General features: G+C 43.2%; 1 pseudogene; it reads left to right on the top strand.

The window, feature by feature from the left end:
* Nucleotides 1–34,239: 34,239 nt before the first annotated feature.
* LOC144820013 (uncharacterized) lies at nt 34,240–36,365 on the top strand (annotated as a pseudogene).
* Nucleotides 36,366–72,089: the final 35,724 nt, after the last annotated feature.

Raw genomic sequence — 72,089 nt, 5'->3', positions numbered from 1 at the left:
CTTATTTGATGGCGCCCTAATACATAACAATCACATTACAAGGCTCGGTCCTTTAGGTAGACCAGGAGCAACGTGGCCGGTCTTAGCCGGATACACACCACACCCAGACATCGAAGGAATGTCTACAGGAGAGCTGTTAATACAGCTAAAACAATTACTAAAAATTCATAGACAATTAGTTCAGTATGTAATGCGGACTTCAACAATTCAGCCAGCGATTAAACTACCACAGCTGACCCCTCACCAGGGGAACACAAATAAAATCACACCACAGAACATCCAATCCTGCCTAGGTAAAGTTCCGGCTAAACGGGAACAAATACCATTCTGGTTGGCACAGAAAATCACCCAAATAGAGGCGGTGTTTCCTGACACCACCCCGATAGAAAAACACAGGATTCTGACTATATGTCTCCCAATGGGAATCGCACCACACATAGAGGACTGTGACACTTGGGGTACAGTCTTTGCTTCAATCTACACAAAAACGCACGGTGTTCCTTCCATTTTGGTAATACCAGATGTGCTAAAACAAATTCAAGATGAATACGGTCCAGAACCAGCTTTAACTCTTGGTATGAAATTACTGAAAGACTTCAAGCAGGTCTCGGCTATATTACTAGCCAACATAAAAGGTGAAGCAGCAAACGTGGCGATCCGCCAGAGGTTAAAAGAGACAGATATAGCAGACCAACCAGCTGAAATTGCCAGAATCATAGAAAAATCCTATGAGGAACTAGGTAGAGATAGTTTAGGTGGAATACCAGTAAAACCGCAACTGACTGAAAGTCCAGAAAAAATATTTTTTAATAATAATTCACCAAAAAAGAACTGGGATGGAAACAAACAATCCAATCCAAAAGAAAAGAAATTCCAGTCCCGAGGAAGGTCTCCTAGGCGAAGAGAAAAATCTCCAAACCGAAGACAGAGGTCACCGCAGAGTGACCCCTCTGGGAATAGATATAACCTTAGAAATAGGGATAATATTAAAAAACCTGATAGATATCAAGACATTGATACACGTCCCTCTCAATCTTTTCAGACTTCCTCGCAGAAATCGGAAAGAAGAGGACGATCAGAACAAAGAGAAGAGCACGCCAAGTCCAAAGACAAGGAACCTGCTCAGCTAAAAAAGAAATTACAATTTCCAAAAAAGAAGGTAGCCAGTATCAAGGTAGTTAACAATGCCGAGAATACTGAGGACACAACTGAAAAACGGAGAGTGGGCTCAGACAATGCTAGACAGCGCAGCAGAGGTGAGCATAGCTCGCAAAGTCCTTATGAATTATCTGGAGACAGTGGACACGAATGAATATCTTCAAGTGGAAACTGCAGACACCAGAGTTAGCAAACCCCACAAGATATACGAGATAACATTACGTATAGAGGGAGATAAGACTAGGAAAATAAGGGGACTATTTTGGGATAACCTCTCCAAGGGTTATGACATCCTTCTAGCTGAAAAAGACTGGCCACCAGAGTTTGTCAGGGAGTGCCCTCATGGCGAAGAAGTAATTATGCCTGCCTTCTCGAATCAAATCCCGATTCATAAAAAATACACACTTGCTAGAAAGTGGGCAGTGGCCTTAGCACCTGCTTTATATAAAAATCATGTAGGATGGGATGAGGATTCTCCTCCTCACAAAATCCAGTTAAAATCACAACCTACTGCACAAAGGCAGTACCCAATTAAGCAAGAAGCTAAAAAACAGATAAATGAAATACTAGACCAGCTAGAATACCAGGGGGTGATTGAAACTTGCACCTCACAAATGAACAATCCTTTGTTTCCGGTCTCCAAACCAGACAATTCATATCGTCTAGTTTTGGATTACCGACACCTTAACACATGTTGCAAAACCTTTGCAGTGCAAAACTCACACAGTGCTGCACTAATGAATAACATAGTGCGCAAAAAATACAAAACAACCTTGGACATCTCCAATGGATTCTTTTGTCAAAACATAGCACCAGAGATCAGATATTTAACTGCATTCTCAGTAAATGGCACTCAAAAACAATTCTGTCGGTTAGCCCAGGGGTACAAGAACAGCCCGGGGGTATTCTCAGCGAGAGTAACAGAATTACTACAACTATATGATGATGAAGCATTATCTTATGTCGATGACATTTACTTAACAGATGATGACTTGGATACTCACTTGAAAAGGGTGAACACCATAATACTTGGGTTCGCAGCAGAGGGTTACAAATTCAACTTTAAAAAGTCTAGAATTGCCCATCTGACAGTCCTATTCTTAGGATATAAGTTATCAAGTGAAGGTAAAAGCCTGGCAGACAATTTCCTAGAGAAATGTGCCGTAATCCAAGCTCCTAAAACACTAAAAAACCTACAGTCAATTCTAGGCTTCCTAAATTTCGGAAGAACATACATTGCAAATTACGCAGAAAGGGTCAAACCCCTTTATGATCTAATTAAATCAGACTTTAAAAGATCCAATTGGACTCAAACACACACAGAAATTTTGAGATCCTTACAAACAGACATGCTAATTAAAACAAAATTAGAAACACGTGATAACACACGCAATCTTGTGATTCGAGTCATCCCAGGGAGATGCGGATTCACATACCTGACCTCTAATGAGGGAGAAAAGGTACCAATTGCATTCAAATCACATTTGTACACAGAAGCTGAACAGAAATTCAGCAATACAGAAAAAATCATTCGTGCAGTTCAAACCGCAATAGCTAGAGAAAAAGACATAGCTGACGGTAGACATATCACAGTCAGAACAGCAGAATCAGCCTTTGAGGCACTAACAACACCTTGTAATTTACCAACAACAACATTGAATCCAGAATGGATACAATGGGTGAATTCAATCACAACGGACAAAGTATACTACTACTTTGATCCAGAACTAGAAGAATTAAAAAATCTAAAATATGAAAAGACGTATCCTCTGCCAATCGACATTCTGCCTCTAAGACATTACGCCTGTGTAATTTATACAGACGGACATGCTCAACCCTCCGTTTGGGGAGAACATGCATACAACCCCACATGTGAGATTACAAAAGAAGTGGAGGTAAACTAAGACCTCTATTAACAAAATCACACTCAGTAGAAACTAATTCAGAACTACAAACTGAAATAATAGCATTAAAAATGGCGCTGGATAATGCGGATCGCGAATTCCCGACACTTATAGTGTCAGATTCATATTACTGCGTCAAATCATATAACACCGATTTGCAGACATGGATTCAAAACCGTTACAAAGATGACACAGATGCACCAATAAAGCAGAAACTGCTCTGGGAACAAATAGCTCTTTTACAAAAAGAACTACCAAAGACTCACGTGACTCACTCACTGAGTCATCAGCGTGATGGCGTTCACGTTGTAGGGAATTCATTGGCTGAGACAGCCACAGCGGCAGCCACTAAACCGGCTCCCGTAGATCGAAAAAAGCGTACATTAAAATACATTGACGGTGAAACAGTGCTGGCAGTGAAAACGTCATCAAAAGGCGACTGCTCAGCGTTACCGATCAACTATCCACTCAATTATACATACATAATCGATGCAAACTCCGTCCCTTTTGCTCGAATCCCTGGAGTGGGGGATAGAGTGATTCCAAACATGGACAGGAGAAACTTGTTAATCGCAGACGCACACATGGGCGAGGGTCTCAGACACCTCAAACTGAAAGATTCTCTGGAAGAATTACAATCACGGTACTGGTGGCCAGGCATGAGCCTGCATTACACCATGTTTGTAAAAAACTGCCCAAACTGCAACAGAGATCGCAGTGGGGAGAGAAACAGTTTAATACCTCGTCGTATCAAGGCAGATAATATCACCAGTAAAAAGCAGGGCTTTCGATTAACATATACAGGCTAGTTTCCACTTATAATGTAGATCACCAGCACTCGGCTGACGTCCGGACTGTTATACAAAGATTTGCGAGTCTAAATGGCATATACGCTAAGAGCATGCTACGTTCGACCATTGTTTTCACTCAAGCCCTCCGGCCGGGGGGGGAACATGGCCAAATGAGCACAGCCCAGCGGGAATCTTCTCACTTCCTTCCTGAGGGTACGGGATGGTGTAAAGAAAAAACCAAGGCAGAAAGCAATCTATAATGGAAAGGATATTAGGTTCGGGAGCTGGGTGGGTCAAACATCTAATAAGTGTCCAACGTAGTCTAAATAACTTGCCAAGAAATTCTCTGAAGGGATTCAGTCCGTACAAATTATTATTTGGAACTAGAATGATTATCTCTGACCTCGACAGTCAGACTTCAGTGGTTAAAGAAAAAAGCTTTGATGTCAAAGACCGTTTGGCTATTTTGCAGGACTTAAACAAAACAAGAAAAGACCTGAGCAACATACAGTTGAAACAACAGCCAACAACCACTGAAGAATCACCACCTGTCCCAGCAAGACCTGTCTGGATTCCAAAAGTCGGGGATCTAGTCAGGGAGAAGATCGCAGTAAAGAAGGAATTTGGGCCTTCTTACAGAAAAGCAGTTCCTGTCTTGTCTGTCAACGGGACAAGATCAGTTGTACTACCGCCACTTGCTGGTAAAAAGGAGAACCGAGTTGTATCCATCGACCTGGTAAAACCACAACATGTGGCCGATAACAAACAGTAGGCCAAGTGGACTCCCAATAAGTAGCAGAACACCAAGGTTTGCTACCAGTACAGAGGTCCTAACAAAGAGGCTCATCACATTCGAAACGCCTACAGAAGAACAACAAGGACTATGCAACAATGCAATAGAACTCAGACCTCTGACAACCCAAATAAAAACATTTAGCAGAGACACACCAATCTACAATGAAGTACCAAGTGACAATGCAAGAAACAAAAATCCTGAAGCAATTTGCAACAATTGACAGAACTGCATCCGGGTACTTCATCAACTTCGATGATTCCTCTGAAGGCTTCAGTGAATCAAAGACACAGCCATCATCAAAATCCTTTAAAGACAAAGCTAAGGAACTTTTGAACCAACTGAAAGAAACATATCTGATTTCTCCATGGATTGAATTTTGGGTGTGTTTTGGTGCATTTATCCTCATACTTTGGCTAATCATGGTATTTACTTTGGGACGCTTCATTGAGGGAAAATATGCTAAAATGGACACAGCAAGTCAGAACATCAACTTGGTCCTCAAACCACACACATCTTCACACGTCGAGAAAAGAGAACTTTCTTCAGCCAACTTCACAGCCAATCCGATACCTGGTGGGGTAGCCTGGGACAACACTGACTATGAAATTTATGGTCCGGTCGAGATCCTGAAATATCCACACCAAATCAAGATCTCCTTGAGTGACTTTGCAAAACCAAACTCATTTGCTGATGATTGGGACTTCGAAAACAATAATAACATGATGTCTGACTTAGTAATGTCTGCTAAATTTACAAAACATGATTATTTGCAAGGTTCCACAAATTATGACAGTATGTATTGCTATAACCACTATGGTAACCATTTTTTACATAAATCTGCACAACCTAGAAATGTTTTAAATTATAATCAATGGGAACATTGTGCTACACCTCCAAAAGGGAGCTCAATAACCGTTTACGACAAATATTCATATTTTTCAGGTTTTAACACAAGTAATGCTGAAACATTTTATTTTAAATTGTCAAACAAGACAGGGATGAAAACCATGATAACCAACACAAAATTGATATATTCAGATTCATTCTTCGAAAAAATGAATACTTTTGGATTTGATTATTGGGACAAAAATGTTGATTTGAAAAGTGTTTGGGGTACAAAAGATTGGCAAGTACAGGGTTTAGAAGCTTTGTTAAGAGCCTGCATGATCCCAGAACAAATGATATTTTTAAATGACACTGTTCAACAAACCACCTGTCTTGGCTTAGCCAAAATCAAAGATTTAAATAAACCGTCTATTCCAAAGCCAACAATGTTTAGCAATAACTCTGATACAGATGAAGAGATAGACGTAAACCATATATTAAACCAAAACAGAACACATCCTGATTGGAAACAATGGTTGATCTGGCCCACAGATACAAATAACTGTCAAGATAGATTCCTGAACAAAACACAGGGTTTCAAAATGACCAGGCCAGACCCTAGATATCCCCAGAGACATCACCCAGGGATAATAACAACCTACAGTGTGGGCAAATTATGCCTTCAATGGCTACAAACTTCCACACTGCCTGAAATTAAGCAACACCTAACTTTACTTACTGATGGTGCTGACTTGCGTGATTTCATAATGGGACCACGCAAACAGCGTCAAAAGCGTTTCATAGCAGCCTCTGTATATGCAGCATACAATGAGGCCTGGAAGGTTACTCAAATTGAGACAGCAGAGAGAATACGGGAAATTGACCGTATTAATTTGGAAAAATCACTTTCTGTAGTGGACAATGGGTTAATGACTCTGTCCTCCAGAATTTTTTCTTTGGACAGCATTGTGTCTTCAGCAATCGACATATTATCGCAAGACTTACTGTTATTACAACATGGTCAGTCACAATTGCGTTCTATTGTACAGCTTGGCTGGACGTTACAAAATCTGCGTTCAGGCTATGTGCCTTGGCGTTTAATCAACACAACGTCACTATTCCAAATCTTTAACCTTACTGATAGACAAATCGGTATGGCGCAAAAGGGTGCTGATTATACAATCTTGAGCATTGAAAAACTAGAAAGATTAACAATGACAATGTCAGAACGACCTGTCAGTGAATGGATAATCCACGGAATCATAAATATTCCAATCTCAACCTTCAGGTTTCAATACTGCCAAAAATATATACAGGCTGGCATGTACGAGAAATTGGGAAAGGGGTACCTTAAAACAACTTGGAACCTGCCCTATTCACATGCATGTGTCAGTAATAAAGGACAGAAAGTGTTTCTTAGTGGCAACAATTGTGCTATGTCACTAAGCGGCACGCTTCTGTGTAACGGAATTAGTTTGCATGGAGCCTGTGAAGGGAATTCATACAACCTTTCATGTCACCAGCAAGGCGCACCTGCAACTGAAATAGAACCATTCTTTCAAAGACTCTATAATGGGAGTTACATTCTTATTGTAGACCGCAGATGTTGTAGTCTTATGCCCGGGACTCCTTATCTTGTCACTACGACTGCGAAGGTCAAGTGCTGTGGACGTTCTTTGTTCCCCAGCTCCTTTCCAGACAGGGAGGCAAGGGCATGGCCCAGTTTGAAAATTACTTCTATTCGAATAGATACTTTAAGCAGAATGAAAACAGTGCTTCTTCAGACGCCTACAAGGCTCACGTCATCAAAAGAAACGTATGATCTACAAGTCGCAAGGACGACTGCAGAGATACATACATTATTATCGACTAATTCCCCCGTACATTTCGCGGAAATCCTGAGCGAAATCTTAAATATTTCTGATACCACTGGGGTCTCAAAGGTATTTAAGACAGTATTTTCGATGGCATTAACACCATTCAAAGCCATATTGGGTATTTTTCCAGATTTCGTCCATTCGATTTTTGGCGGACTTCCCCTGATCCTGGGACTAATTGCAGGAATCCTATTCTTAGTCCTTATTTTTCGTTATGGCAACCCATGTCACAGATCAAACTCTCGCGACAATGGAAGACCCGATCCTAGCCATTGGATACCGGGACCGGATATCAAAAATCCTGGGACTCTCCCGGCTTAGAGACCTAAACATGAATTGGTTTCTATCATTTCGACCGATGTGGCAAAGGTGTGTTTTACCTGTATTGAGATGTCTGCTATGCGGAGAAGAATGCGTGTTAGACACCTGTCTGACGCTACAATCGGATGCGCCAGTGGATGCAGATACATTGTTGGTTCCTACCAAGGTTCACGCTTTGTGCTGCCCTCAAAGGCTGCCAATCCTGATGACGGCATTCGTGGAATCTTCACCACTACGATTGAAGAGTAGTGAAGTTCAAGATGAAAGCAGCATTGAACAGGTACGACCTTCTGTCAGCAATGCGAATCAGAATGTCAATGGAGACAATCATGCGCACGAATGCATGGTTACACCTATTTCCGACTTAGTGGAACTTTCCCATGAAGCTGTTGACAGTTTTTTCGAAAGCCTTAATGATATGATGTTCTCTCCAGAACAGAAATAGAGACTTTTGAGCAAGCTCGCACACGGCGTTCCATGAATTCGGCCTTCAACTTTAAAAATAAAGTCACATGAACAATTTTTCCCACCAGTTCACGGACAACAATTTTTTAGCAGCCCCAAATTATTTTTACAAAATTTTCGGGACACTTATCTTCTGCTTAAAGTAAGAAACTATTCCTAGAGAACTAAGATTTCTATTTTTAGATACTTTATAAACTTTAGTTGCCCGCTGGTATGTTAACAAATATTTTATTATGTGATGAAATGGTCTCGAACTTTCTTTCTGTATAGCCATATTAAGAGCCATTTCATGTGTATTTCTCATATACCAAATAAGCAATAATGTCTACAAATGCGTGTTTACTTTAGCGTTTAATTCATAGCTTAAGTGCATACAATATATATGACTGCAATTTTTCAGTATATTTGAAAATTTCAAAATGCATTTATGTATTTTGGGGTGGTAAGGTATACACTATACTCTATAGTATGTTGTACTATGTTATACTATGCATAGATTAGTAAATATGACCATAGTTAGCGTGGAGTGGGTGTCATGTATTCCTATAGGTTCTGAATCGATCCCCCTATTCCTGACCCTATTCTGGTTAAACTAACTATCAAGTTAACTAACAGTCAGCCCATGAGGCAAGAAAAGCCCCCATGATGCAGATACCGTTATCTGACGCAGTCACACTACGGCACAGGAACGTGTTATCTGATTAGGTCATAACGCTTGAGATCTAATTAGACAAGCGACATTCCTCCAGCCCCTGATAAGGCATACGACGTTCTCATAACAAATCAAACCTATGACAACCTGGAAAATCCGTGCGGCCATTGTTTTGATTTCACAGAGAACTTTAGTAAAGAATGTGCTAACGAGCAAGTCGTATGACATCTTTATTGACGTATCTATGTCCATCCTTACGTCAATCTCGGCACCTTTAAGGTATAAATATTGCCGATCTTGCCCTATGCAAACACACGCGTGGTGACGAGACGGAGCAGCCATACTTGCCGAAGCCGAGAGCAGAAGCAGACCCCGCTGGCAGCAGCCCCGGCTTCCTGACACGCTGAGAGACGCGCTGCTATCTCAAGCCGAGAGACCCAGCACCGGCGCTTCTGGGCAGCCCTCGCAGGCAGCCTGGAATATCGAGAGCAGAGAAAGAGATACCATTCCTCATTCATCCTAACTTCCAGGTACAGAACTGAATAACCCCTCACAGAGAATTCTTTAGTTATTCACTTGGCAAAAACAAACTTAACTTAAACTGTAACTTTCTATTCCCGCCCACGCATTAGACTTAGGTCAGGTACACGGGGTAGGCGTATTTAGAAACACCAGTTGAGTACGTTTAGTCAAATGTATATGTGTATGTAAATATATTTTAATCATTTTAAACATCATATGGCTCAGAAACCATATCAATGTTTTTACAGTATTATTTTATACTATTGCTTTTAATGTATGCACTTTACTTAACTATAAGTATTGCAATAATATCGATCCATTTCTCTTGTACGAGAAAAGAGACTGATCAATAAATAACACCTTTTTATTGAACACGCCCGTCTCTTCCTTTTCTCTACAATCTGATGAGACTAAGAATGCACGTACTGACTGAGTAAAATAATTGCCTTGTGCTCACACGACTCTCGAGATTGACTCTTGATTAGGGGAGAGCAAAGTTGTCATGTTCTATGGTTGTCAGAAACTAAATCCCTTCTTGTCTAATCAGGGGAGTTAATTCTTTCCTGAACATTCGAGAAAGTTTCTAGCGAACTCTGAGCTACGCTGGCAAACCCAAAACTTAAGTCTAGTATCGACAGTAGTAGACCTAGTTAACGTCTGGCCTAGGCCTTTACTGCTGTAGGTATTATTCCAATGCGCAGAGCCTATTGGGAAGATAGGAACTACACTACAAAATGAGAAACGAAATTTGCTGTCTGGATGCAATGGAATTGAAAAGAATGCATGACATAAGTCAATGACGGTAAACCATCCAGCATTCCATGGAATTTGGTATAGAATCACTGCAGGGTTTGGCACAACAGGACAACAAGGAACCACAATTTTGTTAACCTTGCGCAGGTCCTGTACTACCCTGTACTTACCACTAGGTTTCTTGATTCCAATTATAGGTGAATTACATGGGCTGCTCATCACTTCTTTATGATTTTTGCTTCTAACAATCTTTTTATTTCAATGGCAACTCCTGCTTTTACTTCTGCACTCATTTTGTACTGTTTAATATTTGGGTATACTGCATTTTCTTTTATGGCTATTTTAATTGGGTCAACATTTTCCATTAATCCTACATCTTTTCCAGTAAAATCCCATACTTCTGGTTTCACTGTTTCTTGGAGCTCTTCAGGTAAGTCCTTGATTGTCAGTCTTTTAATTTCTGAGTCGGGTCTTGCTAACATTAATTTGTATATTCCGTCTTTGTCTGGGGTCTGAATTTCGACGCCATTTGGTGTGCAAAAGATAGTACAATTCATTTTACACAACAAATCTCGTCCTAGCAGGTTTACAGCACTGGAATCACAGACAACAAACCTATGCATTTCCTTAAAATTCCCAATTTTAATCTCCATAGGTTTTGTAACGGGGGTACTAATTAGCTGATTAGAAATGCCTACTACTTTGATCGCTTCTCTCGAGAGGGGTAGGTTTGGAACGTCTGCTGTTCTCACAGTAGAACGGGTAGCACCAGTGTCCAACAGAAAGGTGACGTCATTTCCTTCAACCTTTCCTTCAATGTATGGCCCTTCTGGTTCACCGGCAAGGAGGCGCCAAGCACACACTCCTCGTCCTCCCCCCTCAGGCACCGTCAGTAGGTGTCATCACAAAGAAACGTGTCATTTAACAGAAATTGTGAAGTTGCTGCATTCTTATTCTGCCTTACTTCCCACACTTCGGTGTCTTCACCCTGTTGTGTTTTGCTCCTATAATTTTGTCTAGGTGCACAAGGCAACTGATTCTGCTTTACCTGTTTCTGGGTCTTTCGTGGTTTCTCATTCTGCGTCTGTGGATTTAAATCATTTATTTGCACGTTACCATTCTGTACATGTGGACACTCGTCTCTCCAGTGACCTATCTGTCCGCACCCATGACAGGGGAACTTCTTTTTGGCCTCGTTTATCTGCCATCTCATCCTCGCAATATTTAGCATATTTCAGGACTTCATCAATTGGTTTAGACTGCCAGCAGATTTTATTGTCTTTGATCCACTGCGAAATCTCAGGCCTTAACCCTAGCACAAATCGATAAATGAAATGGGTCATGTCTTTCATCTCGATGTTGTCCAGACCACTGTATGTCTTGAACACCTGTAACAGTCGTTCATAATAGGAATGCACAGTTTCATCTCTATTCTGGGTAGTTCTATCTATTCGGGTCCAATCAGTTTCTTTTGCAGGCACCTTTCCTTTGACATGCAACATTACCAGGTTGTATTTCTTCATTACATCTGCTGAAGGTGCCCCTGTATTTGGGTCTCTCGGATATTCCTCACTAGGCCAATCAATAGCAATTTTACATTCTGTCCACAAATCTACGGGAACTACAATGTCAAAGAAACCATCTAAATCTTTCCAGAGACACTTCTGGACCTTCACAAATCTTTCTACCTGTCTGTACCAATCTACAGGTTTTTCTCGTAATTTTGGAAAGTCATTGGTAAAGGACACAATATCCTGTTGGGACCAAGGAACATGCACATATTTTCCCCCAGGCACTTCTAGCATAGGATATAATTTCTCTGCCTTTTCAGCTTCTTTTAAGACATACTCAGAAGCCATCTGTTTTGATCTAATCTCCTCCTTTTTCTTTGCCCATCTGGCTTTCCATTTTTCTAATTTTCCCCATTTTTGCAACAGGTTTAATAACTCTCTGATCTGTACCTTTTTCCCTGACACATTCATGTTTTCCAAATCTTTGTCTGAGAACTCTGCTCTGTAGGGTTTTTGCAACACTTTAGATTTACCAATATCTATTCCCATACTAGCCGTGGTGTCCATTAATTTCTCATGGAACACTCTGGTATTACGGGTGATACTTTTGCAGATAAACAGCAATTCTTCCTCGGTAAAGGTATTCAATCTGTCTAACCCCACATTTCCAGCCATCAGTTCTTCCAATTCTATTCTTAGTTTGTAAATATCTAATGGTTTCGACTGAGGATTTTGTTTCTCTAATTCTCGACTCCATCTCTCAATTTCTTCCGGAGTCACTACTGTGGCACTTCTAGTACCAGAAGCTGATTCAATCTGCACTTCTCCAGAATTGAAAGGAGTGTTCTTCCTCCGTGAACCCCTTTCTGGTTCCCTTATCGGTAAATCCATCAAGGAAATCACAGATTCACATTCACTTGCCAGATCATCTACAATTAAGGGCTCTTTTCTCGGCTGTACTACAGATGGGGTAATCATAGGAGTCTTCGGGCTGTTCTGCTTATCCCCGTACAAAGGAACAACTGGTCCAATAGTCACTGGGATTGTCAAGGCTTCAGGACTTGTATTTAGTTGGGAGATTTTCTGAATTAATTCGGTTCTTTGTTTAGTTATAGCCTCTCGCTCTCTCTCTTGCAATACTCTTTCCAAGCTTGTTTCATGCACTATTTGTGGAGTTAGGGTAGGAATATAATTCGGGGCAGTTGGATGTGTCATACTTGGTCCCTCACCATAGTTAGGTTTCAGGAATGGATTCCCTGTACTTAAAGGTCTCGGCTCCTCCTGATAAGGAGGTATTAGACAGGCGTCTCTTGCACTTACTGGTCTTGATCCTTCATTACAAGGAGGTGGATTCTTCATTAACAATTCCTCCAAATAATCATCGTCTAAATCCCCACTGGTCATCAAATGTTTTGTTTTCTCTGTCCTTTTCTCTCCCATTGGCGCTTCTGGTGCTATTACAGGGTACAGTCCTTCTACTATCATGTTCTGTCTCCACTCTTTCATTCTTTTTTCTCGGGTCTCTTTATTTACCTTTGGATACCATTTAGTCAACCCCTTGTCTATTCTGGGTCTGTCTCGCTCAAAAGCCTCTATCTCCCATTCTTCTAAGGCCTCATATTGCGTTAGTCTGGGTCTGGGATGTAAATCATTCATTCGGGTTCTTAAATTGAACAGAATTCTACTATTAAAGGTACCATCTAACGGAAATCTCAAAATTCCGTCATTTTTAGTATATTCCACCCAATTTTCCAGCCATACGCAAGTATGGTAGCCCTTGTCAAACATCATAAAAGATGCGGGAGTATTAGGTGGTGGAATGACAACTCCTTCTCTAGTTTTGATAGGTTTGTCTTTCTTGAAATAATTTTTCACTTTGCTTACTAAGGTCATTTTCCTCTTATTTCCGTACATAACGCTTTTACGACCTTTCCACTTATCTTTTCCGAAACCTATATATTTTGGATCAGGTCTAGTCTCTGGATTAGACGGATGCCACATATAATTTTCCACAAGCGACTTTGTTTACAAAATCACTTCCAATCCAAATGCGTCTCTTATTTTTCTGCAACTAATCAAATGCGCGATTTCAAAAATAATTCAATCAATGGGTGTGCGGCGTTTCTCGTAAACGAGTTCTCACGCTCCTGTGCTCACCCCTCCTTTACAATTCCGTCTCAGCTACACGCCCGCTGTCTCGACCAATACCAGCGCGCCTCAGAAGCATTTTCCTTTTTCTAAGTGTGTTGCGGAAAGTGGAAATACCGAGGAGAAAAAAAGATATTTCTCCTTGTTGTGCTTCTGGTGGAGTAGCATATAATTCTGACACATTCCCAGGTCTACCAATGTTGGTAAACCTGGGAATGTGTCATAATCCATGGGTGGATGCTTGGGAACACCCATGCTCCACCCATGACATGCCTCCCATTCACATAGAAAAGCAAGGCACTGAAGGAAAAAAAAATGTGGCCTGTATTAATATGAAAAATCTGTTTAAACGGAAAACCAGGAGACTTAATTATGGTTAGTGCTATAGAAAAAAAATTAGGACACATTTTAAGTGAGTTCTCAAATGTCTTCCTTTTTCTATTTCACTAAAACATTCAAACATTCTGACTGAAACATGCACTGGCAACACCAGCAGCAGATTGACAGTTAATTCCCTGTTGATCAGCAGACCTCCTACAGTTTGTATACCCTTCAAAAGTGAGCAAGCAGAAGAACTTTAATAAATCTATAGACGACTCGAAGGTAACATGTAACTATTGGGAAGGTAAAAGGGGAACACGCTAATATTCCAGAGTAAATCTCTTTATTTGGCTAAAGGAGGGTAAAGAAAAGGAACATCTATATATCATAAACTGTATGGAGGAACGTACTTAAAGGATGGGAAAAATTGGAACATGCTAGTATAACCACTATAATGTAGGACTTTATCATTTGTCAGCGAAAGGAAAGTAAGCAAAAATCAATATGCAAGTTCACTTCTTTATTAAAGCAAAGAAAAGGAATGAAGGATGCAAAATAGGCTGCCCAGCTCTATATTTACCTAGAAGGGTGTGAAGACCAACCCTGGCCACGGGTCAGTTTAAGGACAGGAGAAAGAACCCTAAGGAAGGACGGTCACCAGTAGGCCAACAGGTGCAGAATGGACACCCAGGACAGGAAACCAGATTAGGATCAGGACAGGACCATCAAGGAAAGACCAGCACCCACAGTTCGGTAGCAACGCCTGCGCTACACCCTCTCTGCAGCTATCAGTCAAAACCGTGATTGGGTTATCGAATTCCCCAGCAAAGTGCTCCGCCAGCACTTAAGGTTTTCAAAAAACCCCGCTTGAGTCTGTGGAAATTACGGACAGAGTGCTCCGCAGCTCTCTGTATCAGTCACCTTATGAGTGCGTTGGGTCAGTGACAGGTCAGCTATACGGACAAGTCGGACAATTTCTCTAGCTAAACCTAGGCTAGTTATACTGTTTTCGTGTCAGTGTACCGCCCCCCAAATGTTGCAAGTGTAAGAATCCCCAATTTCGATTGGTCCTCAAGTAGGACAGGTCAACACATCAACCAGGATTTGACTTCTACAAGCCCCAATTTGCATCTTTTGGGACCGCCTATTGAATTTGGGGTTCCCATGTTATGTGCTCTACCTAACAATGGTGCACACAGTTTTTATTACAATTGTTTCAAATGCAGTACATCTCGGCTTCGTCCTGCTGGGTCACAGGTCGGTTCTCATGAGCATCTTGACTGTGGCTGCCAGCTGGCTGGGTTCCACTGGTACAAGGTTTTCTTCGCTCTGCCAGGGTGACATGCGCAGTAGGGACTTCTAAGATGGAGTTTCATACACCTCCCCGGCCCAAAAGACTCGCCACATGAAAAGTAAAGGAAAACAATTTAGAACATAGAAATAAATGAATACACTGTATACCAGGAATCCCTATATGACTCCCCCTACTTTATACTAACTATAGCATTAAGATTAGTGCAAGACGAGCAACAGTGCAAAAGCTGCAGGTCAAGCATCGGCATGTGACAACACAAAGCGGCCATTTCAAACTAGTCCGCAAGCGCAAAGTTTTCCCAACAGAACTGCGAGTACGTCACGTCACGTGAGTGTGACCGACACATGCGCAGAAGAAATTCCCGCATAGCAGCAGCCATTTTAGTGGCAAGCATTTTAGGATAAGTAAGTGTAGTGTTCTGAGTTTAATGTTTATATTACTGCACTTCTCTGCATCTAGCTACTCAGCCAGTGTGAGTGTTCCAGGTTAGAATGTGAGTGTGATTGACATGGATGGAGTGCTTGGGTGACTGGTATGAGGTTTGACAGTTGGAGTATGGGCTGAGTAGCTAAGAGGCTGCTCCTGGTGGAGCTGCTTGTTCCAGCATAATACTTCTTGTAAATCTACTTATGGCTTAATAAACCTACATCTATACTCAACTACATCTGCCTCGGCTACATCTCATCATGTATGTATGACTTAAATACTACATTATTCTTGGCGACGATCTGGAGACTTTCCTGCGCAAAATATGCCTATTTACAAGAGATGGGAGTAACCTGCAACTAAAGTGGAACAAGCTATTCAAAGAACCCATGGAGCTACCTTGATGGATTAACTTATAAAGACTGAAGTAAATGAAACTGCTTTGAAGGAGTAAGAATTTCAAGAAAAGTTTCCTTCTGTTTGGAAATTTGTGAGACTTAAAAGACCAAGTAAGTGAATATTGACTTATGGATATGATGAAACTAGGCACACAATTGCCCCACCAGTGACCCTGACAACGGTCGCCCTTAATTAGATTGTGCCAGTTTCTATTTGCCTGCCTACTGCCTTTGGAACAAGACTTCCAACTTCTGCCACGTTGTCTCTGCCTGGGTTTTGATTGTACTGCATACAGGATAATTCTGGATGTTTTGGTCTGCTTTGAACTCTGACAAACGCTAAAGCTTGTAATATAATTATAAACAACAGCGTGTGTTGTGCATCCACCCATGCATGAAGTTTGGGAATCTTGACTACAGTGTTGTTTAACAAAGACAATTGCAGTCGGAAGTATTTGTCAAGCCCCAAGTTTTAACGAGTGTCTTTAACCAAACTTTCCCACTGTTTGGTGATCGGAAGTATATGTCAAGCCCCAAGTCTTTTTGAGTGTCTTTAATCAAAATTTCCCACTATTTGATGACCGGACCGTCGAATTTGGTGATCGGGGGCAGAGCTCGAGCCCCGGAGTATTGTGTTATTTTTCACATTCTGGGACACGATGGTGTGACTTTGTAAAATTTTTCTTAATTTCTAAATTGAAATTTAAACTGTCACCTACCTTCAACGGTCTCTCCTTGCTCATGGGCTCTGGCACGAGCCCTGTCTTCTGCTCGTGGAATGTTCTACTACTTCCGTGCTTTGTTGTGCGCACATGCCTGAAGCCACCCGGTACCATCTTGACGTACGTGCCATCAGCGTGATGTCATCTTCATTACGGCCTCTAGCTAGATGGTGTTGGATATTTTCCCTCAGCCGAGTGTGTGTGGTTCATCATGAGTCTATATTCTCAGTCAGCATTGGAATGATGCACCAGCTCCATTTTCCGATGTCCTGCTTTTCAAGGATTTTCACAGTTCGTATTTTAGCTTTGAGTAAAGTGTAATTCTAAGGTGCCATCTAGTGACTATTTGGCGTCATTACTCCTCAACAAAAAAACCCAAAAGCTCACTTGTGAATGTCTTTCTATATGAAGTTTGCCTGATGTGTTGAGAAGTGACTGTCTTGAGCTTGTTACCAAGTTGACATCAAGGGAAAGGAAAATTAAACAAGACAAGTGAAATTTTATTTCGAATTCATTTTGGGAGACCTGATCTGGATACTATTAAATGCTCCTTTAACCACAAGGGAGTCTGTGCTCTACATCGGCTTGGAACCCAGCTGCCACAGGAGCTTATGATGTTCCCCTCGGGTGAGTGATCGCTCACCGGAGTAAGAGACTAACTTTCATTTTCATTTTTATTAATGCTATATTGTTTGTGGGGTGGTTGCAGGGTGGTGAATTTTACTGATATTTTACTATGACATTTGAGCTTTAAATGTATATGCCTTGACTGGGGTAAATATTTTTGGAGTATGTTTTTACAAATTGTTTTTATGTGGCTGGTTTTTGAAGGTATCTTTGGTGTGTGTTATGGACTGTGCGCTATTGATACGCACGTAGTGTAATTTTGGTCTGTGTGTTACGGGTGCACTCTCATTGGTGCATCATTGTTTCCCTGTTTTGGGATGAGTTTGGGTTGCAGTCCCATTTCCCCTCATGGTCTTTTTGCCATTAGTTAACCCTCTTGTCTAGGTTATAGGGTCAGAGTTTCTTCTTTAGGACTTTTGCCTTCTCTACCTGTGTTGGACACCTTGTTGTACGTTTTTGCGTGCATGTCGCACTGTGCGAATTTCTCTTTTGTGTCCAGTGTGTAAGACGCCATGTGCATCACATTTTCGTTAGTGTGTGTAGTCATAGTTTGGCTCACTTTGTCTTGTGTAAGCTGGTTGTGCTTCACTTCTTACCTATGTGTTAGTTTGACACATTGTGCTGCACCTATTCGTGCCGCGTGTGTGCTTGGGTCCTGTCCCTTGTTACACCTTCTTCTTTTTGGTTATGGGTAACCCCATATTTTCTCAGTTCCTCTCATGAGGAGTGGAAATTTTGCCACATTGTGCTGCACCTGTTCGTGCCGCGGGTGTTTTAGGGTTTGTCCTTTTAATACTTTCATTCATGGGTAACCCCATATTTTCAGTGTTCCTCTTATGAGGTGTGGAATTGGTTTGCCACATAGTGTTGCACTATCTTGTGCTGTGTGTGTTTTATGAGGTATTTCCTCTGTTACACCTTCATTCATGGGTAGCCCCATATTTTCTATGTTCCTCACATGAGGAGTGGAATTGTTTTGCCACATTGTGCTGCACCTTTCCGTGCTGCATGTATTTTCTTGGGTTTGTCCCTCGTTACACCTTCGCTTATGGGTTAATCCCATGTTTTCTTAGTTCCTCTCTTGAGGAGTGGTTTTTATTTGCCACTGTCTACCTTCGTGAAGACGTTTTCTTCATGTTAGGTCTTCTCTCATATTTCATTAATTTTCTTCAGTATTAAAGGAGGAGGATGGTGTCAGTGTTAGTATTTGCTGTCTCCTTCTTCCTTCTTTCCTGGTTTTTGTCTGTTTACCCTCTCGTGGTGTGAAGTCCTTCTCATCCCTGGGTTTACGGATAAATATTACTACTATATACTTTGATTGTAGATAGTTTTCAAATATTACTACTGTATACTTTGATTGTGAGTAGTTTTCTTCTTCACTCTCTGATTTTCTTTTGTTTTCAATTTCGGGAGGGAGAGGATGTGTAGTGTTCTGAGTTTAATGTTTATATTACTGCACTTCTCTGCATCTAGCTACTCAGCCAGTGTGAGTGTTCCAGGTTAGAATGTGAGTGTGATTGACATGGATGGAATGCTTGGGTGACTGGTATGAGGTTTGACAGTTGGAGTATGGGCTGAGTAGCTAAGAGGCTGCTCCTGGTGGGGCTGCTTGTTCCAGCATAATACTTCTTGTAAATCTACTTATGGCTTAATAAACCTACATCTATACTCAACTACATCTGCCTCGGCTACATCTCATCATGTATGTATGACTTAAATACTACAGTAAGCACATAGGCAAGCGTTACTGGGACACCCCGTGTAATGTAGAATGTGCAATATTAGTAACACGAACAGGTTGGTTATACTGATTAACATTATTTGAGGTTCTTGATACAATCAAGTCGCTGTATGTGCGAATCCTTGCTCCATCACTACCCACCCTCAGAAACCCACTGACCCCTATGGACCATGCCCCAACCTCTGCATCATACTCGAGTCCTTACTCACAATGACCCGCCAGATTAACGCAGTGTCCTCCACATGCTTCAACACCCGCCACATACTCTTCAAGACCTTCAAATGTATCCCCCCCGACTCAAGGAAGACCATCACCCAGGCACTCATCACCAGCAGACTGGAGTACGGAAATGTGCTCTACATCTAAGTCAACAAAACTCTCATTCGCAAACTCCAGACTGTCCAGAACACCACAGCCAGGCTTATCCTCAGCATCCCATGACATGACCACATCACCCAGCACCTCTGCCACCTCCACTGACACTCCGTTGAAAAAAGAATAACCTTCAAACTACTCATGCATGCCTACAAAGACCTCCATAACACCGGACCATAATACCTCAAGATAAGAATCTCCTTCCATGCCCCCAAGAGAAACCTCCACTCCGCCGACCTAGCCCTAGCCACGGTCCCCCACATTCACAGGACCAGAACGGGTGGCAGATCCTTCTCCTACATCGCAGCCAAGACCTGAAACAAACTACCCCTCTGCATCAGACGAAGCCCCACACTGCACCTATTCAGAAAGGACCTCAGGATCTGGCTCTTCAGATGACCGTGTAGCTCCCTGTACCCCCCTCCCCCCAGCAACTTAAGACCCTGACGGGTGAGTAGTGAGCTTCATAAATCCCTGATTGACTGAATGTTTTTTTTTATTTATTGTTTGTTGTATTTCAGACCCAAATGTATGTAATTTCCTCAATTTGCAACTGTTTGATACAATGGAGTTAGAATATTACATCTGACCTTCCCAATCCCCAGTGTATGAATGTTCCCCATGTTTGTTAGACTGGAAGTAGAGTAGTAAAACTGACCCCCCCTCCCAATATATACTCTTTCAATAATGTTATCTAGATTTGAGGTAGAATGATAATAAAGACCCCTTTTATGTATGTACATCCTCTAATGTTTGTTAAACTAGAATTAGAATAGTACCCCTGACCCCCATATGTATGGCCTGGAGTTAGATTTATTCGAACAGTAACTCTGACCCTCCAATGTAGCTAGCACCTTTCCACAATGTTTATTAGACTGGGGTTAGAATAGGTAAACCGGACCCCTGTCCCACGATGTCTGCACTTCCCAATATATGGTAGACTGGAGTAACAACAGTAAATCTCCACCCCCCCTCAAATACATGCACATTCTCCAGTGTTTTTTAGAATTGAGTTGCAATAGTAAACATAACCTTCCAATGTATGCACTTTTCTCAATGTTGTTAGACCTGCATTAGAACAGTTCATCTGACAACCTCCCCATTTATTCATTTTGATCAGTGTTTATTAGGGGTTAGAACACTAAATCTGTCTCCCCACTCCCAATGTACACACTTTCTCCAATGGTTTTTATAAAGTTATATGTATATTTTATAAAAATGTAGTTACTAAAATCATGTTTATATTGAAATATATTAATATATTGAAACATTAATTTTATAGAACACAATTTAACTTTTAATTTAAATAATGATCATTTTAAATATTTTTACGTATACATATGTACAATTTTGATGTCAATATTTTGGGTAAAAAAAAGCTTTTGACTACAACTTTTTAAAAATGTATATCATAAGTATGTAAAGTCGATATTAAGTGGTTGATAGCTATACCTCAAAAATCAGACCGGCATGGACAGGAGAACATCTTAAACTCAAAGCTCCACAGCTCAAAATATAGTAGAGTAAAGTTTAACTATAGAACCAATCTTTAGAAACAGCATAGTGAAGAAAGAGTGACCATAAAGTCACACGATTACATTATGTGGCATGGCTGAAAAGAGCTACGCAGGAAGCATAACATCCAACCACATGTGATGTTAGACATTATTGGTAAGTGGAAGAGGTATTCAAAAGCATATATGTATTGATGTTTATATTGCACAAACCTAGATAGGAAGCAACTGGCACTGCAAATTAAAAAATGATGAGGGTTGGGGGACGATCCTAGATTGTGCATCACATGGGGATTACACCAATACATTTCACACATAACATTTTTTAGGGGACGGGAGATTAAGTAAATTGCGTAGACTCACACTATGCTGGGCCTCCAGGTTCCATGGTCAGTAGCTCTAACTAATAGACCACAACCAGAGCCCAGCAAATCTTGTGCTAAGCAGAGAGCTCCCTTGTCTCTAGCCCTACTAGATTAAAATAAAGATGCAAAGTAGCCAAAACATAAATGCAAAAAAAGGGTAGGGAGCACAAATATTTAGAGATAGGCACCTCCAATGCACTTACAAATAAATGAAACAATGTCATGACGTTGCTTGTCTCCAGTGCAAGTCTCCAGTGATTGCATGACAGTCAACTTTCTTTGCTAAAAGAATATCGCCAAAAGGTTGATTGATGCTACAATTTGCACTACTTACTCACTTAGCACTACATGAGAACTCATGCAAACCTTTAGTCGAGTGATGAGCTTCCATATACTGTTGCAAATCTTGAGTAAGAAATATCTTAAGTCAATTGATTTTATGATGCTTTTAAATAATTTCATTACCCCTTGAGTGAACATGTTTTAATTCCCACAATCGCTGTTGTTGGTAATCATGCCATAGCGTACTTCTTATTGTCTCACAGTGTGCTGATATGTCTCCCCAGGCAACTCCTGCCCTTAAAGTAATGCTTACTATAATTGGCTTTGGTGACAAGACTTAGCCTCATAATCAAAAATTCCATGTTAAACATTGTTTTGCCAGATAATTCCAAATGTCATATGTAACATTGATTTAGGGATCAGGGAGAAGAAAATAATGACTGAAATAGTAGGCAATGATGTAAATACAGCTGTTAGACCTGGCATTCTTGGTGTGGTACTCCCCTAACATTTTGCCTTTAGACCTCCTGTTTTTGCTGACTTTGTTTTTGCTGGCCCTAGGATTATGTGTATGTGACCTCTGCTAACCAGCGCTAATGTGCTTGTTCCATAAAACATTGTAACATTGGCTTATACACAATTGGCATTAATTTACTAATAAGTCCCTGGTAAAATGACACCACTGTGCCTAGGGCTTGTAACTTAAATGCTACCAGTGCGCATGCAACACTGTTTGTGCCACCCACTTAAGTAACATTTTAAACATGTCCCAGGCCTGCCATTGCAAAGCCTGTATGCGCAGTTTAAAACTGCCATTTCATCCCGACAAGGTAAACCTTCCTTTTTAATACATATAATTCTCCCATGGGGTAGGCCCTGGACAGCCCAGAAGGCAGAGTGCAAAGTATTTAAAAAGTAGGGACATGTGCGTTTCAGTTTTACATGTCCTGGTAGTTACAAACTCTTAAATCCATGTTTTGCTATTTCAAAATCTATATTGTCACAGAATAGCAATGAAGTTCCCTTAGTAAAGTTTATAGGTATAATTTACAAATGGAAGTGGATAACTAGTTCATGTTTCGTATCTCTGGAATCACAATTTAAAATCATAACTTATGGTGAAGTCGGATTTTAAATTGCAATTCTGAAAATGCCACTTTAGAAAGTTGACATTTTCTTAGCTTAGCCATTTGGTGCATTTCGCCTGTCTCTTGGTCACATGAGTGGGTATAGCTGAGAGATGAGCTTTGTGTATTCCTCCTAGACAGCCACACACATTGGGAACCAGAGGTGTGACTGATGGGCCACCATTGTCAGGATGGGTGGGAGGAGCTGGGCCCAGCCCCACTTACCCCTGAATAGGCAGTGTCCTGCCACCACACAAAGTCCTGCATACCCCCTGTAGTTAGTCTGGAGCAAGGGCCATGTAGACAGGCCACCTGTGCACTTCAAAGTCATGCCTTTAGAAGCTCCTCCCCTACTTTAAGGCACTCCTGGGTATAAATTCTGGACTTCAGACACCAACTCTTCAGTACACATTTGGACATGTGGATACCCTGTCAGGAAGAAGGACTGCTGTGCTATATCGCTAACACTGAAATTCAGCACGAGCCGCCGCAAGCCTGTACCTTCACACAGGAAGCATCCTCACCTGCTGAGGACCACTACTGTAAAGCTCCAGTCTGTTCATCCACAAAGCCCAGCCTGCTCTTTGCACCACACTAACTACCACCTGTGATACTCTCCTTACTCCCTGCAGTCCTCTACCAGGCAAACACGACTCATGGCACAAAACTTGAGAAGGCAAAACTTCAATAAGACTATTTTGGGACTGTATTTGGCCCTGCTCTCCATCGCAGTTGGCCTGAACCTTTGACTTTGACCAGGTTCAGCATGACCAGAGAGCCACAGTTGACACTCTATGCTTTTAGGCGCTATATTGCATTTTATTTTTAAAAAATTCATGATTCTGCTTCTACTGATTGGATTTTTGTTGTTTAGGTCTTATTGTATTGAAAAAATTAAGATCAATATTTATAACCTGTTTTGGGATCTTTTTGTATGGTGTTTTCACTGTTCTACTGTTTGCAGTGTTGCACAAATACTTTACATATTGCCTCTAAGTTAAGCTTGACTATTCTGTGTCAAGCTACCAGTGGTTCAAGCACAGGTTAATTTGCAAGTTGCTTGTGCCTTGTCCTGACTAGAATTTTGGTTGCTGCTTTTCAAGGGTTCTCGCCCCAGTTACCCAATTTCTAACAACAGCCGTTAGACAATATGGCCAGGGAAGACTTTGTAAGTATAAGAAAGTTCAGGAATTAATTTTGTTTTAATCAATGCTAAAATGCTTTGTATATGGGTGGGCTATTCAGACAGACAGCAATTATACTGTTTTGATATTAATAGGTGACTCCGAAGATGTCCACTCTCCTCTAACACGGGTTATAAATGACTATATATAAAGTCTCGCTCAAAAATCATCCCCAATCATCCAGAAAGTTAATTTTGCAGGCTTCCTCCCTAACACAATTATTTTGTCTTTGTGTGGTTAACCTTCATCTTGTTTTGTAAGTTAAATTGGTTCATTCAAAGCCCTTTGGAGTCCACAAAATTAAGATAAAAAACAAACAGCGTCTTCTATACACAGTAGGACAGGTATCAAAAGGACTCCCAGATTCAGGAGGTGAGATGAGGATTGTGCCAGATACAAGACCAGAGCAGTGGCATGTGAGTTCAATGACAAGGGGACAAAAACAACCCTGCTGTAACCACAATTTGAGTAGATTTTTTGGGCACAATAGCAACGGCCCTTTACAAAATCCAAACCATTATCATGCATACATGCCGCTGCAAATCTTTATGTTTCCTGGATAATTAAATAAATATGCTGGTTGTACTTCTCTGGCAGCAGCACAGATGAGGGGAGGCCAATCAGGAGGAATGTGTTGCTCTATTGCAATCCCAGCCTTCCCCCCCTTCCCATTGTATTATCAACTTCAGTAATGTTAACATGGCACTCCTTGAGCGGTGGTGTTTTTCTCCCTAATTCCTAGTTTTAAGATTTATGGGCTGGAGAGATTTTTTAAACTTCTTACTTCCCAAAAGTTAATGTTATTATTAATTTTAACGTATGATCTCATTTTTAAGAATTGTATGTCTAATATTATATTTTATTTACCTTACATTTAATATTTTTAGATATTTAATTATTTTTCTTATTTAATATACTGTAATTTTAAATAATTTCCCTCCCTTCTGTCCTAAAAACTATTTACTGCCTCTTAACATTACCATTCGTTGAGCCCTACAAAGTCCTTGGTACCTCTTAAGCTACCCTTCCCTGAAACCTAAAACCTCTTACTACTCCAGGGCCATCACAGTGGTTCATTATGCTCTTTCTACACATGTCCTACCTCTGTAGGCATAGTTAGAAATTAGCATTTAAAAGACCTTAGAAATTCACTGAAAAACATAGGTTTCAGGGACATTATAGTTAGAAAGTAGCATTTAAAAAACCTTTCAAATTCACTGAAAAAACCATAAGTTCAGTTCGAGTGAGTTACTCCTCATTCACTTTTAGACTTTCAGACTCTTGTTAACGTTTTGCAAGACTTCCTGTTGAACAAGCAACATATTTCTGAATACCACTGTTGGTACTGTTGAAAGAAGACATTCTTCTTTATGAATGTACGCTGCTCTGGTATTAGACTTTTCTTGAGCTGCATTTGAATGCGGTCATTCTGGAACCACAGACATCATATTGGCCCTGAATCCAAAAACATGCAGCCTGATTCATGTAGGTAAATTGCACTCGCAAAGGGCCAGATTCTGAGAATCTGGCCCTTTGCGAGTGCGATTTTTGCATTTGGTATTCATGATACCAAATGCAAAAATCGCTATGTAAGAATTCGCATATTTGCGTGGAATGGCATTTAAGGAATCTCTAATAGAGATTCCTCAAATGCTATTCATGACACAAAACAAAATAGCGATTTTGGACTTTTGGGGCCGCTATTTACCGACAGGTCAGACCTGTCGGTAAATAGCAAAAACTCAGAAAAATGCTTTTAAAAGCATTTTTCAAAGTTACATGTAGCACACACACATGTCCTTTGGACATGTGTGTGCGCAACACCTGTCCAAAAGTGCATTTTAGGGGTGCTACAGGGCGTCCTTTGGACACCCCTGGCACCCTTAAAATCGCTATCTTAGTTGCGAGTAGCAAATTGCTACTCGCAAATCCCCATTCATTCCTATGGGCCTCTTGGCCCATAGGAATGAATGGGGAGTATTTGCGAGTAGCAAATTGCTACTCGCAAATAAAGAACATGTAGGAATCGCTATTTAAGTGGCAATTCCTACATGAATGCCGTTTTGCGTGTCCTCAATAGCGAATCGCTATGATTCGCTATTAGGGACACGCAAAACGGCATGTACATGAATCAGGCTGATGGACTTTTCATGGACATGGTCTGTAGACCATATTTGTAACACGAAGGAAAGCACAGCATCATACTTTGTCAAGGTACATGGAAATATACATCTATTAAGGCTTGTTTTAAAAATTTAAGCGTGCCTCACCCACATTTCTGTCCACATGCAGGGTAGGTACTTACAGATGCACTCTCTTCAGAACCGTAGATGTCCTGGAACATATATATTGTCTGGCCTGGACAGTCATTCATTTAAACAGTGTGACTGTATTAGACTGACCATGATTGTGCTTTACACAGGAATACACAATGGCGAAGCACAAATATAGTACTCAGTGGAGGTCTACAAACCTAGGTACAGTGAAGCAAAACGAATCGAGGAGTGGAAGAGTCACACTATGCAAATTGAATCCCCCACAACCTTGCAAAATATTAATAATGATAATCAACGGTTCAGTATTTTGCTAAACGTGCCGTTCTTAAAAGTGTTTCTTTCGTAAAAAGTAATTTATTTTATTTTATATAGCTCTGATTTTAAATGTTGGCAGCTGTGCTGTGACATTCAATAGTCATTACTTTAATCTTTCAACATTTATTTTCAGCATAACATTTTTGAATACACGCTTCATCGCCCCAAAGGAGAAATTCTGAAAATGACTTGCTAAACTGACCTTTACCTATGCATTGTGGCATTTATTCTACGGCATTAGGATAAATACAGAATGCAATTTTAAGCCCATTACTCAAGTTTGACCTTTGTTTACAGATTAAATAATATTGTCCATCTGTGTAAGAAACTGCTTGATATCAGATTAGAGCAGCCAGCTCATTCCCCCTTTCACCCGGGAGTACAGCATGTCATAAAGGTGTTATTGATTAAACAGAAACACATTACAGTCAAGGGGTGTAAAAGCATACACTGACATTTTAAATTGCTTAGACTTTTGCACAAAAATAGAATTTGTTTGATCCACAAGAAAAGCATTCTCAAACTCTTCAGTCCGAATCAAACGAGAAAAAGCCTCTGAGTCAAGTTCAATGTTTTGCAAAATGCTAAGCCATGTTAGCCTATAATTGCTCTAAGAAATATAAAGCTACAACAGCTCTTGTTACATTGTCAATCACTTTCAGAAGTACATGCCAAACCTAGGAAATAGTCTCCTAAGTGCTCATGAGTTGGTAGCTGATAACGAAGAGCTTATTTTTTTCCCTTGAACTCCTGAAAAATACGCATCTCTATAGGGGATGTCTACAGACAGTAAACACAAAATAAGTTGTGCAGAGCATCTGGTTGACTTATAAATGCCTGTTTTAATGATTTTTTTCAAAGATTTAGAGATAATTTGTTGGTTTTGGCTGTGAGTGCTTCATGCAAAAATAAGAGACAATTCATCATATCACCTTATAAAACTGCATAGTTAAGAAGAAAACCCTCATCCACATATTTATGGGTTTAGGGCTATTTGAAATAAAGTGCAAGGTAAAAAGAAAAGCAGGAGAAGATTAAAAGGCATGAGCAAAACAGAAAACTCTCTTCTGCTGTTGGGCATGTTTAGCATATGTAAAAGATTTCCTCTAAAAGCACCCTTCAATTCGACATCTGTGCGTTGACCGCCTAAACAAAACTATTTGTGCCGCACCAGAGCTCTAGTCATTTAAACAGATATTGTCACGGTGGAGACCGAAAGTTCTGATTTGCACAATTGCAGGAGTTTCCAACCTTATATGCCATACGAACTACTAATGTTCATCGAAAATCATCCCGAGCTCTTGATAATAATAGAGATTTTATAGTGACCACATCAGAAAAGATTATATAGTGACCATATGGAATATTACCAGATGTGATAACATTATTGCATCAGACAGGTTTGCTAGCAGTACTGTAAAAATTAATTGTCACTGTAAAATGTCTCAACATGTGCAGTACATTCCAGCCATGGCTGCAATGCCCCTGGCACCACGTTAATAATATTAGTACTACATTTCCTCAACCCTGCATGTATCATTCAAATATTAGCTTTAGATATAGTTATAAATCCAACCATTTTTCTACAAAGAACAGCTTATGAGTTGTGAAAAGACATAGTTTCATCCCAAATACACACTTTTCGATTCTGGTTTACGTATACTAATTTAAACAGCAAAACAGTTTAATTTAGCAGGCTGAACTTTACTTGGGCTGGATAGTTGCAGGTAGCTGAAGATCCACCAGTAGCTCACAAGCTACTCATTGGCGAGGCCTGCACTATTAGAAAGTCCAATCGGCCCATTGTGGCTTTTCACTGATTTTCATTTGTCTGATCTTCCAGATCACTGTTAGATAATGGTCAACAATCTTTGTCACATGTATGACAAAAAGCATTCTGTTATCATCAGCTATGTTTGTTGTGCATTCTGTGTAAACCTCCATTATTCCCTGTTCTGCTCGGCCAGTGTGTGATGTCATAGAACACTGGTGTGTGACTGGAAGTTGGTTGTCCGTTTGATAGAGTGGGAGGAGCAGAGAGAATGCTGGTCCTGGTGGGGTAGTTCCTATGTAACATATAATCTAACCTGTAACCTCATCAATAAACCTACAACCTGCTATTCTACATAAGCTGACTACCTAACTCCTGCTTACCAAGAGGGCATCTTTTAATTACAACAAATTCATCAAACAGAGCCTAGCCGCCACCATATCTTTCATCTCTTTTTAGTTCTGACACAAGGCAAAACCTTTGGACGATATATATCCAAAGCAGCATGTTATTAATGGGGGTTTCTAGTTAGCAAAGGTATGCACCTTTGTATAAATAGGGACCCTTGCTTCTAGTCAGGGTGAGGGAGTTAAACACTTTAAATAACCACTGATCACCCCCTTGGTAGCTTGGCAGAAGCAGACAGGCTTATCCCAAAGGCAATGTGTAAAGTATTTGTACTTAAAACATACAGTGACAAAGTGAAAACACCACACTAGTTTAGAAATATAAGGTACCCTTATCTAAAGAAAACAAGACCAAAATGACAAAAATCCAACATACATGTATCAAGATATCACTTTTAGACCAGTTACTTCAAAAATAGCACTTGTAGAAACAAATAGCTCCAACTGGGGCTATTACAACATCGTCACAGGCAAAAATCCAAAGTACGGCACCGACCGCATGGTGCGCGGGCTGGGCCCAGAATCACACAGACCCCCAAACAACAGTATCTGGGAAAACGAAGTAAACAGACAATGCACGGCATCGAGGAGGTGAGGTGTCGGTGCAGAGGCGAAGCCTGTTCCAGGTTGCCACCGGGAAGGTGAGGCATCGAGTCCGTGAGTAGGATAGGCATCGAATCCAGGACAGGGGAAGTTAGGCGGCGGCGGCGGTACGCTATTGGGTCTGGTGAGGTGATGCAACATGATGTGCAAGAGTTTGTGAGGTCACCCTCATTGGTTATCGGCTCCACGATAATGTGAAGCTGGCACGTGCGGTTAAGACATCAGTGCGTGCACTGGCATCAGGAAGGCCATTAACTGCAGGCATTGAAGGGCGTCGGAGTTGTGGTGCAGGAGAGGTGTTGCATCGTGCACTTCACAAGTGGTGCCACTGGCCTTCATACAGATTGCAGCATTGCTGCCGGTATCGGAGTTGTTTTTCTTGCTTTGCAACACCAACCACACAATTCACAGGGCCTGGGAACTAGAATTGGTTTCGTTTTTACTGCAGAAGTCCACAGAGAAGTCCAGGTGCTGGTGAGTGGGTTGCAGGTGAAGTCTTTGTGTCCCTGAGACTTCAGAACCGGAGGACAGCACTAGGGGTGGGCGGAATTTGCGTAGTCACGTTACGCAAAGCCCCATGAAATTGTAAAAAATCTCCGCGAGCACACAAAAAGTCAGTGAAGACGCCCAGTTGCTTGTTCCGCCCATTCGCGATGTGTTTTTGCTCACTCTCGGCAAAAAATATCGCAAACTTGCCCATATTGTTTTTCACTTGTCCTGCCCGCTCGCGATGGTTATTTCCTGTTCCGGGTCACGTATTGCATGCCCGCGCCCGCGCCTGCTCCCGATGCTAATCTACTGTCCTGGATCGCGTATTACATGCTCCCGCCCATTCGTTATAAGTATTTCCTGGTCGGGAATGCGTATTACATGTTCGGAACGCTTTTTGCGTGCTTGGGAGGAAATATAGCGCAAACTTGCCCATGCGGTCGCAATGTGCGCAGCCATCTTGTTTTTCACCCTATTGCTATGGTTCTTGGACTGCTTTTCAATCCTCCCTCTATCTTTTCAATCCTTTGGTTCTGGAAACTTTTTTTTGATCTTTTTTATTTATTATCTATCTCTCTATTTTCCTGATTCTATATTTTGAGTTTTTTTCAACTTTTTGTGTATTCTTCACAACTTTTTCTCTCTTTTTATATTCCCTGCTTTTTTCATTTCTTTTACTTACTTTTTTCATCCCTACCTTTTCTTTTCCACCCCCTCGCCTTCCCAGAACCATGGCAAAAGGCTGCATGGCTCATAGCCGTAGACAGAGCTGCGACCCCCTTCCTTGCGGATGGCGGCGCCAACACGAGGTGCAGTCACGGGCCTTATTTGGTGATACGGAGGTGGCCACACTGCGTTTTTTGTGCAGCGCCAGCTCCCCTTAACCCTGGCAGCAGGCAGCAGGCCTGGGTCTGGGTACGGTCTCCAGGAGCGTCGGCAGCAGTGGGGTAAGGAGCGCCAGGCAGTGTTTCACTGCTCTGGTGTCCGGCGCACCAATAACCAGCTTACGCACCGGTAGTCCGAGGTTCTGGACCGGAAGCAGGACCTGCTAGGAGTGGAGGTCCCGGGGCTTGGTGAGTAGCTATTTATTGTTACTACTGCGTGTTCTTATGCTCTGTGTTATATATTGCGAATATATATTTTTTTCCGACCAGCAAGAATGCTTACACTGCAGGTAAATTACGTTTAGAAATTTTCTGTGATTTTTATGGCACAGGTGCTCAGTGCTACTAATCTTATTTGTTTGCAACTTTGCGCTCGCTTGGCCTGATTATGTAAGAGTTTACTTTAGAGAACTTAAGTTAGGTAATGCTTGAGAGATTCTAGTCCCTCCTTTGTCCTCCTGCTACTAAGAAGAGACAGTGGTAGATTGATAGGTTTAGTTACTTATTATTATTCGTTAGTAATTTTTAAGTGGTCTCCGTGACACATTCTATGTCACGTCATGTGCTGCTGAGTGCTGCTTACCCCAGTCCTTAGTAGAACCTTTTGTAGTTTGTTTAGTGAGTGTTAATAGGTTTATCATCACTAGCAAAACAGCAGCAGCAACCAACCAACAATTTGTTGTATGCAAAAATGTATGTACGTGTCGTCCATTTATGTATTTTTGAGGACTGAAATAAATGGAAATGCAGACTTAGTGAACAATTGGCCCGTCTGGAATAGATGGGCTAGGTCAGGTGGTACTTAGGCTTACTAGACAGTCTGTGAATCTTGCAATACTACTAGTTGATCAGATTAGATAGATCAATTTTATTGCAATTGTTCACAAAAATATTTCTGGAGCGTATTTTTAAATATTTTATATGTTTCACACCAAACATTAATGTTTGTCTCTTTCTTTAATTAATCTTACATGATCAGCACCCAGGGGCAAGAAGACGGGGTCCAAGTCGGCGGAACCAGACCAACATGCCTCCCAGGGCAAGAACCACTCCTCTACCAAGGGCTCTGCTGCTGGCCCCAGTAAGTCCTCCAGTGGTTAATATTAATAATTATATTTCCCTAACTTTTCCTGCACCCTATTTTTTCCGAACTATTATTTTGGTTTCCTAATTCTATTTTTTTTACAAATTCTTCTTCTATCTAGACTATCTGTCTCTAAATTCTTGTTATCCCTGCCTCTAAATGCCTCTGCGATGACTCTCTGAACTACTACTATTAGTCTGTGTGTAGCTAAGCTTGCCCAGTTGGCCACTCTTTATTTAAAAGGTTTTAAATAAAACTCAGATTCACCAATAGCTCTAGCCATTGAGTCCAGTCCTTTGGGTTGTCCTCATCCACTACTTCTATTCTTCTTAATCTTGAGGCTTTATACCAACAAAATGCCCATCCAGATTTTACTATTTTTGATAGGATAGGACATACTACTATTGTTGTAGGGATTCTGCACATAGAGAACTTTGCACGAGAAAAGACGACGTTGGTGATGGGAGGTTTGACTTTCCTCACACCTCAATCAGAACCTACCACAATCCTGTGACTGACTAGTTATAGTGTCTCATTGCTATTAGCTCTCCGAACCCCCCTAAATACCAATGAGTAGATAACCCAGAACATAGCACTCCCGACCTCAGTCACGGAAGCAATGCACACCCTTTCACCTAGTCACTCATGTAAGTCCACACCAAATACCACGAGTCTATGTAAGTTCAAAAGTTTTATTTTCAACTGACAAGCTCTGTACGTTGTTCTATAATGCTACACCAACAGCAAAATGCATAAGATTAAAACAATAAACATTGTTACACTTAGTTACACTTACAACTACAAGTCCATTGAAGACGAAAGGCGAAATCATGATAACTAAACAGTGGTGGAAGAACCACCCTTCCCTTGGTAGGAATATAGTTTATATAAAATTATAAATGAAGATCTCTGAGCTAATTCTGGGGACCCCTCACCTAAGAAGAAGCTAGTACTGGTTACATCATAAGCTCTGCAAAGCCCTGGTTCATAGAAGGGAATCTTCCGTCTGTTATGAGAAAAATGGTGTGCGTTAGTATATTGCAAGCATTTCTCAGTAGCATTTTTATGGATAAGCAATATGGACTAACACCAGAACTCCATAACAAAGTGGTTTGTTTTTTTAAATTGTACGCAGCACTTAGACAGTAGCAGTATGAGCTCATGTGGACTCAAAGGAATCTTACACAACAAGCTGCAAGGTAGAGGGCGGGCTGGAAGAAAACTGCCTCAGGCTGCCAGGAGCGATGATCCGAAAATAAAAAAGCGACGTAGATCTACAGGTCCTCTCTTGATCTCCTGAAACCCACCGGAACTGCTTCGCAGAAACCCGCTGCAGTTTTTCCCGAGAACCTTTTGAGCCCGCCGTGCCCACAGCACCCGGGCAGCTCTGCTTTAACCGACCGGAGCGGCACTGGGATTCATCCCTGCTTCCCTGGAACTGCGATTTACTTCTTCAGCACTGGGTTCTGCCTCCCCACGAACCGATACAATCTGTTTAGACGAGGTCCCTGCCGCATCTGTGTCCTGCCCTCCAAGACCTGCTCTGGTTCGACTGTATATACTCTCCCCAGGACTCCGCTGGACCCCCTTAGTCCTTCTTCCCAGATTCCTGGCCGACCTGTTCAATCAGTACTCTCCACCTAGAAATATTTCTGTGGGAGGCTCCCTGTGGTCTGCTCTTACCTTGGGCTGCTATTTCTTAACCCTAGACCCCCTACTGTTACCAGAACACTCCCCGGCTTCCAACGCGACTTACATTTCCCAAATACTTGTTCCTTCTCATTGCACTTACCATCGCCCATGCCGCCAGGATTCATTCGACCAACAATTTCACCCTCCTGTTATCCTTGGACCATCCTTCCCACTGACTCAACCATTACCCCTTTCTACGTGTGTCTCCCAACACTCTCCTTTTGGGCCTTCCTCTGTTTGCCACAAGATTATTCTCTGCCTTTCCCCAGGACCTTTTTCCTGTTCTTCCCTAGGACTGCCTCCACAGCTTTCCAAGACTTTCCCCTCTTTACTGACTCTTCCTTTCTTTTCTAGTGTCTCTCTCTCCAGACCTTTCCGAGGAATCCTGTCGCCCAACTTGATGTTCCATAGTCTGTCCCACCCTTTCTGTCTCACGCTTTGTATTCTTTCCTCTGCTCTATTGACCTTTACCCTTCTTCTCCAGGAGTCACCCCATCCTCCCAGCTTTAACCCAGGAGACTGTTCCCAAGACCCCCCCGATCTCCTCCTAAGCATCCAGTGTCAGGCCCTGGAGTAAACCCCTCTCAACAGTGGCAGCATGACTGAAGTCAGCCTAGAGATGCTGTTGCAATTCTTGTTGCAGGCAGGAGAAAAAATGAAGAACTCTAAGCTTCTGAGTAGGTTTAAATCCCTTCTAGGCTCTCCGGACCCCGGCCAAAAGCTGCCAAATGAGAACACTTCAAGGGCCATGTGTACAGCCTGGTGGTGGTGAAGGATGAGGGTGGAACTAAGTATGTGGTACTCAAGAAGAAGTACCTGTCGTGAAACGAGGCAAGGGCATGGGAAGGGGTGGGAAGCCTGGACACTGCTCCACTGACCCCTCTTACCACCAGCAGTGAAGAATGCCCTCCACACAAGAAAATGGATGATACCCCTCACTCCAGCAGCCCCAGGAAGGAGGCCTTGGCCAAGGGTGATGAAGGCGATCCCCCACTCATGATTAGGCAGGAGGCAACCAGGAGACCCAGAGAGAGGACTAAGAGCCAAGGAGAAAGCTGCCGAACCAGCTACTCTGCAGAAGAACCAGGAACAACTCTTGCAGAAGAAGAATCCCAGACTGGGAGCCAAGGAGAGGGGCCCAGGTGATCCAGAGACGATGGTAGCGACCCAGAAGCGGTAACAGGCACTGAAGCCCAAGATCTAGAAAACCGAGAAACACCACAGTTGCCCGCGGCTCCGCAGGCTGTGCTTAGTGGCTCTTTTGAGAATTGCAGTACTCCCCATGAGGGATTTGCTGCAGGTGGGTACAGAATTCCAGTTGCACACGCTCCAGCAGGCAGTGTCCGTAATGCCAATATGACTCTGGGTGGGGAGCGGAGACTCTCCCTCGGAGATCGGGATGACTACCAGTCTTCACAAGGGTACATTTCCCCAAAGTCTGACCCACCGGCCAGAAGACGATCCATGGATCTTCTGGAACATGCAATTAACTGAACCAGAATAATGCCAACCCTTGCCCCTACAGAGGAGCATGCAGAGGCAATACATGATCCTGCGACCAGTGGTCCTTTATTGGTACAGAACAGGGAGCAAAGTGGAGACCCTAAGGACCCTGACCAGAAGAGAGAATCTGTCTTCGCCCAGGTTGCCAGGATAGACAAGTCAGAGCCTGCAAGCAATCCACAGATGTTGATTGATGCAGAGGCAAAGAAAGGGCAAACCAAAGAATCTGCTCAGAAATCTTACATGTTGCCCCTTAGGTGTCTTCCTCCACAAATAAGAGTCACACAGGAAGAAAAACAGCAAGATGTCAGCACAGGCCAGGAAAGGACCTTTCTTCAAAACAAGGAGCATTTTGCATCATCCCTGGTCGCCGATATGTCTCAGCCTAAATCTCCTTACGTGAACAGAAGACAATACAATGAAGCTGGGGCCAGATCTGGACACCTCAAAAGGGTGTCCAGAACAATGAAGGCGAACAAGGAGAGAAAATTCTCAGACACTGTTCCGCGGAATTCTGCAGAGCACGACTGGCTGGTGAAAACCACTGCTGGCCGCTGTTCCCATCACCTCTATGGTCTTTTGCTGAACGATTCTGAGCTATTTGAGAAGAAAGACTTCATGTCTGGGTTCACCGCAATCCACTGGGGATCAAAAAGCAGCAGTTCGGAAATGCTAACAACGTTGATTGAAATTGCCAAAAAGGCAGGTTTGAAAGAAGATGTCAACATGAGATTCTGTGGTTGTTACACACCTCTACATGTGGCTGCCATACATGGGCATGAAGAGGTCATCTTCAAGCTAGTCAGGAACTATGGCGCCAAGGTTCACCTCTGGGAATGGAGTACGAAAAAGGCTTATCATTACCTGCAAAAAAACACCCCTCTTGCATTACAGCGCGATTTGGATGACCGAAGCATGTTCATCACTGGTCAGGGAGCTCCCATCAAGAAGAACTCAAAGGTTGCTTCTTCTATCCTGGGGTCTACCAGCGCCTTCCTTGGAGCCTTGTCTGAAGACATTCCCTTCCATGACCTCATCAAGGGCCTGAACAAACCGCCATCTTTGAATAAACTGCTTTTCAATGCCCCTGCAGGACCGAAGAAGAAGCCCAAAACCAGGGGATCCTTTGCGTCCTTTTCCTCCCTTCATGAAGAAGGAGAAGAAGAAGCGGACATCTTTGTAGGGAAGCGCAGGCCGAGATCAGAATTTTACAGCCAGTAGTGTGTGTGTGTGCTCTGTAAAGGCCTGTTTATAGTCTAGCAATAATTGAACACGTTCTGGAGAACCCCACTACCCTCTTAGAAAACTGTACAAAGCTCTATTGAACTTCACCTTAAATTTATGTTTGGTGGCTATGAATAGCTGTTAAATTTGCCTGTACCTCGGGGGAGGCAAATGAGGAGTGTACTAACATGGGTAGCAAGACACAAACTCATGGTAACTTCCAATCCATGAGATATGTTTGTAATTGGTGATTCTTGTTAATTAAGACCATTTTTAGTTTGTAGGTTTCTTTTGGGTAAAAGTTTTAAAGCAGCACATGCGGTTCATGTGCGGTGAACTGTTTGCACATATTCAATGGACTTTTTTTCACCCCGGGCAGTTGTTGCAGGACACTTACAAAACAGAGTGGTCTCCAGTCTGATTCACACTTATTAAAGGAGAGCGTGGCTCGTAGCTGTCTTAAAAATACATTTTTTTTAAACTGCGAGGTAACATGCGCAAACATAATGAAAGACACAAAGCTAAAATGGTTGCATGGCTTGGGCTAACTAAGCAAAGACTAGAATGACCCTAGGGACCATATAACACTACTAGTTTCTACTCTACTACCTGATTTGTACTAGTGATGTATGTTGCATATGTATGTATTAACTTTTTTTCAATCTTGCTAGTGAAAAATAGGGGGAGGTGTCTATGGCATCTAAAAAATATGTAATGTTTTTTCTAGGGGTATTACCGACCACCAGTGCCGTGGCCAGCAGCGAAAGGCGACGTGGCTGCTGAGGGAGAAGATGTGGCATTTGCAGGAGAAGCTGCAGGGGGTGAGCCAGCAGCAGATGCCGGCGGTGGTAAGTTATATTCCTAATCCTTACTTTTTGACATTACACTCACTGCAATGGTGTACTGTATACTGTACTGTTGAGACTTATTAAGTAAGAAGTTGTTGTGAACAGTTGAACAAGACACCCTTTACTTAGCATTAGCAAAAGCATTAGCGGTGGGAGTGTTGAGTAACCAATGGCCTCTTATATCGGACTTCAACTAAGCTGTGAAAGTTTTATGGAAAAGTCTAAAAGTCAGATCAGATGACCTTGATGGATGGGTTGAACGAAAAGGGAAAGCAGGTTGGAAGGAAGAAGGACGGGCAAGGATACATGGGATGCATGCATGCATTGGTGGCTGAATGCCTGAAACTCCCACAAATGTTAGAGGCCGCAGAAGTGGGAGGATAAATACATACCACAAATGTTATGTACTGTGCATGCTAGTGCTACAGTGCCACTATGTGTAGAATTAATTTGTCTTACTGCTTTGCTAAGAGTATATTTTACAATAGTCTTGGTTTTTTTTCTCGATATAACTACTCCTTCCAAAGGGAAAACGGACAGGGAGGAGTTGGCAGCCACGGCTCGGCGCCGGAAGCTGGAGGCCATACAAATGGAATATCGGCGGCTGGTGGTTCTGGCAGAGGATGAGGAGGAGGAGGAGGCGGCAGCAGCTGCAGCCTCCGCCAATGCCCCGGGCCCCAGCCACCCCCTCCAGTGTTACGGTGCCACCATTTGGGAGCCGCCCGCCGCCATCCTTCATTTAATAGCACTGCTGCCCCCCTTGGATGCAATTGCTGCACATTGAAGCGTTGCGTGGCCCGTCTAGAGGAGCAAGTTCATATCCTCCTGGAGAGGCGAGCCCGCAGATAAACAGACCCTGTTAATTGTCCCTTTTTATTGCTTCTTTTGGTGGTTAGGAATTGGGGGTTGGTGTTCACTTTATTTGGACAATTGGATATTTAATTTGTTGGACTTTTTAGTTCCGGACATTGGTTGGGGTTAGGGAGAGGGGTGGGTCAGGTGTTGTGGGATTTTTTTACATAATTTATTTTTGTTAGGGGATTAAATTATATATTTATACTTTACATACAATGCTGTTAATGTTTTGTGGGTGGGGTTACTGTTTAACATCACACGGTTTCCTTGCTGGTGCAGGGCAACAGCCAGTGATAAATGTAAATAATTGGCTGACTTTGTAAGCCACAAACACATAGATGCGGTACCCCTCACTGAGTGACTTGTCCTGCTAGTATTGTAAGTCTCTCCTCCTGGTCTATGCATTCTACAACTGGACTCAAAGGGGTGTGTGAAATTGAATTCATGAAAAAAAATTCCATTATTAATTATGCCTTCCCCAAACTTTTTCTTCTACCCGTGCTTGATGTTTAACTTAGGCACAGCGATAGCTGCATAGTGATGATGGTTTTCTTTCCCAACATGCCATGGTTGTGGTGGTAGTAGTAGTAGACACTGGCAGTAACATTTGCAAAAAAAGAAAATGAGACAGACAGTTGGAGGAGTTGTAGAACGAAGTACAATACAGAACTTACTGCCAAACAATAATATGCCAAAATACAATAAATCATAATGGTGGTGGGGACAGCCTAGTACATAGAGTTACAAACTCTTGTTGTTTTGAGTCACTCGACTAGGCCTACAGAACACTTGACACAAGCGTAACCGTTTGTGCTGTGCTGTGTAGGAGGATGACAACAACTCCAATTAATGCCGGCAATTAATGCTGATGGATTAGGTTCCTTGGGTAAAAAAATTACCGCGCAAATATACTGCTCATGGATGGGCACGCAAAAGAAGATCCTCACCCTGCCTTGAAATTGAATTAGTGTTGCTTTTGCTACATCCGCCCCAACAAGCGTGTGATAAGTTATTGGTATCCATTTAATTTAGTCACACCTCAATAAGTCATGCAGCCCGGGGGAAGAGGAATAGGGTTTGATGAATGTTTGGGAAGGGGGGTTTGGGGAAAGGTTTGACAAAGAAAAACAGCACGCATGAACAACAACAAAAGAAAACACAATCTTGGCAGACAACCATATCCATAAATCTGTTAAGGGAGAAAAAGGAAATGCATCCATGATGATGATAACTTGATGGTTAATGAAGTACTTACTAACCACTACTTGACAATTAGACAGTACAGGGCAGAAGTAAATTATGCAGTTTGCCTTGCCTGTCTGCCCACCGAGAGACCCGAATTACATACAGTTTCCGTTGTGTTGTACCGGCCTGGGCCTTCTATTAAAGATAGCAAAGGAAATTAAAAAATAGCTGTAGGGATGATTTGAATTATAAGCAGAGAGCAAACATACTAATAGCAACAACATACAGTAGTAATGATTAAAGACAAAAAATGGATCAAATTATTTAAAAGATGATGAAAGTTGATACTGTAACTGTATGTTATCCTGGTCAAAATGGGGAGTTGCATCTCAGCATTCCTCTTGGTCCTCCCTTCCATGGACGCTCCAGCCATCAACCTTGGGTGATGCCACTGCCTGCCTGGCAGATGTAGATTCACTGGTAAGGTAAGTGTGAGTTGTTTTTCCCAGTACAGCACAGGGAAAGGCCGGCCTGTAATTATAGATGGAAAAACAAAAGGGATATTTAAAAATCAAGTAGAAAAAAAGTGCATATATTACGGTGGAGTTCAACAAGAACACTTTCAAAGGCGGCATGGATACATCATGTCTACTTTAGTCTTTTTCCAGCATTAACCTCCAACAACAACAGGACAGAACAGGCCCACGGCACCCGCCAGTACCCATCCTCCAATTAGCGTACATTTTTTTGGGACAGGGGCAGACAAAGCACATATACAGCAACATAGCATTTTAAGAATTAGGTGTCTAAATCAATGCACCGCTCTCAGTCATACCACCACACTCAACTCCACCACTACACAGCATGTAGGTCTGCAGTGGTTGTTGTTGACTTTTTTTTACCTTTAATGCCACTCATGAAGCGCCCTGAGTTATTCCATCAATCATCTTGGATCCTACTGAATGACTGCGAAGATATTATGTCACTGTGGTCATCATCATGGTGTTGTCCAACTCAGTGTGCATTGTACAGATTGAGTCCCCCTTTCCATATTCAAAATGCAATGGATCGGCCTGCAGTAGAAGTACAAATGTGTTATTAAAAAACAAGAAGGGAAACAAACATTGTCTTGAGTTACTTTTAGTGTGTGGATTAGATACTAGTACACAATGAATTAACTTCATGCACTACAAACAACAACAAGACAAATCACTCAGTCAGCGTCCAATGCATGTCATCATTCATTATCTGTTCCTTCTCATCTTCAGTTAATGGACAGTCTCTCTCGGCTCGGAAAAGAGGATAGCTATAGTAATCATCATGTTCCACTTCTTTTGGAGGGACTGAAAGAGGCAAGATTTTCTTTTTTCTTCTATTATGCTAATCATCTGGCTTGAGTGCGATTCAGGAGGATGGAGGAGCAGGACTTGGAGAAGTGGACTGAAATGCAGAAAGCAGAAACTCAAATATAGCAATAAAAGACTAAAAGATGGTGGTGATGGATTTGTTGTGATTCGAAGTTTCCAAACAGAAATACAGACACACAAATAAAAGTAAATAAGGGAGGAAGACAGTAGGAAGTGGCAGTCTAGTTGTCAGAGAAGTATAGCTCGTCTTCAAACTCTGGGCATTCATCCAGAAGTAGGTAATCATCATCTATATCAAAAAAGGGAGAAGGGAGACCAGGAGCTACTTATGGTCCAGTGCCTGTGCTCCAAATTCAGATGCTTTAACCAAAGAGGGGGTCACTGTTCCATCTGTGTGGGTGCTAAAGAGTCACGCTCACAGTGCAAAGAGAGTTAGTAGGACAAAGTAGGGAGTTTAAGAAGCAGAGCTAGGTCCGGGACCCTCTTTGTGTGGGATGGGGGAATGGGAAAGACGCTTCTTGTCTCTTGTTGCCCTCAAAAACCCCGAAGGATGTCATGCTTCATCATCGGCCGGTTGCTCCTTATCGGGCCAGCACTGCAATGCCCTACGGGTCCCCCGGAGGGTAGCTTTTGCGGAGATCTTTTAAGAGAACAGCTGTAAGATGAATGCGGGTATGTGGAGAGGGTCCTCTGTGCACACTGAATGTGTATGTGAGTAGTGAGATAAAAACGGCTAAGAGATACCAAAAAAGCAATTAATTAATAGTGTAGGTACCCTTGTCATGCTAAAAAAACAGAGGTTGTGGGTTACGTCTATGGGTAGTAATGTACCCTGGGTAACTAAAAATGGTCAGGCTGATATGTTTCGCGCTTAGATGGTCATAATGATGCTACGCGCTTCATCAGGACCAGTGGAATCAAGTGAAAAGTACAGTGAGGAAGTGCAAGTGTTAGGGGTGTACTTGCCCCCAATGTCAATGGAACAAGCGGGAGCTATGCACGCTACTGTGAATAGCACTCTGCTGCAAAGCTTGTCCAACCAATTCCAGCACATCGTGATGTAGTGCTGGAACAGCAACTCTGGCGAAATAGGACCTGCTGGGAACGTTCAATTTAGGGCAGATGGCTGACACAAATTCAAGGAAACCCACCCCTTCCACAAATGAAAAAGGGAGAAGGTCCAGGGCTAACATTTTAGCCAGCTTTGCATTGTACAACCGTGCTGTTGGGTGGTTGCATTGGTACTGCCCCTTCAACCTAAGCATGCTCTCAATGGTAGCCTGTATTATTTTCCTTTGTGGGGCAGCTGTTTTCTTGAACCCAGTTAGGCTCAACAACGCACTTTTTCTCATTGCAGTACTCGGTCGCCTTGGTGTCTCAGCCTGACTCTGAGTATGGCTCTTACGGCGGTGCCACTGAGATGTTGCTAAGGATGTGGGCGGTACCACTACACCGCTGGGGGCAGGGCTAGAAATGCCTCCCTGTTGTTCTCCTTCCACCGCGATCATATCTTCCCCTAATTCTTCATCCCCAACAACTGCAATGGGTTCAGTTTTACTTATTTCTAAGCAAAATAGGTATGCCTCCCACTGGATACTGTGGTGAATTTAGAGATTACTTGTTTGGCCTCGGTACCATGGATTGTACCAAGCTTACCCTGCCTGACAGCATGTCGACAAACTGAGCATAGAGCAATGTTCTCCTCCTTACTACTAACTGAAAAAAAGTCCCAAACTGGGGAGGAGAACTTTCTGGCACTGCTGGATGTGCCACTTTCAATACCAGATGAACTGGAGGGTGGGCTTGGAATGTGACTTTGTGCAGCTACTCTACTACTACCTACTGAGGTGGTAATTGTGCTGGATGTAGGTCCCTACTGGGCCTTTGCAAATGCAAATATGGAAGCTGCAGGTCGTGTTGGTGTTATCTGTGTTGGTGGTATCCGTGCTACATCCCTCGCAGCCATTTTGGATAGGGTAATAATGTTAGTCTCTATCTCCTTTGGGCAGTGAGTGATGTTCGTGATGACTGGCTCGTCATCATCATCACCCCCCTCTTATACATCTACCTCCATAACTCTAAGGATTTCTGGAACCTTCCTTTTCACTAGCCTTTGGTTGTGGCATGCATCACTCTCAGACTGAGCTGGTGGCTTCCAAGTGGCATCTCGATCATCAGAAGAGGGGCTTGAAGAAGAAGATGATGGACTAACCCTCATTTTCCTTGCTGGAGGTCTGGAAGACAATGAATCTTCTGAAACAGTGGCTTGCTCCACTTTGTCTGCAGGAAGCTCGATTTCCTAAAATGCCCCTACTTCAGGAGGAACAACTACTATTGTTGTGGCTGTTCTTGTGGCTGTGGCTGTAATTGCGGCTGCTGCTGTTCTTGCGGCTGCTGCTGTTCCTGCTACTGCTGCTGCTGCGCCTGCTGCTGCCCCCTTATCTTCAGAGTTTCCACCTGCGTTGATTGTGTACTACTTTGCGATAATAACATTTCAACATCGCTGCTCGTTAGTAGACTGGCTACCTCTGCAACACTCATGGGCTTGGGCCTAGGTTGGTTGGGTTGGCCCACTGATGGGGAGGCGCTACTCCCAGCTTTGTCCCTGGACAACGCTGCTGCAGGCATAATTTTCTTTCTCCCAAATAACACCTAGGGCGGCGCACCAGTCTTGGTAAGTGCCACTTCCTTTTTCTGTTGCTTCTTCTCACTGACAACTTTCTTGGTACTGGAGGACCTGTTACCTTTCTTTGGGCCCATCTTCTACAGATGTCAGCAGGACTCAGGTCCACAAGTTGCAGAGATGCTTGTGGTCACACGTGGACGTGACGTGGTGCGCAGCAGGACTTCTGTCTGGCAGTACAACGGGTGATAATGATGACACCTCCTCCTCTGTTTTTGTGCATTTAAAAGCACAGAAGACAGGAGAAGAACATCAGTGAAATGTTGCATTTGTTGTTTTGGTTCAATTACTACTAGTACAAACAAACAAATAAAAGATATAGCGTAGTCATTTGTGAGACTTTGTCAACAAGGGCTTTCATGGTATATTGTGTACAGTACACTCTCAGGAAGGATAGGAAAAAAGAAGAACAACAACAAAAATACAAATGTAATGGAAGTGAACCCTGTTTGGCATTGAATTATTTGCTCATCACATCATTCAGGGAGATGCTTCTGACAAAGGGGGTGGATGGAAGCAGTAAGCCAAGAGGAAAACCATGCAGGCCTATATGGCAAAAGCAGCACACTAATAACTCTCACCGGAAATGGTCACCAGCCACATGGACACTTGCATTCACAAGCAACAAGCAGGAGGCCTGGAAAACAATGAACTGACAAAAGGCCTATAATGGCCAGCAAAGGATGCATGCTAAACCAAACTGCTTTGCCTTAATTGCAATAAAATGCAAAAACGAAAATCCACAGGGCTAAACAGAGTCTGCAAGGCACACAACAGCACACCACACACAACAAAGGCATTAATTTAACGCACACCCAAAAACAGAAATACCCCCCAAAAACATATTTTGCAATTCAATCCAATGCCATCCATGCCCTAAATGATGATTGAAATAAATTCAACACACACCAAAGGAACAGTTGCTTCATCGTGCACCCACCCATGACTAGCTCTGGGACTACTGGCTACCACAACAATTTAAAAAAAAATAATCATAAGTGCCAAAATTGTAGTTGCCGCAACTGCAATGCCCCAATAAAACAAACAACAACACCAACTTACTTGTAAAATATCAAATTCAAAAGTCCTCAAATCCAATGATAATGATGCAGCAGATACAAAGAGTGATCCTTACAGCTCAAAATTCAGAGGAAGAATGAACAGGAGATGGACAAAGCACAGGGAGGTGCCTGCTGGACAGGAAAAGGAAGTTGGAGACTCGGTGGCACTTCCTCCCTCTCTTAAAAAGGTCTCCTTGCACAAAAAAGGACAGCCAAATGTCAATCTGAGGAGTTTTATTCATCAAAATCATCATTTACAGAAGATTTTATGCTGTTCGAAATATTATTCTTCTTGTTCGGGATCGCGAGCTTCACCAGACCTCCGCCGGATGTTTGATGTCATGTCCAAATGACGTGTTTGCGATTGCACGCTCTCTCTCGTGGTGGTGAATGACGTGTTGCGATCGCAGACTCTCGTGGTGTCCAATGACGCGGTGAATGACGTGTTCGTGATCGCAATCTCTCGCGGGATAGCGTGACTGGCTACCAACATCTCGTGGCGCACGAGAACGGATAGGAAAACTCGCCGGCAAACGCAGGGATCCCAGTAAGTCGACCGTGCGAGAGAATGCATTTTTTAAGTGCGAACATGAAAAAAATCTCACCTACGCCGTGGATCGTGGAAATTAGGCTTTTCCAAGTTCTCCGCGGAACGCAAAAATGCCTACATTTTGCAAATTCTGCAAACGGAACAGAATTTGCTGCCCACCCTTAGACAGCACACACACAGCAAACACAGGCCCTTGAAGTAGGTTCACAGCAAAGCTCCAGTCTTTATTCTGTCCTTATCAGAAGGAGCAATGGCAGGCCAACCCACAAAGCATACACAACAAAGGAGCAGTACTCGTCTTACAGTTTGTAGTAATGCTTATAATGTTATTTTTAGAAGTGCTTATTTAGCAATGATAGAACTGTTGTAGGTCATGCATAGAATGTGTGTATGTCACTATGCTTGTGTGTGGAGTGCTGGTCAGTCTGGAGTTCGTTTACAAGCTGGCAGCACCTTTTTATCTGTACTGCATATCTTGAGGAATAAAGAAGATTTATTACCAAACTTGGTGGGTATTCATTCACTACAAATTTGGCGACGAGGGAAACTGGCAATTTTCTAATGAAATTGATATCCTGCTTCATACAACTCTACATTTGTTATCCTGGATTCAAGAAAACTCTTCGTTTCAAAGAAAACCATTCGTTTCTCTTCAAAACAGCTGTGCCTTAGTGCGGTGAGACTTTCATTTATCTTTTCAAAAAAAAAATGAAGAAAACCACTTTATTTTAGCTTCCTACCCACTCTGCATCTTTCAAACGCCACCGTTTCACAAACCGCTACAGCGTGTTAGCTCCCGCTCCAGTGAGTTTGAACGTCGCGGCATCTTGCAGAACCTTCCTTTGTCATCGCGCGTCAGTGCACTGCTCATCACTACTACATGCGCATGGAATTGTGGGTACTCGCGCATTGAATTGTGGGTACGACCCCACGTAAGGTCACGTCGGCGGCCATTTTAGATTGGTTTTATGCCGATTTTTCTTCATTTTCATCGCGTTTCACACCGATTTGATTCTGGACGCTGGCAATTGCTGTTTTCTGGTATTTATAAACGTTTATCAGTATTATTTATTTTGACAATATCAAATTCAAGTAAGGTGCTGCCTGCAATAATTTTTGTATCTTTCCTCAATAAGATAAAACAGATATACATTGATATTTACATATATTATTTTTTTTCTGGGTTTGTGTCATTATGCCTGACACTAACAGTGCCATTTCTTCTGGTGAAAAGCCTGTACATGGCCTGAACCTAAATGCTCCAAGAGAATTTTTAGTTGTTCCTGGTGATCCTCCTGTTGCTTGGTTAGATTGGAAAGAATATTTCTTGAACTATGTTGCAAATCTTGAAGATGTTAGTGGACCTTTCACTCCTGAAAGAAAAAAAAGGATTTTATTATTAGGTCTTGGCCCTGAAGGATTAAGAATCTACAATCAGTTGGACAAGACTGATAGATCTGCTGGTGACATTGATGTTTTCAATTCAGCACTTTTGGATATCGATGATTATTTCTCTCCTTGTGTTTGCATTGCTGTCACCAGACATTCCTTCTTTCAACGCAAGCAAAATAAATCCGAATCAGTTGAGGATTACGTTTCCGCACTTAGAAAATTAGCTGTTAAGTGCAAATTTGCTCAACTTCATGATGATCTTATTCGAGATCAAGTTGTCATGTACACTAAAACTAAAACCATTCAGAATAAACTATGGGTTGAAGGTGATGGAACTTTGAAAGAAATTATCGCCATGGTTAAAAAAGCTGAACTCTCAGAACGTTGCGCAAAGGCTTCTCTTTCCAGTGAGAAAAAGGAAACTGAAATCGTAAACAAAATTTCTGAAGGGAAATCTTTTATTAGAAGTAACAAAGATTTCAGGTCTACTAATGCTAAAAAAGAAAATTTTGACTATAAGAAAACCTCTGAACCTGTGTGTTATAGATGTGGTAGTCATTCTCACCTTGCTCATTATCCTAAGTGTCCTGCTAAGAACACTAAATGTCTGAACTGTGGGGTTATGGGGCATTTTGCTAAGGTCTGTAAAAGAAAAGTCTTTAAAAATTCAAAAGGTAAGATTGCTTGCATTCAAGAGGTAGCACAGGATTGTACCTCATCTTCTGATGAAGAAGTTCTACTTGTACAAAATGCAGTTAAAAAGAAGGTAGTATTGAACATTTCTGATATTGATTCTAGTAAACCCTTATGCCAAGTCTCATTAGGTGGAGTCATGACGCAACTTGCTGCAGATTCTGGGTCACCCTATACTATTGTGAACAAGAATGTTTGGGATCAGAAATTTGTTAACCAAATTGGAAGTTGGTTGGAACCTTCTGATATCTCACCTGTTAGTTATACCGACAACACAATAGAGATTTTAGGGTTCAGACTACTAATTTTCAAGTTTAAAGGTATGCATGCCACTTGCAAGTTGTATGTGTCGAAGGATGGTCCTTCAGTGTTGGGTTGGAGGGATCAAAAAAGTCTACACATAATTTTGGATCCCAATAGCAAGGAACAAGTGTTGGTTTCCTGCATAAGTGAAGACACCAAGAAATGGGTGATTGATGAGTTTCCTTCTGTATTTACTGGCACTATTGGCAAGCTGAAAGGTTTTACACATCAAATCAGACTTAAAGACAATGCTATTTCTAAAATTCACAAAGCCAGGAATATTCCTCTCATCATTAGGGATGAGGTTAAATCCGAACTTGATAAATTGTTAAATGCTAATATTATTGAGACTGTTGAAGCAGCTGAATGGGTTTCGCCATTAGTCGTCGCACGCAAGGCCAATGGCAAGGCCCGTTTATGTGTGGATTTGAGATATTTGAACAGTCAAATTTTGGTTGATCAATATCCACTTCCACGCATTGATGAAATGTTGTCCTTAACCAAAGATGCAAAAGTTTTTTCCACTTTGGACCTATCAGCAGCTTATCATCAGGTTGTTCTTGATCCAGAAAGTAGACATCTTACATCATTTGCTACTCCATTTGGATGTTTTCGATTTAAAAGAATGCCGTTTGGCTTAGCCTCTGCTGCGGCAGTATTTCAGAGGCTAATGACCAACCTTTTTGGAAACATCAAAGGGGTAATCTTTTTCCAGGATGATATTTTAATTATGGGAAAGGATAAAGATCACCATGACAATCTCCTGAGAAAAGTTCTTAAGGTTTTAGCTGATAATGGTTTGGTTGGGGAGCTCAGCAAGTGCAAGTTTTCAAAGAGCTCTGTTACGTATTTAGGTCATGAAATTTGTGATGAAGGGATAAGACCTAAAACAAAATTAGTTGAAGCAATAGTGAATTCACCTGAACCTAAGTCCAAGGATGAACTCAGATCATTTCTTGGTTTAGCTGAATTTTACTCTAAATTTGTTAATCAGTTTTCACAGAAAACATTTCACATGCGTGTTCTCATGAAGAACAAATCACCTTTTGTTTGGGATGAGAAATGTAGTGCTGCATTTAAAGAAATCAAATATGCCATAGTGAATGCGCCTATGCTACAAGGTTTTGACCCGTGCGCCAAAACTTATTTGACCACTGACGCTAGTGGAGTTGGTTTGGGGAGTGTTCTCTCACAGATTTCTCAACAAGGTGATGAAGTTGTCATAGCCTTCGCTTCACGATCATTGTCACCTTGTGAGGAAAAGTACTCTGTGATCGAGCGTGAGACGCTTGCTGTGGTATGGGCAATGGAGCATTTTCGTAAATTTATTTGGGGTAAACAGTTTATTTTACGTTCAGACCATAAACCTCTGACCAAGCTCCTCACTACGGAAGGTTTGTCCAGAGCTTCAGCCAGGATTGCTCGTTTATCCATGAGACTCCAAGATTTCATTTACACTATTCAGTATGTACCTGGTGCAAAGAATGTGGTCGCTGACTTCTTAAGTAGATTACCCTTACCAATGAAGGAAATTGATTTGAACTCTTGGAATGATTGTTGTGTTGCTGGAATTTTTTCTGATCCTCATGGCTTATCAAAGGATGAGTGGAATTCAGCTTCTGGCAAGGATAATGTTCTTGAAACAGTTAAAATAAAAGTCAACCAAGGTTGGGTTGTCTTAACTAAAACTGACAGTCAATTGAAGCCATTCTGGGAGGTCAAAGATGAACTCAGTCTTGACGGTGATTTCTTATGTCGTGGTGACAAACTCATACCACCGTTAGGAGTACGCCAAAAAATTATCTCTTTGGGCCATGAGGGACATCCTGGAATATCCAGAACAAAAAGAATTATAAAAGCCTTGTACTGGTGGCCAGGCATTGACTTGGAGATCGAAAGGTCTGTTCGAGACTGTGTGCAATGTGAGTGTTCTGACAAAAGTCAAAAAACGCTTAATCCCCCAATGTCCTCACTTAGGTGTCCCAAATTACCCTGGGAGGAATTAGCATTAGATATTATGGGACCTATTGTGTGGCAAGATGATTCTATCAAGTTCATCTTAGTCTTAGTAGATCTATTCTCCAGATGGATCGAATTGAAAGTAGTTAACAGAGTCAACACTGAAACTGTTATATCATTTTTGGATGAGTGTTTTATCAGAGAAGGTCTTCCTGCTTCTATTCTAACTGACAACGGCGTTCAGTTCAAATCTGATACCATGAGGGTATTTATGGAATCATCTGGTATCAAGCAAAGATTTTCTGCTGTTTATCATCCCCAAGGCAATTCTGTTGTAGAAAGGGTCAACAGGGTTATTAAAGGAACCTTGCAATTAGCCAACAAGAACAGAAAAAATTGGTATGGCGAACTTGACAAAATGTTATGGTCTTATAGAATCACTATTCATGAAACGTGTGGTGAAAGTCCATTTGGTTTAATGAGAGGCAGATTTCCGTATTCCAAATTAAATCCTGTGTGGATGGGGAGAAGCAAAGAGTATGCTTGGAATTCTGACAAGGTCACAGAGAATATTTGCAAATCTCAGGATAAAAGCAAATTGTATTATGATAGAAAACATGGTACTAAAGATACTCACGTTGAAGTTGGCCAATTGGTTAGAGTTAAATCTTCCAAGAAAATTGGGAAGTTACAACCTAGATTTTCTGATCCCAAGACAATCACTAAAGTAATGCGTAATACCGTCTTGTTAGATGATGGTTCCATTCATCACATGAGTAAGATTGCTTTTGCCAGAGGGTCTGATCCTTGTAAAAACAAGAAGGGGGATGTGTGTGGTGACTTTTGGTGGTTGACTCCAGTTGTGTCCTTGGATTCCAGCACAGATTCTTCTGACGGAGACAATATTGTTAGTCAGTCTTCAACTCCCTCTGACGGTGACAATATTGTTAGTCAGTCTTCAACTCCATTTCCTGGATCTGAGTCTTTGGTCGAAGAACCTCAGAACGTTGGTAAAGAGCCTAGTTCTGTGCCATCTTCTTCTCTAATTCAATGTGATCACAATCCTCCTGTCGCTGAGAGTTTGCAACCTCTTGTTCTTACCAGAAGTGGTAGAAGTGTTGTTACTCCAAGATTTTTAAATGATTTTGTCTGTAAATAATTCTTTAAGTTGATTTTGTTTTTTTATTATTTTAGGAGGAGGATGTGTAGTAATGCTTATAATGTTATTTTTAGAAGTGCTTATTTAGCAATGATAGAACTGTTGTAGGTCATGCATAGAATGTGTGTATGTCACTATGCTTGTGTGTGGAGTGCTGGTCAGTCTGGAGTTCGTTTACAAGCTGGCAGCACCTTTTTATCTGTACTGCATATCTTGAGGAATAAAGAAGATTTATTACCAAACTTGGTGGGTATTCATTCACTACACAGTTCTCCAGCTATTCTCCTTGACGGATGTTCCTCTTGAATCCAGAAGTGATCTAATTTACTGGGGTTTAAGGTCCAATACTTATACCCCAGTTTCTCTTTGTCTTTGTGGCAAGCATCCCTGAGCCCAGCCCAAAACAGTACTGTCTTCTCTGATGCAGCATGACCACAGGAGGTGGAGAAAGCCTTGTGCAAAGGAGACACAGCATATTCAGGTGTGAGTGAAACTCCTTCCATCACTCTACATGCTTCCACGGTATTTCAACCCAGCTATGAGTCACCCTATCTCCTGCCACTCCAAAACCAGACAGTCAATGCACAAAACAGCAGAGGCACACAGAATGGGTAAACGAGAAAATGCCTACTTTCTGAGCATTACAAAAGGGGGTGGTGATGGACGGAGCATCTGAACCAATCAAACACTCACACCGAGTCAACAGATCTGGGTTTAATCCATCACCGTTCTTTAGCCCACTCTGCCACCGCAGTTCAGACATGGCCATATGCAAATCAGTCTAACCCTGTGCCTCATGGGAACAGTCCAGCCCGAACTGCCAAGCCATGCCTTCCCTGGACCGGAATCAAGCTTCCTGGGACCGGTTTCTGGCATTTCAGCCGTCTTCTGCCAGGCTTGCTTGAGTCCAGTGGCCAAGTGAGCAAGGGACTCAACGTCTGAGCATACCCTACCAACTTATGGTGAACAAAGCGGTACAAAAGGGGGTGGTGATGGACGAAGCATCTGAACCAATCAAACACTCACACCGAGTCAACAGATCTGGGTTTAATCCATCACCGTTCTTTAGGCCACTCTGCCACTCCTGTTCAGACACGGCCATATGCAAATCAGTCTGACCCTGTGCCTCATGGGAACAGTCCAGCCTCAACTGCCAAGCCATGCCTTCCCTGTACCAGAATCAAGCTTCCTAGGACCGCTTTCTGGAATTTCAGCCATCTTCAGCCAGGCATGCTTGAATCCAGTGGCAAAGTGAGCAAGGGACTCAACGTCTGAGCATACCCTGCCAACTTGTGGTGAACAAAGCGGTACAAAAGGGGGTGGTGATGGATGGAGCATCTGAACCAATCAAACACTCACACCCAGTCAACAGATCTGGGTTTAATCCATCACCGTTCTTTAGCCCACTCTGCCACCCCAGTTCAGACATGGCCATGTGCAAATCAGTCTGACCGTGTGCCTCATGGGAACAGTCCAGCCCAAACTGCCAAGCCATGCCTTCCCTGGACCGGAATCAAGCTTCCTAGGAACGATTTCTGGCATTTCAGCTGTCTTCAGCCATGCTTGCTTGAATCCAGTGGCAATGTGAGCAAGGGACTCAACGTCTGAGCATACCCTGCCAACTTATGGCGAACAAAGTGGTAAAAAAGGGGGTGGTGATGGACGGAGCATCTGAACCAATCCAACTCTCACACCCAGTTAACAGATCTGGTTTTAATCCATCACCATTCTTTAGCCCACTCTGCCACCCCAGTTCAGACATGGCCATATGCAAATCAGTCTGACCCTGTGCCTCATGGGAACAGTCCAGCCCGAACTGCCAAGCCATGCCTTCCCTGGACCGGAATCAAGCTTCCTAGGACTGGTTTCTGGCATTGCAGCCGTCTTCAGCCAGGCTTGCTTGAATCCAGTGGCAAAGTGAGCAAGGGCTGAACGTCTGAGCATACCCTACCAACTTATGGCGAACAAAGCGGTACAAAAGGGGGTGGTGATGGACGAAGCATCTGAACCAATCAAACACTCACACCCAGTCAACAGATCTGGGTTTAATCCATCACCGTTCTTTAGCCCATTCTGCCACTCCTGTTCAGACACGGCCATATGCAAATCAGTCTGACCCTGTGCCTCATGGGAACAGTCCAGCCTCAACTGCCAAGCCATGCCTTCCCTGTACCAGAATCAAGCTTCCTAGGAACGCTTTCTGGAATTTCAGCATTCTTCAGCCAGGCTTGCTTGAATCCAGTGGCAAAGTGAGCAAGGGACTCAATGTCTGAGCATACCCTGCCAACTTGTGGTGAACAAAGCGGTACAAAAGGGGGTGGTGATGGATGGAGCATCTCAACCAATCAAACACTCACACCCAGTCAACAGATCTGGGTTTAATCCATCACCGTTCTTTAGCCCACTCTGCCACCCCAGTTCAGACATGGCCATATGCAAATCAGTCTGACCCTGTGCCTCATGGGAACAGTCCAGCCCAAACTGCCAAGCCATGCCTTCCCTGGACCGGAATCAAGCTTCCTAGGACCGGTTTCTGGCATTTCAGCTGTCTTCAGCCATGCTTGCTTGAATCCAGTGCCAATGTGAGCAAGGGACTCAACGTCTGAGCATACCCTGCCAACTTATGGCGAACAAGTGGTAAAAAAGGGGGTGGTGATGGACGGAGCATCTAAACCAATCCAACTCTCACACCCAGTTAACAGATCTGGGTTTAATCCATCACCGTTCTTTAGCCCACTCTGCCACCCCAGTTCAGACATGGCCATGTGCAAATCAGTCTGACCCTGTGCCTCATGGGAACAGTCCAGCCCAAACTGCCAAGCCATGCCTTCCCTGGACCGGAATCAAGCTTCCTAGGAACAGTTTCTGGCATTTCAGCTGTCTTCAGCCATGCTTGCTTGAATCCAGTGGCAATGTGAGCAAGGGACTCAACGTCTGAGCATACCCTGCCATCTTATGGCGAACAAAGTGGAAAAAAGGGGGTGGTGATGGACGGAGCATCTGAACAAATCCAACTCTCACACCCAGTTAACAGATCTGGGTTTAATCCATCACCATTCTTTAGCCCACTCTGCCACCCCAGTTCAGACATGGCCATATGCAAATGAGTCTGACCCTGTGCCTCATGGGAACAGTCCAGCCCGAACTGCCAAGCCATGCCTTCCCTGGGCCGGAATCAAGCTTCCTAGGACTGGTTTCTGGCATTGCAGCCGTCTTCAGCCAGGCTTGCTTGAATCCAGTGGCAAAGTAAGCAAGGGGCTCAACGTCTGAGCATACCCTACCAACTTATGGCGAACAAAGCGGTACAAAATGGGGTGGTGATGGACGAAGCATCTGAACCAATCAAATACTCACACCCAGTCAACAGATCTGGGTTGAATCCATCACCGTTCCTTAGCCCACTCTGCCACCCCAGTTCAGACATGGCCATATGCAAATCAGTCTGACCCTGTGCCTCATGGGAACAATCCAGCCCAAACTACCAAGCCATGCCTTCCCTGGACCGGAATCAAGCTTCCTAGGACCGGTTTCTGGCATTTCAGCTGTCTTCAGCCATGCTTGCTTGAATCTAGTGCCAATGTGAGCAAGGGACTCAACGTCTGAGCATACCCTGCCAACTTATGGCGAACAAAGTGGTAAAAAAGGGGGTGGTGATGGACGGAGCATCTGAACCAATCCAACTCTCACACCCAGTTAACAGATCTGGGTTTAATCCATCACCATTCTTTAGCCCACTCTGCCACTCCAGTTCAGACATGGCCATATGCAAATCAGTCTGACCCTGTGCCTCATGGGAACAGTCCAGCCCGAACTGCCAAGCCATGCCTTCCCTGGACCGGAATCAAGCTTCCTAGGACCGGTTTCTGGCATTGCAGCCGTCTTCAGCCAGGCTTGCTTGAATCCAGTGGCAAAGTGAGCAAGGTACTCACCGTCTGAGCATACCCTGCCAACTTGTGGTGAACAAAGCGGTACAAAAGGGGGTGGTGATGGATGGAGCATCTCAACCAATCAAACACTCACACCCAGTCAACAGATCTGGGTTTAATCCATCACCGTTCTTTAGCCCACTCTGCCACCCCAGTTCAGACATGGCCATATGCAAATCAGTCTGACCCTGTGCCTCATGGGAACAGTCCAGCCCAAACTGCCAAGCCATGCCTTCCCTGGACCGGAATCAAGCTTCCTAGGACCGGTTTCTGGCATTTCAGCTGTCTTCAGCCATGCTTGCTTGAATCCAGTGCCAATGTGAGCAAGGGACTCAACGTCTGAGCATACCCTGCCAACTTATGGCGAACAAGTGGTAAAAAAGGGGGTGGTGATGGACGGAGCATCTAAACCAATCCAACTCTCACACCCAGTTAACAGATCTGGGTTTAATCCATCACCGTTCTTTAGCCCACTCTGCCACCCCAGTTCAGACATGGCCATGTGCAAATCAGTCTGACCCTGTGCCTCATGGGAACAGTCCAGCCCAAACAGCCAAGCCATGCCTTCCCTGGACCGGAATCAAGCTTCCTAGGAACAGTTTCTGGCATTTCAGCTGTCTTCAGCCATGCTTGCTTGAATCCAGTGGCAATGTGAGCAAGGGACTCAACGTCTGAGCATACCCTGCCATCTTATGGCGAACAAAGTGGAAAAAAAGGGGGTGGTGATGGACGGAGCATCTGAACAAATCCAACTCTCACACCCAGTTAACAGATCTGGGTTTAATCCATCACCATTCTTTAGCCCACTCTGCCACCCCAGTTCAGACATGGCCATATGCAAATGAGTCTGACCCTGTGCCTCATGGGAACAGTCCAGCCCGAACTGCCAAGCCATGCCTTCCCTGGACCGGAATCAAGCTTCCTAGGACTGGTTTCTGGCATTGCAGCCGTCTTCAGCCAGGCTTGCTTGAATCCAGTGGCAAAGTAAGCAAGGGGCTCAACGTCTGAGCATACCCTACCAACTTATGGCGAACAAAGCGGTACAAAAGGGGGTGGTGATGGACGAAGCATCTGAACCAATCAAATACTCACACCCAGTCAACAGATCTGGGTTGAATCCATCACCGTTCCTTAGCCCACTCTGCCACCCCAGTTCAGACATGGCCATATGCAAATCAGTCTGACCCTGTGCCTCATGGGAACAATCCAGCCCAAACTGCCAAGCCATGCCTTCCCTGGACCGGAATCAAGCTTCCTAGGACCGGTTTCTGGCATTTCAGCTGTCTTCAGCCATGCTTGCTTGAATCTAGTGCCAATGTGAGCAAGGGACTCAACGTCTGAGCATACCCTGCCAACTTATGGCGAACAAAGTGGTAAAAAAGGGGGTGGTGATGGACGGAGCATCTGAACCAATCCAACTCTCACACCCAGTTAACAGATCTGGGTTTAATCCATCACCATTCTTTAGCCCACTCTGCCACTCCAGTTCAGACACGGCCATATGCAAATCAGTCTGACCCTGTGCCTCATGGGAACAGTCCAGCCCGAACTGCCAAGCCATGCCTTCCCTGGACCGGAATAAAGCTTCCTAGGACCGGTTTCTGGCATTGCAGCCGTCTTCAGCCAGGCTTGCTTGAATCCAGTGGCAAAGTGAGCAAGGTACTCACCGTCTGAGCATACCCTGCCAACTTATGGCAAACAAAGCGGTACAAAAGGGGGTGGTGGTGGACGGAGCATCTGAACCAATCAAACACTCACACCCAGTCAACAGATCTGGGTTTAATCCATCACCGTTCTTTAGGCCACTCTGCCACCCCTGTTCAGACATGACCATATGCAAATCAGTCTGACCCTGTGCCTCATGGGAACAGTCCAGCCCAAACTGCCAAGCCAGGCCTTCCCTGGACCGGAATCAAGCTTCCTAGGACAGGTTTCTGGCATTTCAGCCGACTTCAGCCAGGCTTGCTGAATACAGTGGCAAAGTGAGCAAGGGACTCAATGTCTGAGCATACCCTGCCAACTTATGGCGAACAAAGCGGTACAAAAGGGGGTGGAGATGGATGGAGCATCTGAACCAATCAAACACTCACCCAGTCAACAGATCTGGATTTAATCCATCACCGTTCTTTAGCCCACTCTGCCACTCCAGTTCAGACATGGCCATATGCAAATCAGTCTGACCCTTTGCCTCATGGGAACAGTCCAGCCTCAACTGCCAAGCCATGCCTACCCTGGATCAGAATCAAGCTTCCTAGGACCAGTTTCTGGCATTTCATCCATCTTCAGCCAGGCTTGCTTGAATAAAGTGTCAACGTGAGCAAGGGACTCAATGTCTGAGCATACCCTGCCAACTTGTTGCGAAGAAAGCGGTACAAAAGGGGGTGGTGATGGACGGAGCATCTGAACCAATCAAACACTCACACCCAGTCAACAGATCTGGGTGTAATCCATCACCTTTCTTTAGCCCACTCTGCCATCCCAGTTCAGACATGGCCATCTGCAAATCAGTCTGACCCTGTGCCTCATGGGAACAGTCCAGCCCGAACTGCCAAGCCAGGCCTTCCCTGGACCGGAATCAAGCTTCCTAGGACAGGTTTCTGGCATTTCAGCTGTCTTCAGCCAGGCTTGCTGAATACAGTGGCAAAGTGAGCAAGGGACTCAATGTCTGAGCATACCCTGCCAACTTATGGCGAACAAAGCGGTACAAAAGGGGGTGGAGATGGATGGAGCATCTGAACCAATCAAACACTCACCCAGTCAACAGATCTGGATTTAATCCATCACCGTTCTTTAGCCCACTCTGCCACTCCAGTTCAGACATGGCCATATGCAAATCAGTCTGACCCTTTGCCTCATGGGAACAGTCCAGCCTCAACTGCCAAGCCATGCCTACCCCGGATCAGAATCAAGCTTCCTAGGACCAGTTTCTGGCATTTCAGCCATCTTCAGCCAGGCTTGCTTGAATAAAGTGTCAAAGTGAGCAAGGGACTCAATGTCTGAGCATACCCTGCCAACTTGTTGCGAAGAAAGCGGTACAAAAGGGGGTGGTGATGGACGGAGCATCTGAACCAATCAAACACTCACACCCAGTCAACAGATCTGGGTGTAATCCATCACCTTTCTTTAGCCCACTCTTCCATCCCAGTTCAGACATGGCCATCTGCAAATCAGTCTGACCCTGTGCCTCATGGGAACAGTCCAGCCCGAACTGCCAAGCCATGCCTTCCCTGGACCTGAATCAAGCTTCCTAGCATTTGTTTCTGGCATTGCAGCCGTCTTCAGCCAGGCTTGCTTGAATCCAGTGGCAAAGTGAGCAAGGTACTCACCGTCTGAGCATACAATGCCAACTTATGGCGAACAAAGCGGTACAAAAGGGGGTGGTGGTGGACGGAGCATCTGAACCAATCAAACACTCACACCCAGTCAACAGATCTGGGTTTAATCCATCATAGTTCTTTAGCCCACTCTGCCACCCCTGTTCAGACATGGCCATATGCAAATCAGTCTGACCCTGTGCCTCATGGGAACAGTCCAGCCCAAACTGCCAAGCCATGCCTTCCCTGGACCGGAATCAAGCTTCCTAGGACAGGTTTCTGGCATTTCAGCCGTCTTCAGCCAGGCTTGCTTGAATACAGTGCAAAGTGAGCAAGGGACTCAATGTCTGAGCATACCCTGCCAACTTATGGCAAACAAAGCGGTACAAAAGGGGGTGGAGATGGATGCAGCATCTGAACCAATCAAACACTCACCCAGTCAACAGATCTGGGTTTAATCCATCACCGTTCTTTAGCCCACTCTGCCACTCCAGTTCAGATATGGCCATATGCAAATCAGTCTGACCCTGTGCCTCATGGGAACACTCCAGCCCAAACTGCCAAGCCATGCCTTCCCTGGACCGGAATCAAGCTTCCTAGGACTGGTTTCTGGCATTTCAGCCATATTCAGCCAGGCTTGCTTGAATCCAATGGCAAAGTGTGCAAGGGACTCAACGTCTGAGCATACCATGCCAACTTATGGCTAACAAAGCAGTACAAAAGGGGGTGGTGATGGACGGAGCATCTGAACCAATCAAACACTCACACCCAGTAAACGGATCTGGGTTTAATCCATCACCGTTCTTTAGCCCACTCTTCCACCCCCAGTTCAGACATGGTCATATGAAAATCAGCCTGACCCTGTGCTTCATGGGAACAGTCCAGCCCAAACTGCCATGCCATGCCTTCCCTGGACCAGAATCAAGCTTCCTAGGACCAGTTTCAGCCATTTCAGCCGTCTTCAGCCAGGCTTGCTTGAATCCAGTGGCAAAGTGAGCAAGGGACTCAACGTCTGAGCATACTCTGCCATCTTATGGCGAACAAAGCGTTACAAATGGGGGTGGTGATGGACGGAGCATCTGACCAAATCAAACACTCACACCCAGTCAACAGATCTGGGTGTAATCCATCACCTTTCTTTAGCCCACTCTGCCATCCCAGTTCAGACATGTCCATATGCAAATCAGTCTGACCCTGTGCCTCATGGGAACACTCCAGCCCGAACTGCCAAGCCATGCCTTCCCTGGACCGGAATCAAGCTTCCTAGGACTGGTTTCTGGCATTTCAGCCATATTCAGCCAGGCTTGCTTGAATCCAGTGGCAAAGTGAGCAAGGGACTCAACGTCTGAGCATACCCTGCCAACGTATGGCAAACAAACCGGTACAAGAGGGGGTGGTGATGGACGGAGCATCTGAACCAATCAAACACTCACACCCAGTCAACAGATCTGGGTGTAATCCATCACCTTTCTTTAGCCCACTCTGCCATCCCAGTTCAGACATGGCCATATGCAAATCAGTCTGACCCTGTGCCTCATGGGAACAGTCCAGCCCGAACTGCCAAGCCATGCCTTCCCTGGACCTGAATCAAGCTTCCTAGGATTTGTTTCTGGCATTGCTGCCGTCTTCAGCCAGGCTTGCTTGAATCCAGTGGCAAAGTGAGCAAGGTACTCACCGTCTGAGCAGACCCTGCCAACTTATGGCGAACAAAGCGGTACAAAAGGGGGTGGTGGTGGACGGAGCATCTGAAAAAATCAAACACTCACACCCAGTCAACAGATCTGGGTTTAATCCATCACTGTTCTTTAGCCCACTCTGCCACTCCTGTTCAGACATGGCCATATGCAAATCAGTCTGACCCTGTGCCTCATGGGAACAGTCCAGCCCAAACTGCCAAGCCATGCCTTCCCTGGACCGGAATCAAGCTTCCAAGGACAGGTTTCTGGCATTTCAGCCGTCTTCAGCCAGGCTTGCTTGAATACAGTGGCAAAGTGAGCAAGGGACTCAATGTCTGAGCATACCCTGCCAACTTATGGAGAACAAAGCGGTACAAAAGGGGGTGTCTTTTGCTCACAATCAATGTTGCAGTGCTCCAGACACTGCAAAAAAGCTCACGTGGAGCCAACCAAATATTGTTAATACATTCACTACTATAAACCAGAGTGTTGTATGTTTGTTGATGAAAGGACTACTTATACCGTGGTGGAAGTGTATTAACAGTACTCACTTCATAGCATTTCAAGAATAATGAGCGGAAGTCGCTAGCATCTGCTCTCTTTGGATATGCAGCAACAACAAGTACATTCACTTCAATGGCATAATGAGGAATGTGTTGCTTCCCAATTGAACATCAAAGTTTGACAATAAAATCCAGGTTATTGACTGACACACAGTGAAAAGCTCCCATGAAACACACACATTTCTACCTTATAAAAATGGAGTCTGTTAGCCATGTGAGCCAATAGCACTGTTCCACTTATCCATATATTTCTGGCTCAGTGAACATTACAATGTATTTAAACACATATATAGTTTTAAATGCCACCATGCTTGTCAAAATTGTCAGGTAGACTATAAATTCACCATAGGGCTCTGACAAAACAACACGTAGCTACAAAGCCAATAGGTGAATAGCTGTTTTACATTCTGAACTCAATTTACACCACACAAGGTCCCCATAAATATGAAATGAAGATGAATTTAATATATGACTATTTAAGCTACCTACACCTATCTAGCCTAAACTAACTAACCTTAACACTACCTTACACTATCCTAACTTATCTTAAAATACCTACACCTACATAGCCTATCCTAACTTTAGCTCTAGCCTACATTATCCTAAACTATCTTACCTCCTACACACAAATGACAAGTTAAACATCTATCCTCCACCACCTTAATACACATAAATCAGCACAGTACAGTTAACTACCATATCCCAAACATTCACTACCTGCAAATGTAAATCTAAACAAATATATATATATATATATATATATATATATACACTTTTTTTAAATCAACAACTTTTTTCCTACTTATATACAAGCTAAACATCAACCCCCTACCCACTTAAAAACCTACCAGTCTAAAAACATACCTAGATTCTACTCCCTATTTAAACATGTAAAAAACTAACAATGACACTAACTTACACTATCAGTACACTAAATACTAACAAACACTATTCCTAAACTACTAAAACAATAAAAAGAACATGAACACTATCAGGGAAAGGAGAAGGTTTGTGAGGGAGTCATATTTGCGCACTGATGGCTGTATTGCCTGTGTGGCTGGAACATAATGGGCTGTAAAAGGGGTCTCGGATGGCCTGTGGGTCGTCTGTCTGCTGTTGGGCAACTTGTCGTTGTTTGTGCACATTGCTATGTTCTTGCTGTGCCTGCCTTCCTGCATTCCATCTCCCTGCAGCATTGCCTTCTTCATATTTCACCCCATCTTCTTGTAGGCCTTGGTGACATGCCGGAAGTAGTAGTAGCACTCCAAACAGATGTGGTGCTGCTTGGCATCTTGATCTGTAATATTGTCTAGGGAGGTAAAGGAATAATGTATCATCTCAAGTTGGAAATGTACATGATGTCTCAATAATAGGCTTTCATTGTCATACAATTATGCGGGACAGGCAAGGCCAACATAAAATATTAAGAAAGAGATAAGAACAATATACCTTCTGTGCAAATACATCTCCTAATCAAACAAGCCACATTGACTAGAGCAAGACCTTTGACCTTCTGGTCATGGAAACTGCCCTCCCCTCACTCAGCTCCATAGGCACGTCTCTGACTCAGTACCTCTATGGTTCAGGTAGGTGTTGAAGACCCTCTTCCATCCGCAGGCTCCTGCCTATGCCTCATCCCTGGTGGTCCAGTGGGAGAGCCTTGCTCTACTGCTGGTCCGCTCTGACAGTCTTTCTGTTTTTGTCTGTCTGTGCCTCCGCTTTTTCTGTCTGTGCCTTGCTGACTGTTCGTACCTCAATTTTTTCTGTCTCTGTCTTGTTGAATGTTTGTGCCCCATTTTTTCTGTCTGTGCCTTGTCGACTGTTTGTGCCTTTTTTGTCTTTTTTTGCCTTTTTTGTCTGTTTTTGCGTTTTTTTGTTCACTGTTTTTCACTGTTTTCCCGCTGCATTTTTCGATCCCTGCTGCTGCTCCTGAGGCCTGTCACCCACTATGGGCCTGATTCTGACGCGGGTTGGAAAGCTTCCCGACGGAATCGGTTTGGAAATTGTTTCTGACCCACTCGGATCGGGAGAGTACGACCTACGAAGTACGATGCATCTGGATGCTTCCAGATACGATTTGGTTGGACTCCCATTGACTTCAATGGGAGCATATGTTCCTAACCGCAACATAATTGGGTCCTGGGTCACCCCCGATCCTATTTGGAAGGAGCAAATGCCATTAGGAGGCCTTCCTAACCGCATCAGAATCAGGCCCTGATTGGGAATGCTTTCCTAACCGCATCAGAATCAGGCCCTAAGTGTTCCCGGTCCAGCCTCCCAGCTGCTCTCCCTCCCTCCAGTCCATACATAATGGTGGCCACTGCGTGGTCCTCGCTGCTGGTGTGCCAAAGGCAAGCCTATCTGTGTCCGTCCATGTCCTGACCGCAACCAGGGGCAGGGACCCTGGTCCTCCGACCCCCCTGCTTCTACGACTCAGCTTCCTGCCAACTCCACCGCCCTTTTAGACAACCTCGCCAATATCGGATTTAGGCAACTTACCACCCCACCCACAAGGCGGGACACAACCTTCTAATTCTTGGTGCGAGGAGCTGTCCGGGTTCTTTATTCACAAGATCTAAATAATACAGGACAGCTTTGGGCCCGCTAGTCAAGTGCCGGCGGACTATCCCTCGCAGACTATCTCGTATACAACTCGCTTCTCCCTGTCAGCATTCACTCATATCTCTTGGCCAGATACATTGGCCATTCTGAAATCCCTTAAATCTGGTTCACAAGCTGACCCCTGTCTTGCTAGGCAGCTAGCAGCAGTGGCGGAAATGGTTAATCCTGAAGTAAATAATAATATTATTAATCTATCGCTTCAGACAGCCATGGTGCCTTCCGAATTGAAACAGGCCAAGCTGCTCCCCTTGTTAAAAAAGCAGTCCTTAAACCCTGCCAAAGTTACCCTCCTATCTCACTACTCCCGGCTGTGGCAAAGGTGTGCAAGAAGGCAGTACATAAACAACTTTCTGAGTTTGTGGAGGCTTCTGGTGCCCTCCACCCAGCCCAGTCGGGAATTAGGGCTACATATAGTACAGAAACAGCCCTGGTTGAGATGTCTGAGGCCATTAGGGAATGCTTAGATTCAGGCGCAAAGCGGCCCTGATTTTAATGGACCTCTCTGCCGCCTTCGATACGTTGCCACACCACCAACTTCTGGCCCGTCCCTCCAATATTGGAATCTCTGGGGGGGCATGGGACTGGATTAAATCCTTCTTAGAGAACAGGACACAGCAGGTATGGTTGCCTCCGTTCTCTTCAGCACCAATAAAAATGAGGACCGGAGTCCCCCATGGCTCAACTTTGAGCCCTCTTCTTTTCAATGTATATGTTACGCCTCTTATTCATCTTTACAGGGAAGAATAACGACCTGTCCCGTTTCAGCCAAAAACTGTATTACAGCAGTATTTAAATGGCTGGTGGAAGCCCAACTTAAATGCAATGAGGACAAGTCCGAGATCCTCCTCTATGGGTTCTTTTCTCTGCATTTTAGGGACATCCTCTGGCCCATGGATTACCCCATGCCTAAGTCTACGGGAAGCCCAGTGAAGAATCTGGGGGCATGGTTCGGCAAGGACCTCCACTTCGCACTTCAGATAAAGAAACTGGCTGGTGTGTTGGTGCTTTGAAATCTCTTAGAATATTCCTACCATTACTGCCCAGATCCGCAAGAGAAATGGTACCCGCACCCTCATCTTATCTCGCTTAGATTACGCCAATGATTTATACATTGGCCTTCCTAACTATCAGTTAAAAAAGGTACAGACCCTCCAGAACGCAGCAGCTACAGTGCTGCTGGGGATTCCTGGTAGGTCCAGTACAAAACAACATCTTCTGGACCTTTATTGGCTCCCAGTGAGACAACGTGTCCTGTTCAAGGAGCTCACACTAGCCCATGGTGCCCTCTATAAATCGTGACCCCCTATCTTAGAAGGAAATTTAATTTCTATGAGCCTCATAGACATTTGTGTTCCGCTGGGCAATGTCTTGCAGCTATACCACGCTTTCGCCTGGCTAAGACTGGGGGAGATCTCTCTCCTTTAAGGCAGCCAAGGTCTGGAATACCCTCCCTTACAAACTATGCAACACCCAAAACCTCAGGCTGTTTAAGAAGCAGCTAAAAACCTTGCTCTTTAATTAACGACATTCCACGGTACATTATCCTTCAGCTTCCCTCACACCGGTTCTCACACTGGGACACTCCAGAGTATCTGTGCGCGTTATAAATATATATGAACATAACATAACCTCAACCCCATCTTCACTTGAGCAATCAACATTTGCTTCAGCCATACCATGCAACCCCTTTGAATGGACCAACAGTGCGTTAACTTCTACTTCTCAAAACCCACTGCATTCAAGTCAACACCATGCCCCAGAGCAGAAACTGGAGCAAGATTATGAAGAGCACATTGCCTCCGTCCTCAGCCACACTCCTCCCCACCACGACAGATGCCAACTCTGTAGCCAATGAACTCCACAAATGGATCACCGACTGTGCCAACACGCTTGCACCCCTCCAGAACTCTGACAAACAACACACTATGAAAGCCATCTGGTTCATCATGGACCTCCGAGAATTCAAGCGATCGTGCTGACAACTCAAGAAAGCATGGAGGAACAGCAAAAGCCCAAAAGCACGCATCACCTACAGAACCGCCACTGCAGCACATCACCAACTCATCAGATCTACAAAGAGGAACTTCATCCAGGACAGAATCCTCTCCAACTCCTGCAACTTCAAGGAACTCTTCAACATCATACAAGAATTCACCAGCCCCACCCCAGCAAAACATCTGATGTCCCTCCCTCCCAGAACCTCTGCAACAAGCTAAGCTCATTCTTCAATATATAAAACATATTTTTACTTTTCAGAAACACACATTCACTGGATGATGTCATCAGTGATGTCATTCGAGATGTCATCAGTGATGTCATCAGTGATGTCATTTGAGATGTCATCAGTGATGTCATCAGTGATGTCACTGACCATGTCATGAATGATGTAATATGTGACATAATCAACAGTGGATTGCGGGCGCGTGAGTTATAGTGAGTCCAACTAACTATAACGTGGGAATTTCAATGGTTTTGTATGAGTAAAATGTTCAGATAACTATAACTGGTGTGAAACCTATGGTTTTTTCAGTGAATTTCAAAGGTTTTTTAAATGCTAATTCCTAACTATAACGAGTGTGAAACCTATGGTTTTTTCGGTGAATTTCAAAGGTTTTTTAAATGCTAATTCCTAACTATAACGATTGTGAAACCTATGTTTTTTCTAGTGAATTTCAAAGGTTTTTTAAATGCTAATTCCTAACTATAACGTTTGTGAAACCTATGGTTGTTTCAGTGAATTTCATAGTTTTTTTAAAAGCTAATTCCTTTGTATATCTACTTTGTAACCTACGATTTTTTTATTAGCTGTTTTTTATAACTATTAATTATATATATATATATTTTTTTTATTTATTTGTTCAATGTATATATATATATATATTTTTATCATTTTTTCCTGGTGCGCTCATGGTGCGCGCACCGGTAAGCTTACCCGTATCATTTTGTCTTGGAGCGCTCAGGGTGCGCGCACCGGTAAGCTCTCCCGAGAGCGCAGCGAGAGCGCTAATTCTGCGTTCATAAAAAAAAAATATGTATGAAAACTAAATAATTATGCAAGACATTCAGTACCATACTTATAAAAGCAGTATTTTTGATTTTCCGAATGAAAATGATTTTGCATTTCCGTAAAGCTATCAAAACGTCACTCAGGCGTGCCGCGTAAGCGCCCCCGGAAGCGCCTATGTTTGCACCGCTTAAGCGCCCCCCGGAAGCGCTCCGGTGCACGCAGCGTAAGCGTGTCAAGTCATGTGACCTTAAAATAACACTTTTCATTGGTTGCTAACAGTTTTTTTTACAAAGAATGAAATCCCCACCCATTTCCTTCTCTTCTTCTTTCACTTTTGTGACTGCAAGACCTGTCTTTTTCCTGCTTAATCTTTTTTGGATTATCATGGCTGCTAGACCCACCAGTAGCAGTGAGGACTCAGATGGGTTCATAGAGGAAGAGGCTCCTCAGCCTAGAGTAAAGGAGCATTTCATATGGAATTTTTTTTCAATACCTGAAGACAAAAAAAAGTAAATGCTCCAAAGGTGGAGTGCCGAATTTGTCACACTGTCCTGTTACGGGGTGACCCTACCAGAAAATATTCATTTGGAAATTCGACCATGATTCGGCACGTCCAGAGGAGGCACCCTCAGAATTATGCCCGGGAGAGTGTCAGGGCTCTGGCACGAGACGCTCCAGGGGATGGTGCTTCTACTTCAACTGGAGGAGCAACTACATCGGTGAGGGGGCGACCAGAACAGCTGATCACAAATATTCAGCCTGTTTTTAATGAGGCCACAATCAAATGCAAACATTGTGATGCACTACTTTGTTACGGGGAACAAAGTATTATGAACATTGTTCGAGCAATAGAGAACCACCGCTGCCGTCCCCAGCCCTAATTTTGATTATTTTTTTTCCCCTGTTTTTGTTTTTGTTGGGAAAAAAACGAAAAAAGAAGAAAAAAAAAGTTATTTTTAGAACTACCTCCAATTCTCAAAAAAGAGCTGTATTCTTAAAAAAATGAAAAAAGAGTAACTGAAGTGGAGTGCAGTGAGAGAGGAGAGGAAAATGAGTGAGAAAGCAAAGAAAGGGACGAGAGGGGAAGGGAAGTGAAGTAGGGGGACTGAAAGAAGGTGAGTGTGGGGAAGGAGAGTGAGGAGAAGGAGAGTGAACATGGGGAATGAGGATAAGTGAAGAAAATGTAGTAAAGGGACGGGGGGGTGGAAGGGTAAGAAAAGAGCAGTGATGTTTAGGAAAGAGTGGAGATACATACTGGATAAAGGCAAGTGAGTGTGAGACAAGGTGAGTAAGGGACCGAAGAGACAGAGAAAGTGAAAGAAAAATTGAAAGTAGAAGACTGAGGGCCTCATTTATGAGGCCATGCGTCACTTTTACGCCGCCGGGGCGTAATTTTTTGTGACGCATCAGTGGTGTAAAAAATGCGCCGTGTTGAGTCATATTTACAAAGTGACGCATCTAGGTAGATGTGTCACTTTGTAAACCCCTGTGCCACATTATACCTGCGCCAGGTATAATGTATGCAAAGGGGGCGTATTGACGCAAGGAAAGGTCGTAGAAGTGACGCAGTGAAATCTATGAGATTTCACTGCGTCACTTTTAGGACACCGTTGTGTCAAAATCTTGCATCTGCCTCACAGCAGGCATAAGAATGACGCAGGCCCTTTCACAAGGATGCATTGCTGGAGTTGCGTCACTTTTGTGACACACTCCAGCAATGCGTCACTTTTGCGCTTACAGATACGTCAGAAATACTGACGTATCTGTAACTCCTTGCGACATGATGCGTCATACATTAAATATGATGCATCAGGAATGTCGCAAGGAGAGCGCACTGAGAAGTGACGCATCGCTGCTTTCACGCAGCGATGCGTCATTTCTCATAAATGAGGCCCTGAGTGAGGGAGGAAAGAAACATAAGTGAGGGAGTGTGGCTGTGTTATAGGGGGTGAGCGTGATAGAAGAGGAGTGACAGACTAAGGGGTCAGAGAGAATGAGGCTAACAGAGAGAGAAAGAGGGAAGGGGAGTGTAGAACTAAGAGGACAGAGGGAGTAAGAGAAGGAGTTAGTGAAGTGGAATAAGGAGAGTAAGGGAAGAGAAAAGAGTGAAGGAGCAAAAGAAGGAAAGAGACAGGAAGGAAAGTAAAGGTTATGGTCTGATAGAAGGTGATTGTGGGAGTATGGCTCAGTTATAGGGAGTGTGCTTGACAGAAGAGGAGTGAGAGACTAAAAGGACAGAGACAATGAGGCTAACAGAGAGAGAATGAGGGAAGGGGAGTGTAAAAGTAAGAGGACAGACGAAGTAAGATAAGGAATTAGTGAAGTGGAGTAAGGAGAGTAAGGTAAGGAAAAACAGTGAGGGTGTAAAGAAAGAGAAGTGAGAGGAAGGAAAGTGAAGGAGAAGGTCTGAAAGAAGGTGAGTGTGGGAGTATGGCTCAGTTTTAGGGAGTGAGCGTGATAGAAAAGGAGTGAGAGACTAAGAGGACGGAGAGAATGTGGGTAACAGAGAGAGAGTGAGAAAAGGGGAGTGAGTAAGTTAGAGGACAGAGGGATTGAGAGAAGGAGTTACTGAAGTGGAGTAAGGGGAGTAAGAAAAGGGAACAGAGTGAAGCAGCAAAGGATGGGAAGAGAGAGGAAGGGAAGTAAAGGAGAAGGTTTCAAAGAAGGTGAGTGTGGGAGTATGGCTGAGTTATAGGGAGTGAGCGTGATAGAAAAGGAGTGAGAGACTAAGGGGACGGAGAGAATGAGGCTAACAGAGAGAGAATGAGGGAAGGGGAGTGTAGAAGTAAGAGGACAGAAGGAGTAAGAGAAGGAGTTAATGAAGTGGAGTAAGAAACTGCACATTTTAATTGGTTGTACTTTTGAACACTTTGAAAGTCACATAACATTCACCCATGCCTCCAGTGCTCATTCCCCTGTTACCATGGTAACTCCCTCCTCACCCAGCACACAGTTCAGAAGTTCATCATACTATGTTGCAAAAAAAAAGCAGCAAGGGTGTTTGACCACTCAATGTACCAGCTAATCATGTGCAATGTTTCTTGAAATGACTTTTCCTCAACCATTGAAATGACTTCTTTCAAAAAACAAAAGCATGCACCCTAGTTTTCAGTGGAGAATGTTAAGAAAGCACCAATCATTTTTTGTTTTTCAAGTGCACTGAATCTGCACCACTTTTTTACATAACTCCTACTTTCAAACTGCCATTTCATTTCCACAACTCATCTGAATACAAGCACATCTACCTTCAAGATGCCAAAGGTCTGGTTTGTGGGTCATAGCTTTGTCCATTGGAGTCAAAAATACGCAGCTAACAGAGGTATTTACAACCTTGATTTACCAAATGTGGACATTGTATGGATTGGACAGAGAGGATTGAGAAGTCACCCATTGATACCATTGGTAAAATCCTTTATGCATCTACCACACCCTGACCTCATAATTGTGCACTGTGGTGGCAATGACCTGGGCACTTTGACTGGAGTAGGTCTGGAAATGCTTTTAAAGGACATCTTTGGGCAATTGATGTCACATTTTCCATAAACTGCCTTGGTATTTTCTAATATATGCCAAAAGCAAAAATGGAACTGGTCCAACCAATTTTGTCCACAGATTGAGAAAGCAAGGAAACACGTGAATAAATCTGTTTCTGCTTTCCTCAGAGACTATGGTATGGGTTCCATTTACCACAACAACTTGTGTTACAACATGCAAGACATCTATAGGAGAGATGGTGTGCATTTTACAGATGAGGGGAATAGAGTTTTCCTCTTGAATATGAGACTCTTCATTGGTACCTACTTGTAGGTACAAAAAACACCCAAATAACACAACAGCTCTTTTCAGAGCTACCCTACCTCTAAGCACTCTAAATTATTTTTTTACTATAATTTTTTACACTGTTTTTCCCTGTGGTGCACTCAGGGTGCGCGTACCGGAGCGCGCACCTCGGAACGCACCCAGCGAAATTTTTTAAAAAAAAGACGTTTTTTTGCCCTTCAGGGTCCTTCTAGGCCCCCCTCAGAAAACCTAGGGGGTCAGGATGTGTCTACTCTGCCCCCTTTTAATTATATCCCCGATTCTACCGAGACACAAGATGGCGGACTCTCCAGACTGTTTAGAATGTTGACAGACACCCGACAGCCAATCAGCTTTCTGCTCGCACACTCCCGTAGCGCGCCAGGTGCTCTCCCCCGTACGCGCACCTGTGAGCGCTCGGAGAGCGCTTATAGATATATATGTGTTTTTTAAGTTAATTTTCAAAAAAAACACTGGAGCACTATATCTACCTACTGGCGACCTATTGGCTACCATAGGATATATAGTTAGGATTGGCTACCATAGGAAATCCGCAACATTCTATTGGCAATAACTCTGGCGCCGGTTGAAGAATTTGTGTGTAATTTTCCAAAATTTTGGCCAGCTCTGCTGCACTCCTTCACTGAAAGTTTTGGGGGGATTCGTGAAGTGGGGGCTGAGAAAATGGGGGGGTCCCAAAACGTGTTTTCCCCATGTTAATTTCCATAGGATGGTCTGACAAGTCTACAGCCCGAACCGCTGAACGGAATTACGCCAAACTTTGCAAAATTGTAGGGACTGGTACGCAGATGTGCCTTTGCTATATTTGGTGAAAATCCCTCCAGTAGTTCCTGAGAATATCAAAAGAGAAAAAATATATATATCTATAGCAGCTTACGTGTAAGCTTACTGTAAGCTTACCTTTCCGAGCATGAGCTGCATTCTGATTGGCTGCCAATGTCTGTCAACACTCCAAACCAGAAAGTGTTGGCAGCCATCTTGTGCCTCAGTAGACTGAGGCACAGGAAAGCAGAAAAACAAATGTGTAGAACTCAAAAAGGGGGCAGGGTAGAAGCAACCTGACCCCCTAGACCTGCTCAGGGGGTCCCGCAAGGACCCCCAAAGTAAAAAAAAAAAGTTGTTTTCAAAATTCAAATTCTTCATCCAAGAAGTGTTGGCAGCCATCTTGGGACCAATATACACGATAGCACCTCATTAAAAAGCATTGTAGTTAATAGCGGGTTTTGGGACTTTAGTTAAATTATAAATCATTTGTTGATGGTACCATACTCATTTTAGGAATTGTGGTGTGTTCTAAGGTGATTTTACCATGTGAAAAAGCCTTCTGCTGGGATATCATGAATCATGTTTGAAAGAAAACTATTATCTCATGGTTTTCCCACAGTGGTTTGGAAGGGGATCTATAAGCTAAACTGAAAGCATATTTTCTGTAAATTCACATTATCTTTCTCAGTCATGTGAGAATGAAGTCTGACATTCTCAGTAAAACATGTACATCCAACAAGGACAGAGACTGTCAGTTGATTCCTTTGTGTTCTACTGCAGCTTCCCAGAGTGTTCTAAAGAACAACTAGAGCGCTAACAGTCTTACTTATGACAACAGTATGGCACACCAGAAACCATCTTGATTGGAATGAAGTGGTAAGTCTGAAAACATTTAATTTAAAAAGGAACAAAATGAGGGGGTTAATTTTGCCATAGAAAGTATGATTAGTGCTTCAGAAAGAAAAATTAGGGCACATTTTGAGTGACTTCTCAAATACTCTTCTATTTCATTAAACAATTCTGACATGCAGTCTCCCAAGATAGCCACCAGAGACAAAAGAGCCCAAATGTAGCCCAAATATCACCCAGATGTAGCCCAAGTATAGCCCAATGACAGAATGTCCCAGAGTGTTCTAAATAACAACTAGAGTGCTAACAGTCTTACTTATGACAAAAGTATGGCACAACAGAAGCCATCTTGATTGGAATGAAGTGGTAACTCTTAAAACATTTAATTTAAAAAGGAACAATATGAGGATATATTTTGCCATAGAAAGTATGATTAGTGCTGCAGAAAGAAAAATTAGGGCATATTTTGAGTGACTTCTCAAATCCTATTCTATTTCATAAAAAAATTCTGACATGCAGTCTCCCAAGATGGCCACCAGAGACAAAAGAGCCCAATTGTAGCCCAAATATCACCCAGATGTAGCCCAAGTATAGCCCAATGACAGAATGTCCCAGAGTGTTCTAAAGAACAACTAGAGCGCTAACAGTCTTACTTATGACAAAAGTATGGCACAACAGAAGCCATCTTGATTGGAATGAAGTGGTAAGTCTGAAAACATTTAATTTAAAAAGGAACAAAATTAGGGGGTTCATTTTGCCATAGAAAGTATGATTAGTGCTTCAGAAAGAAAAATTAGGGCACATTTTGAGTGACTTCTCAAATCCTCTTCTATTTAATTAAAAGAATTCTGACATGCAGAATGAAACATGGACTTTGAATACCAGCAGCAGACTTCCCTGGTGAGCAGTAGCTTTACTACAGTGATATAATGAGCAACTAGAGTGCTAACATTCAGAATTTATGGCAAATGTGTGACACATCTGAATGCCTTCTTGATGGAACCAAAGTAAACAAGCATTGAAAATGCAATAGATCTCGCCCTCGTTTAAGTTAAAGCCATTCTGTTTGTAATGAGGTGGCTTTTTAGCTTTGCTTTTAATAGTGTTTTTCAAACTTTCATGTAA

This window comes from Lissotriton helveticus, chromosome 2_1 (assembly GCF_964261635.1).
Source record: "Lissotriton helveticus chromosome 2_1, aLisHel1.1, whole genome shotgun sequence".
In the NCBI taxonomy this organism is placed as follows: Eukaryota; Metazoa; Chordata; class Amphibia; order Caudata; family Salamandridae; genus Lissotriton; species Lissotriton helveticus.
The sequence above is the reverse complement of the archived record's forward strand: the minus strand, read 5'-3'. Positions and strand labels throughout refer to the sequence as shown.